The following is a 72,089-nucleotide window of genomic DNA, read 5'->3' as shown; positions in this document are numbered from 1 at the left end:
TGAACTGGGGACTGAGAGGGATACCCAGGAAGAGACGAAATCCCAACCAGGTCAGGCCTCTCACTGGCAAAGGGACCCGGGTGAAAATTGGTATGTTAGCAGCTACTGATCGCAGACCCCTGGCAAACTATGTGATAATAGGCCCCGGAAAGACTTTCATGAAGAGACACTGGGGGTAGAGATATAATTATTACTTGCAGTGTCAGTGAGAGACGTCCTGTTATTTTTGTTTAGCTCAGTTTCAGGAGCATACTTTTAATGTTAAAGTTAGAACTGTTTGATTCATTCTATGAATATGCCCAACTCTGATAAGTCTATTACAACACCTAGTACCACTAAAGCTTTTGTTCTTAATCTGCAGTGAACCCTGGGGACCCCAGGGTAGGTAACCTGAGTATCAAGCTGTGTTAATTTCCAGAAAAACTGAACGAAAACTACTCAGATAATTAACCTCATGTATATATCTTCTATGCAACATATAGGATCATGTTAACAATGTGGTAGCACATTTATTTATTTATTACCTCTCTCTTATATTTATTCCTCTTTATATTTCATGCGTGAGGAGTCTCTATATAGCAAAAATCTCCCTATCCTTAGGAATATATTCTCTCATGCAATATCAAATCCACTTACAAAATCACGTCTTTCAGATGCAGATAACAAAAAAAAAAGTACTTTGTCTGTCCAGATATGGCCTTTATAATATATTTTATTTTGATGTATATTTTATTTTTCAAAGTATGCAGTTTGCATTTAGTTAGGATGAAAATAACGCTAGTACAAAATGAGGGTAGATGTCTGTTATTATGCAAACACAAATAAGTTTCTCATGATTGTATTGTATTCTGCCTGCATTTTTCATCAGAATGTATACCATACATATATTGGAATTCTTTTGTTATGCGTGCAATCTTTTAAGTTTAAATTATAACCCCTTGGACTCTGAACTATATTGCTACACAGGTCCAAAAGTGGCTTTACATTTTGTTATCAGGGGGGAAAAAAAGAGGACTTTTAACATCCACTACAAATCAGATATGTCTTGAATACCTTATTTATGTTTTTCAATTGTGTTAATGATGCTTTTTGACCTCAATAAAAATATATAAAAAAAAAAAAAAAAAACAGGGCGGGCCGTGGACTCATCGTATCTAAAAAGAAACAAATTTATCAGGTAAGCATACATTTTCCTTTTCTTTTTAAAGATACGATGAGTCCACGGATTTCATCCTTACTTGTGGGATACAATACCAAAGCTATAGTACACGGATGAAAAGGGAGGGACAAGACAGGGAACCTAAACGGAAGGCACCACTGCTTGAAGAACCTTTCTCCCAAAGAATGCTTCAGCTGAGGCAAAAGTATCAAATTTGTAAAATTTGGAAAAAGTGTGAAGAGACAAACAAGTTGCAGCTTTGCAGATTTGTTCAATAGAAGCATTAGTGGAATTAACCGTAATTCTTTCAGGAGGCTGCTGTCCAGCAGTCTCGTATGCAAAACGGATGATACTCTTTAGCCAAAAAGAAAGAGAGGTAGCCGTAGCTTTCTGACCCCTACGTTTTCCTGAAAAGATGATAAACAAGGAAGACGATTGACGAAAATCCTTAGTCGCTTGTAAGTAAAACTTCAAGGCCCGGACTACGTCCAAATTATGTAACAGACGCTCCTTCTTAGAAGAAGGATTAGGACACAAGGAAGGAACAACAATCTCCTGATTAATATTCTTGTTTGAAACAACCTTAGGAAGAAAACCAGGTTTAGTTTGTAACACTACCTTATCCGAATGGAAAATAAGATAAGGAGACTCACATTGTAATGACGAAAGCTCAGATACTCTTCGAGCAGAAGAAATAGCAACCAGAAATAAAACTTTCCAAGATAATAACTTAATATCTATGGAATGCATAGGTTCAAACGGGACCCCTTGAGCAACTCTAAGAACTAAATTTAAACTCCAAGGAGGAGCAATTGGTCTAAATACAGGCCTGATTCTAGTCAGAGCCTGACAAAAATAATGTACATCTGGAACATCTGCCAAATGCTTGTGTAACAAAATAAAGCAGAAATCTGTCCCTTTAAAGAACTTGCCGACAATCCTTTCTCCAATCCTTCTTGGAGAAAAGACAAAATTCTCTGAATCCTAACCCTACTGCATGAGTAGCTCTTGGATTCACACCAATAAAGATATTTATGCCATATCTTATGGTACATTTTCCTAGTAACAGGCTTACCGTGCCTGAATCAAGGTATCTATGACCGAATCAGAAAAACCTTGCTTAGCTAAAATTAAGCGTTCAATCTCCAAGCAGTCAGCTGCAGAGAAACTAGATTCGGATGATGGAAGGGACCCTGAATGAGAAGGTCTCTCCTCAACGGGAGCCTCCACGGTGGCTGAGATGACATCTCCACCAGATCTGCATACCAAATCCTGCGAGGTCATGCAGGTGCGATGAGGATCACCAACGCCCTCTCCTGTTTGACTCAAGCAATCACCCGGGGAAGGAGAGCAAACGGAGGGAATACATAAGCTAGGCTGAAAGGCCAAGGCATCTATCAGCTCGGCCTGGGGATCCCTGGACCTGGACCCGTATCTCGGAAGCTTGGCATTCTGACAAGATGCCATGAGATCCAACTCCGGCCTGCCACATCTGAGAATCAGGTCGGAAAATACCTCCGGATGGAGTTCCCACACTCCTGGATGAAATGTCTGTCTGCTCAGAAAATCTGTTTCCCAGTTTTCCACCCCTGGGATGTGGATCGCTGACAGGTGGCAGGAGTGAGACTCCGCCCACTGTATTATCTTGGCTACTTCTGTCATCGCTAAGGAACTCCTTGTCCCTCCCTGATGATTAATGTAAGCTACCGTCGTTATGTTGTCCGACTGGAATCTGATGAATTGGGCTGAAATCAACTGAGGCCAAGCCAGAAGCGCATTGAATATTGCTCTCAACTCTAGGATATTGATGGGAAGGAGAGACTCTGCCTGAGTCCATAAGGAGTTCCAGACTGCTCCCCATCCTAACAGGCTGGCATCCGTTGTCACTATAACCCATGAGGGTCTGCGAAAGCATGTCCCCTGGGATAGATGATCCAGCGACAACCACCATAGAAGAGAGTGCCTTGTCTCCTGATCTAGATTTATTTGAGGAGACAAATCTGTATAATCTCCATTCCACTGCCTGAGCATGCTTAGCCGTAGAGGCCCGAGATAAAAACGTGCAAACGGTACGATGTCCATTGCCGCCACCATCAATCCGATTACCTCCATGCACTGAGCCACCGACGGCCGAGGATTGGCCTGCAGGGCTCGACATGTATCCAGAATCTTTAAGTTTCTGACATCCGTCAGAAAAATCTTCATTAGAATCGAATTGAGTTCCCAAAAAGGGTACCCTTGTACAATAGAGCTCCGTAGCAAATGTCCCCAGCGTCACGTCCCACAGCACCATGAGAAATACCATAATTCGTCACAGTAGGGGCCCCATTCTTATTATCATAGTCCCTAGTCGTGACATACACCCTCTTGTAGCCAGCTGAAAGCTACATATCCTTGAACCGAGAGTGACCTAGTGATAAGGGTAGCCCTCCATTAAAGGTCTATTTTCCCCCACTATCTGATAGGTAACAGATACAGCCTTGCCTGAGGTAATGGATGTCCCAGAACATAAAAAAGCTGCACATACCTTTATGCTGAGCGACAGCATGAACAGTCCTACATGTCAAGAGGTCCTTCACCCTCCTGCAGTTCTGTGAAGACATACCGGGCCTTAGTTAATAATTGCTAAGGCCATCATCTGAAGGGCAGCACACAATATGGGAGGCACAGTGAGAATTTAATCCCACCAGTTCCCAGTGCTTTAAAACCACCTGTAGCTTTACTCTAGAGGCTGACAAGGGATACGGCTACACCCAAAATAAAATAGCACTCACTGGTACCATTTTAAAAATAACAAACTCTTGATTGAAGAATAACTAACACCTCACTTTACCTCTTCATATCACTAACACAGGCAAAGAGAATGACTGGGGTGGGAGAGAAGGGAGGAGCTATATATATACAGCTCTGCTGTGGTGCTCTTTGCCTCCTCCTGCTGACCAGGAGGCGATATCCCACAAGTAAGGATGAAATCCGTGGACTCATCGTATCTTTAAAAAGAAAACAAATGTATGCTTACCTGATTAATTTCTTTCCGGATATGGTGAGTCCACGGCGTCCTTAATTACTGTTGGGAATTTTACTCCTGCCCAGCAGGAGGCGGCAAAGAGCACCAAAGCTTAACACAAAAAATGGTGGGGCCGTGGACTCACCATATCTGGAAATAAATAAATCAGGTAAGCAAAAATGTTGTTTTCTCCTAAGATATGATGGTTCCCAACAGTAATTGAGGACTCTGTGGACTCAATACCCAAGCTAGAGTACACAGAGGACTAGGGAGGAACAAGACAGGTAGACCTAAACAGAAGGCACCACCGCTTGAAGAACCTTTCTCCCAAAAGAAGCCTCAGCAGAGACAAAAGAATCAAATTTATAAAATTTGGAAAAAGTATGTATAGAAGACCAGGTTGTGGCCTTGCAAATCTATTCCACAGAAGCTTCATTTTTGAAAGCCCAAAAAGAGGAGACAGCCCTGGTGGAATGAGCTGTAATTCTCTCAGGAGGCTTCTGACCAGCAGTCTCATAAGCCAAACGAATTATACTTCTCAAACAGAGAGAAAAAAGTAGCAGTAGCTTTCTGACCTTTAAAAAAGGGCAGAAGACTGGCGAAAATCCTTAGTCGTCTGTAGGTAAAACTTTAGGGCACGTACCAGAAGAAGGATTAGGACATAGAGAAGGAACAACAATCTCTTGATTAATATTTCAATTTGAAACTACTTTAGGAAGAAAATCAAACTTAGTACGAAGAACCGCCTTATCGGCATGAAATATAAGGTAATGCGGATCACACTGCCAAGCCGAGAGTTTCCGAGCAAAAGAAATAGCAATAAGAAACAAAACCTTCCAAGACAACAACTTAATGTCTATGGAATGCATAGGCTCAAACGGAGCCTGCTGCAAAACTAAGAACAAAGTTAAGGCTCCAAGGAGGAACCATAGACTTATACACAGGCCTAATTCTGACGAAGGCCTGACAAAAGGATTGCACACCTGACACATCCGTTTGACACTTATGTAGCAAAATAGATGGAGCAGAAATCTGACCCTTCAGGGTACTGACCGACAAAACCTTCTCTAGACCTTCCAGGAGAAAAGACAAAATCCTAGGAATCCTAACCCTACTCCAAGAGTAGCCCTTGGAGTCACACCAATAAAGATATTTACGCCATATCTTTTGGTAAATCTTCCTAGTTACAGGCTTGCGAGTCTGGATCATTGTCTCAATGACCGACTCAGAAAACCCACGCGTTCAATCTTCAAGCAGTCAGCTTCAGAGAAACAAGATTTGGATGAAGGAAGGGACCCTGAAGAAGAAGGTCCTCCCTCAAGACGCAGTCTCCAAGGTGGAAGGGATGACATTTCCACTAGGTCTGCATACCAAATCCTGGGAGGCCACGCAGGAACTGTTAGAATCACAGACGCATTCTCCTGCTTGATACAAGCAATGACTCGTGGAAGGAGAGCGAACGGAGGAAACAGGTATACCAGCCTGAACTCCCTGAGCATCTATCAGAGTGGCCTGTGGATCCCTTGATCACGACCCGTACCTTGGGAGCTTGGCATTACGCCATCAGATCCAGCATCCCCCATCTGAAGGTCAAGCTGGAGAACACCTCTGGATGGAGATCCCATTTCCCGGGATAAATAGTCTGTCTGCTCAGAAAATCCGCTTTCCAGTTGTCCACTCCTGGAATGTGGATGGCAGATAGACAGCAACTGTGAGTTTCTGCCCACTGAATAATCCGAGCCACCTCTTTCATGGCTAAGGAACTCCTCCGTGGTGGTTGATGTAAGCCACTGAGGTTATGTTGTCCGACTGGAACCTGATAAACCGGGCTAAGGACAATTGAGGACAAGCCATCAGAGCATTGACGATCGCTCTCAACTCCAAGATGTTTATGGGGAGAGCAGACTCCTCCCGAGTCCAGAGTCTCTGCTCCTTTAACGAGTCAGACTGCTCCCCAGCCCAGCAGGCTGGCGTCCGTGGTCACAATCACCCAGGAAGGTCTCTGGAAGCATGTGCCCTGAGAAAGCCACCACGTAAGAGTCTCTTGTCGACTGATCTAAATCTATCCTGTGAGACAGATACGCATAATCCCCGTTCCATTGTCCACGCATGCACAATTGCAGAGCTCTCAAATGGAATCGAGCATTTACCTCCATACATTGAGCCACTGATGGCCGAACAGTAGCCAGTAGAGAAAGACAAGAAAGAATCTTGGCTTTTCTGGCCTCTGTCAGAAATATTTTCATCGATAGGGAATCTATTATGGTTCCTAAGAAAACTACCCTAGTGGCTGGAATAAGGGAACTCTTTTCCAGATTCACTTTCCATCCGTGGGAACGTAGAAAAGACAAGATCTGTGACATTTTGCTTGTTGAAAAGATGGCGCCTGAAACAGAATGTCATCCAGATAAGGCGCCAACGCAATTCGCACTGGTCGAATCACTGCAAAGAGCCCCCAAAACCTTTGAGAAAATTCTGGGAGCTGTGGCAAGGCCAAATGGATGAGCCACAAACTGAAAGTGTGTGTCCAGAAAGGCAACTCTCAGAAATTTGTGATGATCCCTGTGAATGGGAACATGAAGTTACACATCCTTCAGGTCTATTGTCGTCATGATCCTCTAGCACTAAAGGAAGAATGGAACGTATAGTCTCCACCTTGAAGGACGGTACTCTGAGAAACATGTTTAGACACTTTAGATCTAGAATAGGACAGAATGTTCCCTCTTTTTTGGGAACCACAAACAGATTTGAATAGAAACCTAGACCCTGTTCCTGTACTGGAACTATCACTCCCAGGGAGGAAAGATCCTGTACACATTTAAAGAACGCCTCTCTTTATCTGGTCTGCTGATAATCTTGAGGTGGAATCTGCCCCTGGGAGGGAAGGTCTTTAATTCTAACCTGTAACCTTGGGATACTATGTCCACTGCCCAAGGGTCTGGGACGTCTCATATCCAGGCCTGAGAGAACAGAGAAAGTCTGCCCCCCACTTGATCCGATCCCGGATCGGAGGCAACCCCTTCATGCTGATTTTGATTTAGTATTAGGTTTCTTTGTTTGCTTCCCCTTGTTCCAAGACTGATTGGGTTTCAAAGAAGGTTTGGACTGTTCCTGCTTGAAAGAGGAAAGGAACGAAAATTACTCTGACGTCCTTTCGGTCAATTCTTATCTTGTGGCAAAAAAGACCCTTTACCACCCATAATATCGGAAATCATTTCTGCCAGACCAGGACCAAACAAAGGCTTACCCTTGTAAGGAATCGCCAAAAGCTTAGACTTAGATGAAACATCCGCTGACCAAGATTTCAGCCATAATGCTCTGCGCGCTAAAACAGCGAAACCAGATATTTTGGCTCCCAACTTTATTACCTGCAATGAAGCATCAGTAATAAAGGAATTGGCTAACTTAAGAGCTTTAATTCTGTCTTGGATCTCTTCCAAAGGAGTCTCTACCTGAAGACGTTGAACAAATAAGCTTCCGCACTTGTCACAGTAGCAATACACACCGCAGGTTGCCATTGGAGACCTTGATGAACATAAATCCTTTTTAAATAGGCCTTCAGTTTCTTTTCCGTTGGATCTTTAAAGAAGCAGCTATCCTCAATAAGAATGTAGTTCCACGGGAAACATCTTTTAAAAAAACGTAGACTGTGAAAAATGGATCCTGGTTCTCTCCAATTCCTTTGCAATAATTTCCGTAGCACAGTCTGGAACAGGAAACACATCCACAGAGGAAGGAACATCAAAGTACTTTTTAAGTTTACTAGATTTCCTAGGGTTGACAACGACAGGAGTATCGGAGTTGTCCAAGGTAGCCAAAACCTCCTTTAACAAGACATGGGAGTTGTTCAAGCTTAAAATCTGAAGGATACAACTTCAGCATCAGATGAAGGAATTAGACTGTCTGAATCAGATCTCACCCTCAGAGGCTACATAAGTATCTTCCTCATCAAACTTATGAGAAAGAATAACCTGTGTAGCCTAAGAAACCCTTCTATCTGAATCTCTAACATTCCTCTTGCATTTCCCCTGTAGCATGGGAATAGCAGCCAATGCCGCAGATACCGACTAAGATACCTGGGCAGCAATTTCTGCTTTCAAATAAACTCCTACCGGAGATTCAGAGGAACCGCAGGGCACTGCCTGTGATGCCGTTAAGGCTTGGGGCGAAGGAGGAGACTGCTGCGGCATTGCCTGAACAGCATCATCCTGAGAGAGTGGTGGCTCAGAGGCAAAAAATACTATCTTTATGTAACAGAGTCCTCTCTATGCAGGAGGAACAGAAAGGCAGGGGAGGTTTAACCTGGCATTCTAAACAAAGTTTGCATTGAGCTATAGGGGAAAATTCCTGATCCATATTGAACCACAAAAGTTTAAATAAACAATTTTAATTAAAAAACACTGGCCCTTTAAGAAAAACACTCCCCAGACACACTCTGTACTCCCAATTCCAAACAGGAGGCGTTACACTAATATCCCATTTAGTGAAAAATAAATATAAAAGTGTCTTGTCAAATTAACATAAGGGAAACAACCGTAATTCAAGCCCTCTACACCTCAACGTATAGCCAAGGCGCCTACCTGCCTCCTTAGACCAACAGAGTTGCACTGCTAAACGCTAGTCACACAGCCGCTCCGGTCTTTGACGACAAGTTCACGTGATCTCAAAGATGCGCCACAACCCTGAAGCGCGCGAAAAAGAAAACCGCTTTACAATCAGATCCGCCTCTAAAAACATCTGTTGATTGACAGGGTGGAGCAAAGTAGCCATAAGCGAGGACGACAAGTCAGTACAGTCTGACCCTCGCAACTGCTCTAATTATGTATCTGAGGAATTGCGCTCCACAAATAATAAAATAACCCCTGAGCCACCAATGGGAATAAAACTAAATTCCCCTCTCATGTCACAGACCAAGAACCTGCACACTGCCAATAAAACCCTGAGCTCAGGATTGTTGTCCCCTTTATTCGTGCTGCTTGAAATTTACCCTTTAGTGCCAGAACTCTCTCAAAAGAAAATATGGCACTTACCTGCACCTCTAGCTGTCTGGCAGGAATACAGCTCACCCGGCATGAGGGGAAGCCACTCCTCAGAGACCTGTGGAAAAAAGAAAGAACAGAGTAAACCTACTCTGGCTTTCTACACAGGGGAAGCAACTTGTTAGGAAAACGCAGTGAGGCCCGATTTAGCAGTTAGGAACGCAGTGAGGTTCCTAACTGCTTAAAAGCCACCACCACCCTACTCAAGAGACTAATGGAGTATGGCTAAATCGATCTTGAAAAGAAAGATCAGAGCAAACCAACTCTGGCTTTCAAAATAATAAAATCTTGATTGAAGTAAAATGAAATCTTCAGACACCAAAACTTCACCTTCTCCTTGCACCGAAGGCAAAGAGAATGACTGTGGATTGTGGGAAGGGGAGTGGTATTTAACAGCTTTGCTGTGGTGCTCTTTGCCTCCTCCTGCTGGCCAGGAGTGATATTCCCAACAGTAATTGAGGACGCCGTGAACTCACCATATCTTAGGAAAGAAAGTATATTAATATAACCGTGTTGGTTATGCAAAACAGGGGAATGGGCATTAAAGGGATTATCTAGCTTTTTAAACAATACCAATTCTGGATTAGACTGTCCCTTTAAAATACTTTTTACCTGGGGACACCCGGGCGGCGGCCATCTTGCAGGTCGCACTGAACTTCAGCTCCTCAAGCTTCTTCCACTGATCTCTAATTTAAAGCTGTACTTCTATTAGTACCCTGTTCTAAATAGTGGAGAGGCTTGTCTGAAGAGGTCTGCTTTCTAGAAATAGGGTTTTGGAGAGTGACCGGGCTTCACTGCCCTCAGTACCGGACTTTTTACTTTGAGGCCTTCCCCTATAATAGAAGCCTCAGCCCGTCCCCACAACTAGCTGTGCCTTACGTGCGCAGTCACAAACTAAGCTTCTACTGTACAATACACCCGCCATCAACATTCAACTATACGGGGATAAGATGGAACACTTTCTTCTAACAGCACTCAGCGATTTGCTGGATACCTACCAAAAGGCCTTCTCTGAGACCTTGGATGCGGCTTTCCGCCTTGGACCGCTAGTGGAAGAACCCATATGTGCACGAAAGGGGTACGGGAGCGGCGGTGCCTTGGGGCCCCGGTACCAGCCGCTTGCCTCCCTAAATGTTAATGTGGCCTTAGACTCTAGCTGCACGCCCCGCGGTGTGATTGAACAGTTCCCCAAGGCAGAGGGGGGAGATGGCTGCAGAACTATCATACTTATGGAGGTTGAGCCTATAAGAATGAGCCCCGTAGCAGCAGTACGATCAGCTAGAGCAACACCTGTAATACTTACAGCCTCGGATCAACAGAAGATTGCCGCACTGATTCAGCCACTGCCGAGGTCTTCTGGTTCTCAGACATCGCAGAGCTCAAATAGAAAGCAGCGTGCGCGCATGGAGGTCACAGAGCAGTCACCGCTAAGAAAATCCCTGAATCCCACCTATGGAGCACATACTAAACATCGGTACCTACTTTCGTTGACACCGAGCTGCGATGTTTCTGGGACTTCATTCAGAGGTGTGGGGGACGTTGCTGTTACCGCATCCTTTTTGCTCAATCTCCTATGGCCCACCACACTAAACTCCTTCAATTATATGGGACATTGGCCTCTGATGGACAGATCTGGAGTGGGGTAACTTGTAGCTTTCAAAGTGTGGACTTATATGGGGCTGCCTGCTATTAGTGTTAATCCCTTAAAATTATTCTTATTGCTTTTTTCTTATCCCCTTTTCTACATACTATTTCATCCTATCGTCCAGATTCACTACGTTTAAAGCCTAAGTAACTGTGAGATTTAACTAACAGGCTGCCTAGCTCCAATCCATAAGTATCTATCCCACACGTTTCTAGATTAGAAACTCATCACCCCACAGACTACACTATATATGAACCCTTAGAGACACACAAATTCTCATGTAGTTTATATTCATATTAGTTTATAACTAGTAGCCGTTACTTACATACCTATACAGTGTGTATATTATTCTATCTCTCCATATACAGAGAGTTTGCCTTTCAGTATTATATACATATATATAGCCGACGGCTGTTTCTCGCAATACTTAAAGATAATTGGCGGGTGTTCTAATTCTAATTATATGAATCATATACAATAGTATATACTAGCACCATTTCACCTAATTGACACCAGCTATTCTAAACTCCCCTTATCTTCTTAATGATATCCTTAGCTGTGTCCATAACAGATTGCCCTAGAGTGTTTATTGAAAAATGAGGTTTATCAGTCGAGACCCAAAAGCGGTCTCCTTTCTTGGAACTAACCTCCTTCTCTTGGTCTATATAATGATGAGGCCCATGAGTGACCTCTTATATTAATAAGGAGGGTAACAGCTCATTAGGTATTTGATTTATTCGCTACATTTATTGATTTTTGTTTTTCAACAATTTACACTGTATGGTTGAAGCCTCTCGTCCTGTGATGTGTGTAGTATAGCGAATATTGTATTTCAATGTTTTAAGTTTTCTGTATGCCTTCTTTTGAACCTCAAATAAAAACAAAATACTTTTTACCTCAGATTACGTGAGCACAGATATCCAGCGCATATAGACCGGTTCGGTCGCCAATGGCGAGTAAAAATTCCTACGGGCAAGTAAAATTTTCAATTTACCAGCCCGGCTGGCGATCTCACCATTGGCAGCTTTGCACTATTTTTTGGGGGGCATAATATTGTGTCCTAGCTTTTTTTTTTTTTTACATAATACTGCAGCCGCACTATTTTGTTTACAGCAGCGCCTTAATACTAGCTTGTCCGTTGTTAGTGATGTCACGTCAGGGCACACTATAATGTTAGGGAGCATACGCACTTTTCTTTGGGAGCATTGATACAAGCTGTTGTGTTACGGATCACCTTGATGTCACAGCAAACATCCTCGTTAACGGCAGACACTTTATAGGGCACCTTGTTAGCGATGTTGCAGCTGAACCGGATGCACAATTTTGTATGGACTACAATGCCAGCGGAAATAATGAAAGAAAGTGCTGCTCAGGTTTGCATTACTCTATATTTTTCTGACATACCGACCATGCTTCTGGAAGTTACCTTAGCAATGTCACAGCATACACACTATATTTTTGGGAGCAGAATACCGGTAGCAGACACTGCTGCTCAGGTATACATTAATCTATATTTTGCAGACTTACTGATAATTCCTGTTCCATTTCAAAGTGATGGTTATATGATGTGGCGCTATCTTAATAATGTCAGTGAACCATAAAAGAAGAAGAGAGAAAGGGACAGACAATATGAAAAGGAAAAAAAGAGAGACAATTCAAAGACAACTGGATGATTAATAAAGGGGAAAAGAGAGAGTGGCTTGTGTACAACAGCTCAGGTTATGCTATGTAGAGTATGCCAGGCATTTTCAAACAAACGGAATGCATTTGTGGAAGGTACCAGCACAATGAAACTTGAAGGTATTCAATCACATGAGCTTTCATCAGGGCATCTGTGGAGTGTACAGTGTCAGTCAAACCGGAAATGAAAGCAAACTGAAACACCTGCTGGACAGGCAATCGCTACCATGACCCAGAGAAACTAACACTGTTTCACAACGCTCATCTCCTTGCCATTAAATCAAGCCCTTTCTCTGACTTTCCAGATTTGTGCAAGTAAGTAAAGTGTATGCTTTTATTGTATAAAGTATGTTTGGCTTTTCCCCGTCTGCTTAGTTAATAATTACTTTCTGTCCAAAATGCAAATTTTTATCTCTATTTTATTTCTACAGACTTGACAAAATGGAGGGTTTGGTTGTGGGAGATACCTATCTTAATGCCATATCAGCACGGTCATTTGTACACTTTATTGCACAGGAAGAAAGAAAACATACAAAAACAAAATATGCAGCTCCCAAGTTTCTTGCAGTCTTGTGTGATGGTTCAGTGGTGGAGGAAATTATTTATGCCAGATTTGCAATAGAAGGCAAGGTACACACAAGATTTGTGGCTTTGTAGTCAGTTGAAAAGGCTGATGCTGAAACACTTTCTCAGGCAGTAAATGCAGCAGTTACACAACAGTCGTGGAAGGAGAAACTAGTTGCAATAGGTACTGATGGAGCAGCAGTGATGCTGGGGGAAAAATGGAGGAGTTGTGCAGAAACTAAAAGGACAGAGAAAGCATGTTGATGCAATTCACTGCATGACTCACCGCTTGGAGCTCAGTGTCAGGGACACAGCAGCCAATAATGAGAGTCATCAGAAGTTAAAGGATCTACTTCTAGGGTTATATTTATAATATCACAAGTCGGCACTCAACCGTGCAAATCTTAAGAACAGCTATGCTTCTTTGAAAATGAGGACACTATTGACTACACGAACAGATGGGACACGATGGGTAGGCCACTTCTGGCGTGCACTTGACCATTTCCTCAAAGGTTACAAAGCAATCATACATCTTGATCAGGTGTGTAGACCTCTGCCTCTTCCCTCTGCTCTCTCTCCAGCCTTCCCTTTCTCCCCATGTCTTAAACCTCTTCGAAAGGTACTCTAGACCAACTAGGGCGTTGTTCTCTGGGCCTGTCTCTGCAATGTTCCCCTTGAGATGTCGGAAGGCCCAGAACTTTTTCTGGGGGTGGCTCAAAAACAATATTTAAGCTTTTTGGACAGAGAGTCCAGGCCATTGTAGCTTTTATATATTATTTGGGCACCGTTGTGGTTGATCATGAGACTAAATGGGAAGCCCCACCGGTATCTGATGTTGTGTTCTTGAAGTTTTTTGGTTTGAACTTCACCTCCCGTCGCCGTTGGACAGTTTGAGGGCATAAGTCCATTTCATTTAGATATTTTTTTTTAAGTCTCTTATTTCCTCTTTTATAAAATATTTAAGTGCCTCAATGTCTGTCTTGGAGGGTAAACTTGCAATCTGAGACTGTATAGAAAGTAAAAAGTCCTTTTGGAGACCAGCTGTTTCTGGAGTTGTATCAGCATAATTAACCTCTTGTGTTTGAGGAGTATCTTGTGCTAGGCCCACTTGTGTGTGAAGGAAGGTGGAAACTGATGGGGTCATGGCCAGGTTTTTGTTTTTTCCAGCTTATTTCCTTTTTTGGAAGCCATTTCACTTGTAATTAAATCTAGGGTCGTGAGGAACTGTGTACCTACCTCTGTTGAGGGAGCAAAGTACATAAATGAGCTGAATTCACTCTGTGCAGGGGTTTATGACACTTTATCTTTGCTGTCCCTAGCCCTGGATGTGCAGAGGACACCCTGTGTAGGGGGTTGCTGCTCTTTAACTTTGCTGCCCTTGTCTCTTTAATATCTTACTGTCTGAGAGTATGAAGTATCACCCACATGGATGCCTTTTGTGCTGTAACACCGATGCTGGGTTACTGTCTCTTTAAAAATGATTGTCTATACTGAGGGTACAGGGCACACAAATACACCTAGAGCGTTTTATGTAGAAGATTGAACCTCTTTCTCCCTGCAGCGCTTATCTCTGTGTACAAGCAAGTCTTTGGAATAATAAAAATAAAAAAAAAGTGTCCCCCCGTGGTTGTCGCTTATGCTGTGTTTATAGTATGGCCGTATAAGCAGAATAGCCTTTACTTATAATAAAGCCTCTCAGTGCCCCTATGTGTATTCCTATTTTATGGCAGTATGTGGCTGTGTAAAAGGGCTCACTTTATTATGTGCTCTTAATGTCTCTTTGCCAGCTGTGTAGTGTAATGGCTCCGGTTCAAGCCAGGCAACCGTTCCAGCTGCTTTCACTCTCCTCACTCACCGACCAGTTATGCTCTGTTGTTCCGGAGTTCTTTTAAGCAGACTACTGTGGCCCTTTGATATGAACGCTCCTCTGGCGTAGCTAGGCTGGAGGGAGGTAAGGCAAGATGGCGTTCGTTTCTTCTACTGCTCCGCACTCTTCCTCTCTCAAAAGCAGCCCAATCCTCTCCGGAAGATACAAAAAGTAACCGGTCCTGTCTCACAACTCCTCAGCTTTCTTTTAGGTTGCAGTTTGTCCCCCAATCTTGCTAATTAATGTGCGCTGAAGGGCTGACAGCAACGGAGCTTTCTCACTCTGCTGCCATGTCCCAGCACGGCGAAACTCCGCCCCCTGAATTACATATTTTGTTTAATATGTCCTAATAGTATAGTTTAATTTTAGCAGAACAAAAAAAATATGCAAATGTGTTTGCAAGGAATTTCTTTTTTCCAGACTTTGGCAATGAAGACATTGGAACTCTGATCAGTCAGTTTCAACCAGTACTAGAGGCACAGGGTGTTAGTTGTAGGAAAATAGTGAATGAATGGACAGTTCTTAAGACTAGTTTGTATAACAAGAATGACTGGGAGAAGAAGCTGAAACGGTCACCTGGCCCGAACTCAGAGAATTCGGAGATAAATGTGGCCATCTTCTGAGTTTGATGGACTTGATCCTATCTTTGCCAGTCAGCACATCAGAATGTGAGAGGCTTTTCCAAAATGAAGATTATCAAAAGTGACTGGTGTTCCTCCCTCATAACTACAACATTGTCAGATTTAATGATTGTAAAACCTTCATTCTGCACCAGTAGATCAATTTGATCCAAGTGATGCAGTAAGGCATTGGGCAACAGCAGGACCACAAAAGAGAAATGTCACATACAAAAGGTCTACAAATGAAACATCAAATTTAGTAATTGATGAGGTTGCAGAGGTTCCAATCCCTTTTGATCATCTTGAAAATGAGGAGCAAGCAGAAGAGTTTGAGGTGTCAAGACTTCATGAGGTTTATGAATGTGAATTGAACTTCCCAGAGCACTCTGACTCAGATTGACATCTGTTAACAGTTTCAACAATGTTTCATGTGCAGCATAGATCAGGTACTTTCTGTATTGACTTCAATACAATGACTGAGGCTCAGTTACTAATTTTATTTTCAATATTTGCTTAAAATATATCAATACTAGTTCAATGATTGTATAATTGGACCAATGTCAGGAATGTATACAAAAAGAATACAGGTATGTGAGATTATAACAAGGCGTCTTTTGTCCTTTTTAATGTATAATGTACACATATGCAGATACGCACGGGCGAGTACATTTTCTTGCAGGCTGGTAATTTTTTCCAGTTACTCGCCCGGTGGGCGAGTTCATTTTTTGGGTAATCATAGGCCCTGGTTATCTATATGAAACACATGAACTAACGCCCTCTAGCTGTGAGAAACTCAAATGCATTCAGGTTTAAGAGGCAGCCTACAAAAGCTTAGACATTAGCATAAGAGTCTACCTATGTAACAGTATACGCTTGTTATGGTTTTGCAATTTGTTTATATTGTCATGTCATTGTACCTCAAATATATATATATATATATATATAAATAAATAAATAAAACCCCAGCCGCAAACAGTTTGAGTTTGTCACCACTTAATGTACAGGACATTTTGTAAAACAGTCCCTCAAAATCAAAAACAGAAAACACACAGCAAAATTGGAAACAAGGGTTTTACTTTAGTACTTTCCATTATCAGAAGAGCACATTTGTCATAAAAATACATAGTACATGCCCTTATATTCTCACGCAGAACTGTATTTTCTGGGAGCTTTTTTTAATTTATTTATAAAATGTGAACAAAAAAGTAGGTCCTCTATTTCTGTTTAAGGCTTAAATCTAAATAAGAAATTATAAATTGTCTGAAAAGTAAGCTCTGCAGACACCCTGAGACACCAACAGAATTATAAACAGAAAACAAAGTTAAAATTACATCTGAAAGTTCTTGTTGGAAGTCTTTCAAACCATTTATACGTGGACTTTATTCTTCTTACTGAGCATGGAAGCTGAAATGTCTTGGGTGCAGTGGCAGTAATTGTACAAAGTCTTAAAAATCAAATATTCAATCCAATGTTCATTTCTTCTGTTTGGGAGGCGGCCTAATGGGAATAGAATAAAATAATAATAATTATTATTAATAATAATAATAAATACACACTTAAATTTCAGAAACATTAACAATTTTGCTTCTAGGTCATTTAACACCCCTGTGTTTTTATTCCTTTAAAGAAAATACTACTGGTTTAAAAAGCAATTGGTGTAAAGATACTCAAACAAATCAACTTGTTTTCTGCAGATCAAGCATAAAATTTACTTTGCAGATACTTAATGACAAAAAACCACCACAAAAAACAAAAATGTATGCTTACCTGATAAATTTCTTTCCAGACATGAAGAGTCCACAATGTCATTCTAATTACTAGTGGGATATTCAACCTGGCCAGCAGAAGGCAAAGAGCACCCAAGCAAGGCTGTTAAGTGTAAGTAACTTCCCTTACCCATAATCCCCAGTCATTCAGCCGAAAGAAAATGGAAAAAGAAACACAAGGGTGAAAAAGGTGCCCGAGGTTTACTCAAAACTGCCAAATAATGAAAAAAAAAAAAAAAAAAAGGCGGGTCGTGGACTCTCCATGTCAGGAAAGAAATTTATCAGGTAAGCATAAATTTTGTTTTCTTTCCTATGACAGAGTCCACAACGTCATTCCAATTACTAGTGGGAACCAATACCCAAGCTAGAGGACACAGAATGAACAGGGAGGGAGAACAAGGCACCATCGCTTGAAGATCCTTTCTCCCAAAAGAGGCCTCAGCCGAGGCAAAAGTACCAAATTTATAGAATTTGGAAAAAGTATGCAAAGAGGACCATGTTGCCGCCTTGCAAATCTGTTCCACAGAAGCTACATTTATGAAAGCCCAAGAAGAGGAGACAGCTCTAGTGGAATGAACCAAATATTCTCAGGAGGCTGCTGACCAGCTTTCTCATAAGCAAATGGAATCATACGTCTTAACCAGAGGGAAAGAGTAGAAGTGGCCTAACCCTTATGCTTTCCAAAGAAAACAACTAATAGGGCAGAAGATTGATGTTGATTAATGTTTCGACCTGATAGGGAGAAATCTGTATTTAGTATGAAGGACCACCTTATCTGCATGAAAAATAAGGTACAGGGAAATCACACTGCAGAGCTGAAAGCTCAGAAACTGCAACTGGAAGAAATATTAAGGAGAGAAAACTTTCCAAGATAACTTAAAAACAACATGCATCGGCTCAAACGGAGCCTGCCGCAAAACTATAAGAACTAGGTTAAGGCTCCAAGGAGGTGCAACAGATTTAAACACAGGCCTGAATCTGACCAGGGCCTGAACAAAAACTTGATCTGGAAAATCTGCCAGACGTTTGTGGAAAATAGATAATTCAGAGTACTGACTAACAACTCTCTCCAGACCAACCTGAAGAAATGACAAAAAGCCTATAGCTTCACACCAAAAAAGATATTTACATCATACCTTATGGTAAATCCTGCGAGTAACAAGATTACGAGTCTGAAGCATAGTATCAAAGACCGCTTCCTAAAAACCACGTCTAGACAGAACTAGGCAGTCAATCATTAAGAATTCAGCTTTAGAGAAACCAGATTTGGATGGAGGAAAGGATCCCGAGTTAGGTCTTTCCTCAGACGTAACCTCGATACGAGCAATGACTCGTGGAAGGAGAGCAAATGGAGGAAATAGTTATGCTAGATCGAAAACCCACTGAACCGCCAGGGCAACTATCAGGGTAGCCTGAGGATCTCTACCATGAACCATACTTTGGAAGCTTGGCTTCTGACGAGACGCCATCATATCCAACTCCGGAACCCCCCACATGAGGGTTATCCTGGAGAACACTTCCGAACGGAGAGCCCACTCTCCGGGATGAAAGACTGTTTAGAAAATCCGCCTCCCCATCGTTCACTCCTGGGATGTGGATAGCAGATAGGAAACAATCATGAGCCTCAGCCCACTGAGATTCCACAGATGCTTAATTCTTGATGCGAGTCACCTTCATAGCCAAGGAACTCAGTTCCTCCCTGATGGTTGATTTAGGCAACTGAAATGATGTTGTCCGATTGGAATCGGATAAACTGGACTAAAAGATATTGAGGCCAAGATTTCAAGGCATAGAAGATTGCTCTCAACTCCAAGATGTTCATGGGAGAGAAAAGATCTTTCGAGTCCACAGGCCCTGAGCTTTTAGAAAATCCCAAACTGCTCCCCAGCCTAATAGGCTGGCCTCCGTAGGCACAATCACCCAGGAAGGTCTCAGGAAGCAAGTGCCCCGAGCCAGGTTTCCCTGAGAAAACCACCACGAACAAGAATCTCTTGTCAGGTAATCCAGATTTATCCTCTGTGAGAAGTCTGAATGATCTCCATTTCATAGACTGAGCCTGCAAAGCTGTAGCGGTCGCAGATGGAACCGAGCAAAAGGAATTGTGTCCATGGAATCCACCATCAGACCAATCACCTAAAGTATTTAGCCACTGTTGGATGAAGGGCAGAATGGAGAAAGGCAAGCAGCAAGAAGTTTGTATTTTCTGACCTCTGTTAGGAAAATCTTCATGGACAGTGAATGTATGATTGTCCCTAGGAAACACACTCTTGTAGCTGGAACTAGAGAAGTTTTCCAGATTCACTTTCCACCCGTGAGAACGTAGAAAAGATATGCTAGTTGGGGTAAAAAAAAAAAGAAGGACGCCTGAATCAAGATGTCGTCTAGATAAGGCGTCACAGCAATTCCTGGGATCTGATCACTGCCAATAGAGCTCCGAGAACCTTTGTGAAAATTCTGGGAGCTGTGGCAAGACCAAACGGAATTGCAACAAAGTGAAAATGCTTGTCCAGAAACGCATACCTTAAAAACTGGTGATGATCCTTCTGAATGGGAACATGTAAATACACGTCCATCAGGTCTATGGTCGACATGAATCTACTTTCTTGAACCAAAGAAAGAATGGAACGAATAGTTTCCATCTTGAAGGACAGAACTCTGAGGAATTTGTTTAGACACTTTAGGTCTAGGATGGGTCAGAAAGCTCCCTCCTTTTTGGGAACCACAAAGAGATTTGAATAAAATCCTTGACCTTGTTCCTCTAGAGGGACTGGAACAATAACTCCCAAGGAGGATAGGTCCTCTATGCAATTTAAGAAGGCCCCCCTCTTTACCTGGTTTGAGGATAGTCCTGACAGGACTCAGCCCTCCAAGGGGCAGATTTCTCCTCTCTTGTAATTTCTCCTCTCTTGTAACCCTGGGATACTATGTCCACAACCCATGGATTTGGGACATCGCGTATCCAAGCCTGCTGGAAAAAAAAGAAATTATGCCCCCTACTTGATCCAAAGGTTGATCGGGAGCGGACCCTTCATGCTGATTTAGAATCAGTGGAAGGGTTCTTGTTTGCTTCCCCCTAATACAAGGCTGACTGGACTTCCAAGAGATCCTGGATTGGAAGAAGAGGGGGAAGACATCTGTCCTTTAAAGTTGTGAAAGGAGCAAATATTAGAATTGTGATGGTCTTTAAGTCTATTTTCTTGTCCTCATGTATGGAAGGGAAAAAAACCCACAGAAGATAACTCTCTATTCTGAAGATAACATTCATCAACAGATTAGAAGACCAATCCAGGGCACTAATCAGAAAGCATATAAGGATTTCTGAAAATCTGTCTCATACATTAACAAAATCTATAGGAGGAGAAAAAAAATAAATAAAAAAAAAATACAAATTCTGCTGATTTGTAACCAATGACCCAGTAAACAGACACGGGGGCCAAGGTAATCCTATACACTTGAAGTAGATATGAGAAAAGAATACAACCTTCCTAGAAAACTAAAAAGGAAAAAAGGTTGAATTGTAAATGTAATGATGAAATACTTATGTAAGAAAATCACCACCATGCCCTAAAAAAAAAAAAAAATGAACCCTTCTTAGAAAAGGGTCAACATAACTGGTTAACTAAACAAAATTAACTAGATAGATACAGAAAAGGACATGGTGTAATATTATAAAGCAACCACCAGATGGCAGCCAAGCTTAACAGGAAAAGGCCTATATCCCGTTTCGAAACTAATATACCTCATTGCAGAAATAATTCTCATAACATGCCAGTGGGAAAATGTGAGCTGCTATAAAGCAGTCATGTACAGTTAAAAACAGAGTGCACCCAAAGTATCCCATAACATAACTGTGGGAAACATAATAGGAACTGCCAGAAGGCAGTCATGCACAGTTAAAACAAATAGATAACAACTTATGCACATTTATCTAGAAGTGTCAAAAAAACCTATAGTTATATACATACAAGTAGACAAACCCTCTAAAAGTAAGCGCAATCCAACAATGAAATCAGAAAAACGCACCCAAGCAAACCGGTGGTGGGAAAAAGTAACCCCCCCACACACAAACTACTTACAGGTTGTAAAAAAATATAGGGGGCACACAGAATTTTAAGATAAAAAACTGTTCCCAAAGAACCTCTTCTGCCTACTAGATAGAAAATAGGCTAGTGGAGAGGGCTCTAACCAGCGGATATTTCATCTTCCTGTGAAGAGAACCGCTACCGGGTAAAATTAAAGGCGAGAAGCCGGAACTGTGGGGCACCCGTTACTTACATCCACCACAACACCTGTCAACAACCTGAACAGATTACAGGTTTTGCGTGAAATAATGGCAGATTATCTGTATCACCTACATCACTGAATGCAGTATAGTACTGCACTGAGGCGTATCCTCATACAGCGTCGTGCTGATACATTAACATGGCTAACTGAGTTTAAAAATGGCTACAAGAATAGGACCTATAGCAAGCCCTAAAACAAGTATATAATGAACAGCTCACTAAAGTATACAGCAGAGAGTGCCAAAAACACCGCCATGAGGCGGGAAGAGTAGCGGGAGACCGAGACCAGAAGTAAAAATGGAGCTGCCAATTATACAAAGGGAGCCCCTGCCATGCTAGCTACTGGGACAACTAAAGTGTAAAGAGCGCACATACCAAGCACTTCATAAAAAAACACCTATGAGCGATCCCAATATAAGAGGTCTAAGGCTGGGTCAAGATTAAACAGAAACCTTAACACACCTAGTGCCGTTAATCTTTGTCTCTCTCATGCGGCTGCCTATGACTGATCAACCACCAACACACAGACCCTGCAAGCAGTGACCTCCACAATAAGAGGTGACATTGCTAAAAAATAAAACCTACCGGCATTAAGAAGCTTTAACAACAAATGCCCTAAGGTAATCTGTTATAGTACTTGCCCAAACGGACTATTAAATATATATATAAAAAAAAAAAAAAAAAAAAAAAAAAAAAAAAAAAAAAAAAAAAAAAACACACCCTTAGCTATCAAGCCACCCCTCACTTAGATCAAGGGATCAGGGATCCAGGAAATCGCCAGTCTAGCAGCTTTATCAACAGCCGTGGTCTGGCTGAAGAAACTTCATCCTGACAGGGACCTTGGGCTTCAGCTGCAGGAACGGAACAACTTTGGTGTGTCAAACAAAATCTGGCAGGGACCTGTAGAGCAAGAAAGGACAGAGTAACCAACTCTGGCTTTCTACAAAGGAAGTGTTAAAAGTAAAGCAAAGACTACCTCGCCACCTTTTTACTGCTAAAAAGCCACCACTACTCTTACTCAAGAGATTGATGTGGACACAGCTAGACCCCAATACTTGCTTGCAGGGAAAAGTACCCATAAAAGGATTAAATATCTTTAGACACCAACTTTGCACAACCTCCATTGACAGAGGCAAAGAGAATGACTGGGGAATATGGGTAAGGGAAGTTACACATAACAGCTTTGCTGGGGTGCCCTTTGCCTCCTCCTGCTGGCCAGGAGTTGACTATCCCACTAGTAATTGGAATGACGTTGTGGACTCTCCATGTCATTGGAAAGAAAAGCAAATACCGTACTTAAAGTTATGATTAATTGATCAGTTATGAAATGGAAATTTCTAATTGAGAATTTAATTTGTTAATATCTGCAGTTTATGCAGAAAAGGAGTTAAATTTAAACATAAAGGTGAGGGGGACAGTACTCTGTACACACCTGTAAATTCCAACCACAACAGCATGGTCTCTTTCATAGGGTTCCAACGTCAACTGTTCTTGTGGTTTCATGTTCTCCTGTTGCATTTTCTTCACTTCTGAAGCAAAAACAGCCTCTGGAGCTGCTGTAGAATCTATACAGTTTGCCTAAAATGCAAAATTATTTCACTGTTTTAATATGTTCCTAGTGATTGACACATGCATGGCTTCAGATGTATTTCTGCAATGTTCTAATACAAACTGAAGTGTAACGTCTTCACACTATAAAATGGCCCTAGTTTACTTTAACAACTTGCATCAAATTTTAAAATAAAACTTTTCTAATAGATAATGATTTTAAATTCAGTTCTTAGCAACAGATTTAAAACGGTTTCATGGTCAGATAATTTACAGATTTAGATGGACTATCTAGAAGTACAGTCTCATTTACCAGCCTTATACACAGGTCCTAGACATTACTTTATTTTACTTCATTCACGTTTGCTGAAGGCTAATTTGTATATTTATTACCGCTCGAGAGATTAAACACAATTTGTATTTATGCTTTCAATTGCACCCACCTTTATGGAGATAACAAAATGTCCACCTTGCTTTAGGAAGTTATGAGCATTTAGGGCAACAATTCGAGTCTGATCTGGTTGCGCCACATCTGCAAATATCACATCTACCATACCTGCATAGGTTTACATATATAAAAAAAGGATTAGGTTACATGCACAATTGTTGACTGTATATTCTTAACACAAATATTAAAGGGATAGTAAACATTTGCCTTATTTTGGAAGCGCTAATCTGGCCTTAAGTCTGCAGACAAGGCTAGCAATGTCAATGTTGGTATAAAGTGCATTGCTTTACTGTCACTTAAAGGGACAGTCTAGTAAAAATTAAACTTTTATTATTCAGATAGGACTTAATTTTAATCAACTTTCCAATTTACTTTGATCATCAACTTTGCTTTTTTCTCTTGGTATTCTTAGTTTAAACTAAACATAGGTAGGCTCATAAGCTAATTTCTAAGCCTTTGAGGGCTGCCTCTTATCACATGCCTTTTAAATCTCTTTGCAACACAAAGACAGAAAGTACACGTGGGCCATATAGATAACACTGTTCAGACACAGGGGGTTATTTAAAGGGACAGTCTACACCCGAATTTTTATCGTTTTAAAAGATAGATAATCCCTTTATTACCCATTTCTCAGTTTTGCATAACCAACACAGTTATAATACACATTTTATCTCTGTGATTATCTTGTATCTAAGCCTCTGCAAACTGACCCTTTTTTCAGTTCTTTTGACAGACTTGCAGTCTAGCCAATCAGTGCCTGCTCCCAGATTACTTCACGTGCACGAGCACAGTGTTATCTATATGAAATATGTGAACTAACACCCTCTAGTGGTGAAAAACTGTTAAAATGCAATCTGAAAGAGGTGGGCTTCAAGGTCTAAGAAATTAGCATATGAACCTCCTAGGTTAAGCTTTCAACTAAGAATACCAAGAGAACAAAGCAAAATTGGTGATAAAAGTAAATTGGAAAATTGTTTAAAATGACATGCTCTATCTGAATCATGAAAGTTTATTTTGGTCTAGACTGTCCCTTTAAGACTTGGCACAAAATGCTAAATGCAAGACGATAAACAGTCACAGTCATGTGATCAGGGGGCTGTCAGAAGATGCTTAGATACAAGGTAATCACAGAGGTAAAAAGTATATTAATATAACTGTGTTGGTTATGCAAAACTGGGAAATGGGCAATAAAAAGGGATTATTTATCTTTTAAAACAATAACAATTCTATGGTAGACTGTCCCTTTAATGACCAAGGACGTACGCTGCATATCCTCAGAGGTTTCAATCTGTGGAAGCGATGGTGCAGATCGTTGGTGGGTGGGAGCCATAGCAGGGAGGTGGGTGAGCGGCCCATCATTGGATCACTTCCTGATCCTCTATATCTGGCGCGCGCGCGCGCAAGTGGTTGGGAGCGCGCACGCTAGTACCTTAACAAATTGAAGGTGATGGGATGGAGGGAGAGGGAAAGGAGGGGTTAATAGATGTTAAGAAAGGGATCTGGGAGGGGGGTAGGCTATTGAGAGGGGGGCAGCTACACTACAGAAAATTGACTTTTTTGTAAAAAAAAACCAAAAAACTTTTTTTTTAGCAAACTGGGTACTAACATACAGCTGACAGAAAATAGGTGGTGGTGGGGGGGAGATCAGGGAGGTTGGATCAGGGGCTAAGCGGGATCCAACACTGCAGAAAAACTTAAAATTTCTGCTAGTACTTAAGATGGCGGTGACAATTGTGAGGGGGGAGAGAAAAGAGAGCTGTTTGAGGGGGGCCAAGGAGGTATCTGGTGAGATGTCAGGTGGGAGGCTGATCTCTACACTAAAGCTAAAATTAATCCTACAAGCTACCTAATTAACCCCTTAACGGCTGGGCATAATAGAAGTGTGGTGCGCAGCGGCATAATTATCAAATAGCAATGCCAAAGCCATACGTCTGCTATTTCTAGGGACCACAGAGAAGCATTTACAACTATTTGTGCCAAAATTGCACAAGCTGTTTGTAAATTTCAGTGAGAAACCTAAATTTTTTTTGTTTTATTTGATCGCATTTTGCGGTTAAATGGTGCATGAAATATACCAAAATGGGCCTAGATCAATACTTTGGGTTGTCTACTAAAAAAAAAAAATTATATATATATATATACACACATACTATCTATCAGTGTTACAATGTTACTATTGCTAATTATGACAAAAAAAAAATAGGTTTGGAAATAGCAAAGTGCTAATTGTATTTATTGCCCTATAACTTGCAAAAAAAGCAAAGAACATGTAAACATTGGGTATTTCTAAACTCAGGACAAAATTTAGAAACTATTTAGTATGGGTGTTATTGGTGGTTGTAGATGTGCAACAGATTTTTGGGGTCAAAGTTAGAAAGTGTTTTTTCCCATTTTATAAAAATTTAAAAAAATTATAGTAAATTATATGATATGATGAAAATAATGGTTACTTTAGAAAGTCCATTTAATGGCGAGAACAATGGTATATAATGTGTGAGTACAGTAAATGAGTGAGGAAAATTACAGCTAAACACAAACACCGCAGAAATGTAAAAATAGCCCTGGTCCCAAATGGTCAGAAAACTGATCTGGTCACTAAAGGGTTAAACCCAAAAATTCTCTCATGATTTAGACAGAATACAATTTTTAAAAAGTTCCCAATTTTACTTTTATCAAATTTATTTAATTCTCATTTTATTCTTTGTGGAAGAGATACCTAGGTAGGTAGTGTGCACATGTCTGGAGAGGACTACATGACAGGAAATAGTGCTGCCAGCTAGTGCTCCTGCTAAAGTAAAACATTGTTGCAAAACTGCTGCAGACACGTGCATGCTCCTGAGCTTACAATCTGCTTTTCAAAAAAGGATAAGAAAAATAAAATTTGACAATAGAAGTAAATAAGAAAGTTTAAAATGTTATGTTCTATCTAAATCATGAAAAGATATTTATGTCCCTTTAAATCCAACTATGGAAAGAAACAAAGCAGGGTTAGCCTTGACAAGTCTGCAGGGTGCGGAGAATTAGAAATAATTTTCAGAGCTAAAACATGAAAAAGGTACAGAATAATGAAAGTTGTACTACTACACATAACTAAACCTTTTATATTATAATCAAGGTGTTTACTGGCCTATAAGTTGCACTTTTAAATTGTTTATTCCAGTCTTTAAAACTTGCACTTGGCCAATCCACAGCAGTTACAAGCAATAAAAAGTTCCAACTCCAGAAGGAAGTAAAGTGCATTGCTCATTACAGAAGGGCCGGTACTAGGTCATGCAAAGGTTTCAAGAAAGAGCGCCCCTGTTACCATTAAAGATATAGTACAGATAACAGAACAAATACAGAAAGTTTGTTTAAATGGACTTTAAAGTAATAGCCAAGTCAAAATTAAACTTTCATGGTTCAGATAGAGCAGCAATTTTAAGTGACTTTCAAATTTACTCCTATTATAAAATTTTTCTTCGTTCTCTTGCTAACTATTTGAGCGTAAGTTTAGAAGCCGGCCCATTTTTTGGTTCAGAACCTGGGTAGCGATTGCCGATTGATGGCTACATTTAGACACAAATCAAAAAGTGCTACCCAGGTGCAGAACCAAAAATGGGCCGGCACCTGTGCTTAAATTCCTGATTTTCAAATAAAAAGTAAATAAGAAAGTTGCTTAAAATTGCATGCTCTACCTGGATCATGAGTTTAATTTTGACTGCACTGTTAAAGGACCAGTAAACACAATAGATTTGCTTAATCAACAAATGCAAGATAACAAGACAATACAATAGCATTTACTCTGAATTTCAAATGAGTAGTAGATTCTTTTCTAACAAATTTCAAAGTTATGTATATTTCCACTCCCCCTGTACCATGTGACAGCCATCAGCCAATCACAAATGCATATACGTATAGTCTGAGTTCTTGCACATGCTCAGTAGGAGCTGGTGACTCAAAAAAGTGTAAATATAAAAGACTCTGCACATTTTTTTTAATGGAAGTAAATTGGAAAGTTGTTTAAAATTACATGCTGTATCTGAATCATGAAAATGTAATAAAACCTGAGTGTCCCTTTAACTTTAAAGGGCCATAAGTAAAAAAACCAAAAAAAAAAAAACACACACACAATCTTTCCCGTTAGAGCATGTCATTTTAAGACACTTGACCATGTACTACTGTATGTATAAACCACTCAAAGGGATTAAACACAATAGCGCAGGATCGAGGGACTTAAAGGGACAGTCTACACCTTAGTTTTCTTAAGGTCTTACTTTAGATTAAGCTGCAAATAGCCTCCTGCACCTTTTCTATATAATGCAGCAGGAACAGTAAAAAAAGTTATTTTAAAATTAATAGTGTTTCTGGCCAGTTTGAAATGGCTGACAAGCTCTGCCCACTGATGACATATGGCATCCAATCACAAAAGGCTCACTTGTTTGCTGAATAGCATTGACAGTCTGTTGAATCAGAGTGCCTAGATGCAGCCCAGATCGTGATGTCATCAGTGGGCTGAGCTTGGCAGCAATTTCAAATTGGCCAGAAACAATGTTCATTTAAAAAAAAAAAAAAAAAAACCTTTACTGTTCCTGCTGCATGTGATAAAAAGGGTGCAGAAGACTATTTGCAGCTCAATCCAAGGTAAGACTTTATGACTAAGATGACAGGCTAATGAATCAGAGCAGGCAATGTTTCAACCATTATAGCCCTTTATATTAGGGATAGACCCATATCGTTTTTTCAGGGCCGATACCGATTATTGACTTCCTTTCAGGCCGATATTCTGTACATTTAAAGTTTTGAAAAATCAACACAATTTCTACACAAACCTGGTATAAACTGAACATGCTTATTAAAAATGTAAACATTAAAAGTAAACTAGGAAAAATAAAGTGCTTTGAAAATGGCATGAATCCCTTTTAAATTAAATTTAAGTCACTACACTATTTCTTCAGTACTCTCAGTTAAGTAGAAAAACTGTGTGTGTGTGAATATATATATATATATATTATATATATATATATATATATATATATATATATATATATATATATATATATATATATATATATATATATATATATATATATATATATATATATATATATCTATCCACTTGACAGAATGGATTGCAAATACCTTCCCTGGTTCTGAGGAGTGGACTATAAGTTTCTTTAGTATGCACTTACGTGCAGTTTTAAACATGTGTAACAGCGCCACCTAATGGTCAGAGCATTGTTATCCACTGCTAGAAAATATTGATACTAGTCTCCTATACTGCATAGCTTTCTACTCAAGGCTTGTTGTTGTGGACATTTAATTGACGTTTGAACTATCTTTTCTATGCCCATGAAAGGGGAAAATAAAATATTTTAAAAATCGTAAAAATATAGCAGCTTTAATTAAATGTTTTGCAAATGTGTAAAATTTATCAGAATGCAACAAATAATGTTCTATTTGTGACAGTAATTAGCAAGCAGATTGATTTTATGTATTGCTGACCCCTATGAGCAAATCAAAAGTAATTTAGCTCTGTGTACTTCAGGGAAACTATGTAGCTTTAAGTGCCACTTAATCACATTTTCCATTTCACAAATCATAAGTTTCTTTATGCAAGTCCATCTACAGGTCAGCCATTGGTGGTATGGTAGTTGGTAACTGAACTCCCAGGAATACCTGGGCTTGGACTGTTATCAGTGCTATTAGATGATTTTCTGTGTCACTTAAAACTACTTCTTAGTTTCCCTGAAGTACACAAAGCTAAATTTCTTTTGATTTTCTCCATATCGCTAAGTTTCTGGCTGATGCCGATATTTCAGAAATTCCAAAATATCGGCCACTTCGATATATCGGTCTATCACTACTATGTTTGTGTTTTGTTTTTAATTTCAGGTTATTGTTAAACTTACTACTAAACTGCTTGTAACTAGAAGCAATGCAGTAGGAAAAGGACCTACACAATGTTACATTTCAGGATTAGTAAAGTCATCCAGAATAGCTACCTAGCAACATGCGGTATTTGTGTGGGTGTCTCGCATCTTCAATCACCGGTATGATATTGGTGCGCTTCTTTGCAACATTAATTAGATCACGTCCAGATCTGTGTGAAAACTCTACAGCATACACCAACCCTTCCTGAAAAAAAAGGTCAGAGGTACATGTGATTGTAAACTTTAAGCATTTTAAAAAGGAAACTACTTGTTATAACATTAACTTTTGTCTAATAAAATCTCTATATCTATCTGATAAAAAAAAAAAAAAAAAAAAGGGAGGTGTGGAAAGTAAAATATCCTATAATAAATATGCAAATCATTTAAGTGATTAACAAAAAAATTAAATGTCAAAAACAATTAACATGATGTTTAGCAAAAGTGGTTTAAAATTGAATTTGTCTAGAAACTAATGTTTGCACATCAGATCTGAAAATGGATAAACAAGGAACTTCAGGATTGCAACATAAACAAAAATGTATGCTTACCTGATAAATTTCTTTCTTGACACAGTGAGTCCACGGAATCATCAATTACTGTTGGGAATATCACTCCTGGCCAGCAGGAGGAAGAAAAGAGCACCACAGCAAAGCTGTTAAGTATCACTTCCCTTCCCACAAACCCCAGTCATTCGACCAAAGGAAAAGAGAGAAAGGAAATAAGGTGCAGAGGTGCCTGAGGGTTATATAACAAAAAAACGGTCAGGAAAAACAGGGTGGGCCGTGGACTCACCGTGTCAAGAAATAAACTTATCAGGTAAGCATACATTGCTAATGACACTGAGTCCACGGAATCATCAATTACTGTTGGGAATCAATACCCAAGCTAGAGGACACAGATAAGGGAGACAAGACAGGTAGCCTAAACAGAAGGCACCACTGCTTGCAGAACCTCTCTCCCAAAAGAAACCTCAGCCGAGGTAAAGAATCAACTATGAAAAATTGGACAGACTATGCAGAGAAAACCAAGTAGCAGCCTTGAAATCCCTTTCACAGAAGCTTCACTTTGATAGCCAAAAGAAGAGACCGTCCTAGTGGAAAGGACTGAAATTATCTCAGGAGACTGCTGCCCAGCAGTCTCATAGGCAAAACCAAATATAACTCTCTCACTAGAGAAAGAAAAATGGCAAAAGCATTTTGACCTCTACGTTTCTCAGAGAAACAAACAGGCAGAAGACTGGTGAAATTCCTTAGTCACCTGACAAAAAAAAAAAAAAAAAACGCACAACCTCCAAATTTGTGCAACAAACATTCTTCAGAAAATAAGAACTGTGTCAAGGAAAAGAAACTACAAATTCTTGATAAAAACTTCTTGTCCAGAGCCATTTTAGGAAGAATGTAAAGTAGTGCTAAAACGCTCCTCATCGGCATAAAAAAAGGCAAATCACACTGCCAAGCTGAGAGTTCCGACACTCTCCGAGCAGATGAGATGGCAATAAGAAACAAAACCCTCCAGATAACAATTTAAGATCTATGGAATGCAATGGCTCAAACAGAGCTTGCTGAAAAACTTTAACAAAGTTAAGGCTCTCAGGAAGAGCAACAGACTTAAACATAGGCCCAATTCTGACCAAGGCCTGACCCAAAGATTATACGTCTGGCACGTCCGCCACTAATGCATGATCTGATCAAAGAAACTGACTGACAAAACGGGTCTCCAGACCTTCCTGAAGAAAAACAAAATGCTAAATCCTTCTAAAACACTCCACGAAGAAATTTAAGCCATATCTTATGGAAACTCTTACTCTTAACAGGCTACCAGCCTGATCCAAGGTCTTAAAAAAAAAAAAAACGATCCCGAAAAACCATGCAGAAATGTATGCCATATCTTATGGTACCCCGCTTAGACTAACCTAAGCGTTCAATCTCCAAGCCAGGGGGGGGGGCAGGGGAGGCGGCAGGTAAACCAACCTGAAATCCCAAGGAACCATCAGAAAAGTCTGAGGATCTCTTGACTTTGGCAACTTGGCAGATTTGCCTAAACGTCGCCAATTTTAACTCTGCACCATCCATTTGAAAGAGAAGTTGGAAAAACCCCTCCGGAAAGAGTTCACTCCCCAGGAGGAAGTCTGCCTGCTCAGAAAAACCGCTTCCCAGTAGTCCATCTGGAATGCAGGTGGGCAACAATTGTGAGCTTCCGCCCATTGAATAATCCAAGTCACCTCCATCATGGCTAAGGAACTCAGAGTTCCTCCCTGGTTGTTGATGAAAACCATTGAAGAGACATTTGGAACCCTGCTAAGCACAACTGAGGCCAAGCAAACAGAGCATTAAAAATTGCTCCCAACGTCAAGATGTGAAAAAGGAGAGCAGACACTTCTGAGTCCATATCCCTGTCCTTAACAAGACCCGACTGATTCTGAGTAGAATGACGTCCATGGTCACAACACCCAAGAACGCCCTGAGACAGCTACTCCTGAGAAACCACTATGGGATAGAGAGACTCATGTCGCCTGACCTAGATCTTTCCTCTGAGACAGATCCGAATATTCTGGAAAATAGCAAAGGAATGTCGTCCAGGTCAACCCTTAGCCCCATTCCTATTATACATAGTCACTAAAAAGGGAATGCAAAAACTGCAGCTGGAATCTGGTTGCCAAAAGGCTAAACTATTTACAGGACCAAAAGAGCTTGCCGTTGGCCAGACAGTAGTCTGCAGAGAAGAGAAGAATAAACCTTGATAATCTGACCTCTTAATTTTCTATACCCAGAGGAAGAACTTTTCACTTTCTGCGATGAGATTTTTAGAGAATTTATTATGGTCCCTAATAAAATCACCCTTGTAAATGATAACCAGGCCCGACCCTGCTTAGCTACCGTGATCAGACGAGATTGATCGCATTCAGGGTGGAGTGGTCGTAGGCTTGACAAAGGAACTCTTCTCCAGATGCTCTGAAGAACACCCGTGTAATACCTCAAGACCTATATATCTTTCTAGGGTGACAAGACTCAGAACTTGAGCAGACCCCCGATAATGGGAACAATAAACACACATCCTTCAGGTATATGTTCGATCTGAACAGGTCCTCTTGAACCAAAGGATAATGTATACTACGTTGAGGACAAAACTTAAGGTAATTACCAAGATTCCGTTCCCAAACTGGGACTGGAACTATCCCTCCTAGAGAAGAAGGTCCTGAACTCAGATCAAGGAAGGCCTCTCATCATACCTGAATTGCAGAAACTATAGAATGAGAAATCTGCCCCTGGGAGGAAACCTTAAACAGGACTCCAAGAAATACAAATAATCCTGCTGAAAAGGGAAAGGAAAACCTTCCTTTATTCTTACTCTGATGAGTGGAAGAAAAACCTCTTTTCACCCGGTCAGGAGACAGATCTACCAGCCAAGTCCAACCAAGGACTCATCCTTGAAAAGGCAAAGCTGGAAGCATGGAATTGGAGGAATCAAAATATTGAACCTGCAACTGCAGAACTATAAGCCTAAGCTGAACTGCTAAGTCACAGGTAGACATCCCTTCTAAACAAGACTTCCGCCACAAAACCCCACGGACTAGTACAACAGCAAGTCTAATGAGACAAGGCATTGTTTGAAATGAATAAATAAACCTCCAGCTTCTCATCCAAGGATCCGAAAAGGAGCACCATAAGGAACAAAGTTCTATGAGCCATAGCAGAAAAACTCCCTCTACTTAAAGGCACCATGTGATTTAATGGAGACAGTTACAGGAAAATCCCTTGAGGGACGGGAGCCAGGGAGAACAGTATCCCTGGCTGCTCCAAATCCTGAGAAAAATTCCAAGGCACGACTAGAAACACTTCCTCATAGGAATGAATATTATTGAAAAAAATAATGTTCACAAAACTATGAAAGGTTGACTACTCCTGGGAGATATGAGGCTCAGATGCCAACATATCACAGAAATACCTAAACAGTAAAATCTGCAAGCAATGCACTCCTTTGAGATTAAGGAACCGCAGGGCACTGCCTGTGACTCCGTTAAAGCTTCGAACGTATAGGAGAAGCTGTTGCATATCTTAACAGCATAATCCTGGGGGGAAATGAGGATCTGAGGCAGCAAACTGTACATACAATAGTTTAACAAATTGTGCCACCCGTATAAGGAAACAAAAACAGAAAAGGGCCAAAAATAACTGCTTACATAGACATCCAACTAATCAAGCAGAATAAATTGTTTCTTTAACCCTTTGAGTGCTAAGCACTTTCCCACCTGGGTGCTAAGATTTTTTAATTTTTTTTTTTATTTTTCTATTTTTTTTTTTAAAAAAAAACTTAATTTTTTCAGACCCCCAAGACTTACACTGTTGACCAAAGGTGAGGCGATTACCTTTCCAATGGTGGGGTCTTGGGGGGTCTGTAGCTGCTTAGATGCCTGAGATACAGGCTTCTAAGCAGCATACCCCCTGCTCCTATACTTAACATTGTTAAGTATAAATAAAGTTGTGCGGTGACGTCATCACGTTATTCCGTGTGACATCACCACGCAAAACGGGAAGCCACGGCAATGCCTGTCACTTTACAGGCAGGATCGCCGGGGTAGGAGCCCCCAGATCTCCCTCAAGGTGGAAGAGTGCTAGTGACGGCTCTGAGCCGTCATTAGCCCCAGAGTGGGAAACGGATGGCTCAGAGCCGTCATTAGCACTCAAAGGGTTAAAGTTATAGACAAATGTATACTACTTATCTATCAAGTAATTTGCCCGGCATAGAGTATTTATTAAAAGCGACAATTCAAACTGCTATCAGAAAAAAAAGGAGCATGTATCTCTTATAACATATGAAAATACTATTTGGCACTTTATCAGATGTAATTTCCTAAGGTGTAATATTAGCCCTTGGTACATAATTTAGCCCGTCTATAGCGGCAGCTAAACATAAAACAATGGATCTTGTAAACTTGCAGTACAAGTGCGGCGCTCCGATCGCCACCTCGAGAACGAGTCGGGACTATGGACTGCATTCCTTAGAACCTAAAAATGGCACTGCTCTGAGGCGGCAGGATTAAACACTGCAAAAAGATGAAGCGTGCATACCTCGCGCTTCGTCCGCCATAAAGGGAACTAACGCAGTTCTTCCTATTTAAACAACAAATGGAAGAAAACACCTACAGTTGTAAATCGTAGATAAAAAAAAAAAAAAAAAAAAAAAGACAGAAAGGAAAGGCGAACTCTCCCCTAAGCAATAAAGAAAATCATATTACAGATTTGAACTGTCCCTCATTCCCCTCTAAATATTCAAAATACGTAGGAATTTGAACTGACAAGACTTGATCCCATGTCAAAACCATTCTTATACATAAGGATTAGATAATTATATAAATAATCTGAGCCTCAAATTAGGGTTAACCCCTTCTATCCTGAAGTAGATTTACACTAAAATCTCCCAAATCACATTAAAAGTGCCTGCTCACAGCCAGAAATTGTCCTTAAAGAATTTTTGTCCCAAATACTGAAGAGACTAACGTGGAGTACAGCTAAACCCAGGGTCAAGAAGTTCAGAGTAAACCTACTCTGGCATTCAAAATAATAAAATCTTGCTTGAAGTAAAAGAAATTCAATTTCTTCAGACAACAAAAACATCACCTCCTCCTTGCACCACAGGGAAAGAGAATGACTGGGGTTTGTGGGAAGGGAAGTGATACTTAAAGGACCAGTCAACACTGTAGATTTGCATAATCAACAAATGCATGATAAGAAGACAATGCAATAGCACTTAGTCTGAGCTTCAAATGAGTAGTAGATTTTTGTTAAATAAATTGCAAAGTTATGTCTATTTCCACTCCCCCTGTATCATGTGACAGCCATCAACCAATCACAAATGCATATACGTATATGCTGCGAATTCTTGCACATGCTCAGTAGGAGTTGGTGACTCAAAAAGTGCAAATATAAAAAGGACTGTGCACATTTTGTTAAAGGAAGTAAATTGGAAAGTTGTTTAAAATTGCATGCTGTATCTGAATCATGAAGTTTAATTTTGACTTGAGTGTCCCTTTAACAGCTTTGCTGTGGTGCTCTTTGCCTCCTCCTGCTGGCCAGGAGTGATATTCCCAACAGTAATTGACGATTCCGTGGACTCACTGTATCATTAGAAAGAAATTAAGTTCTGACATATCAAGAGCATTTTTGCAACATTCATGAAATCACTGCTTTTAAAACATATCCACTACAATGAATATCACTGAAAGGCTAAAGCATGACTTAAAAGGGACAGTCTACACCAGAATATTTATTGTTTTAAAAGATAGATAATCCCATTATTACTCATTCCCTAGTTTTGCATAACCAACAGTTATATTAATATAATACCACTGATTATCTTGTATCCAAGCCTCTGCAAACTGCCCCCATATTTCAGTTTTTTTGACAGACTTGCATTTTAGCCAATCAGTGCGGGCTCCTAGGAACTCCATGTGTGAGAGCACAGTGTTATCTATATGAAACACAAACTTACACCCTCCCTCTAGTGGTGGAAAACTGTCAAAATGCCCTGAGCTAAGAGGCGGCCTTCAAGGGCTTAGAAATTAGCATATGCACCTCCTAGATTTAGTTTTCAACTAAGAATACCAAGAGAAAGCAAAATTGGTGATAGAAGTAAATTGGAAAATTGTTTAAAATTACATGCCCTATCTGAATAATGAAAGCTACAGCATCATGGCACAAGCCATTTGAGAGCACAGGTTGCAGCTCCCTGCCCATCTCCCTCTAGAACAAGCTCATGTGATAAACCCTGTTAAAGGAGTCTACAGACCAGTACTCTCCTGTTAGCCAGTCACTTGTCAATCAAGGCAAGTATAAGACATGACACTTACCAGCAGGGACTATTCAAATCTGAAGAAGTGAGCACACAAGAAGCAAGGGTGATGGGAATAAACTGCTTGTGCACAAATACCATAAAAAAAATGATCATTTGAGTTTTAATTATATGGGCTGAGTATATAAGTTCTTTATTTGTAATAAATGTGTGTTTAGATTCAGGATTGTGAACTTACTGGGCCAACTAAATCAGAGACATGCGAGACTGTTGTTCCAGATGCAGCTCCAAGGTACAATACTTTGGAACCAGGCTTGATGTGAATTTGATCTACTCCACCCAAAATTGCAGCAGCAAGTTTCGATCTGAATGGATTCCATGCTCTGTATTCTGTCTTCACTTCTCCATCCTAGAAAATAGATTTAAGAGGAAAACATCTATATAAATTTAAATCCCGGCTACAGTAGTTTAATATGGTTAAATATAAAAGCTTCTAAACACAATTGGTGTCATTTAACAATTTACAGCAGGCTGAACAGCAACTTTACTAAGATAAGTGAAATTAAGCTCTGTGGTAGAAAACAAGGGGCTCAGCAACTAAATTACAGTCCCTTCAGTGTGCAGTGCTAGGGTGTGCAAGGATTACTAATAGTATCTGGGGTTAACCCTTAGCTTGCCAATTTGAAAGACATTGTAATGTGATTCATAGACAGTTCAACACTAGAAAATACCACTTAACAGTCATGAAGGTTATATCAAATAATTGACTTCCTGGTGACATTTCCTTTTATAATTGTTCAAAAATAGACAAATTTCAGGAAACTAGCCCAGGTGTTACTCATTGCTACTACCGAATATTCATTCAGGGATATAAATCTGAATCTTGCTGACCGATTGACATACACATACTAGTGTTTGTGTGTTAAACAAAGATATGGCTAGCCACAAGGGCAGAACTGTAATAATAGAGTGTGTGAGTGAGAGACACACACACAAAGATATGGCTAACCTCCACTGAAATCCTCTTTTCACCATAGACGGATTCTCCAGGAACCAAATTTCTTGTCACCAGTGCATCTTCTTTTCCTCTGCAAATAAATACACCTTCATGTCTGTGAGGTTCTACTATAACCTTCTTTCCTCCGCCAAAGCCTCCTCTTCCTCCCCGTCCACCACGGGGCCCTCCTCTTCCAAAACCACCTACATAAAAAATTCATATGTATTATCAAATGATTGCTAAAAAAATATATCACAACATTACAGTACATTTAGCCACCAATCAGCAAGCGCTACCCAAGGTTCTGAACAAAAATATAGGCCAGTTACTAAGCTTACATTCCTGCATTTCAAATAAAGATACCAAGAGAAGGAAGAAAAACGAAATAGGAGTAAATTAGAAAGCTGCTAAAAATTGCATCCTCTATTTGAATCATGAAAGAAAAGAAAATTTGGGTTTCATATCCCTTTAATCCCTCGAGTGCTAACGACGGCTCTGAGCTGTCGCAGAGTTTCCCACTCTGGTGCTAACAAAGGCTCAGAGCAGTCGCTAGCACTCTCCCACGCGCTCCTACCCTCGGCAATCGAGCCTGCATAGCGACAGGCATCACCGGGGCTTCATGTGTGACATCACGCGCAATGACGTAATAATGTCACTGCGCAACTTTATTAAGAATTTACAATGCAAAGTACAGTATAGGGAAAGGAGGCATGCTGCTCAGACACATGTATCTAAGCAGCTACAGACCCCCAAGACCCACCGTTGGAAATGTAATTGCCTAACCTTTCCAACGGTCTTGGGGATCTGGAATATTTTTTTACAAACGTTAAAAAAAAAAAAAAAAAAAATTACATTTAATTACCTTAGCACCCAGGTGGGAAAGTGCTTAGCACTCAAAGGGTTAAAGGGACAGCCAACCACAACATTGTTTTTGTTTAAAAAGACAGACAATGCCTTTACTACCCATTCCCCAGCTTTACACAACCAACATTGTTATATTAATATATTATATAACCTTTAAACCTATACATTTCTACCTGTTTCTAAGCCACTACAGATAGCCTCTTATCACATGCTTTATTAGCTTTTCAAAACAGGGGATTGCTAGTTCATGTGAGCCATATAGAAAACATTGTTCTCATTCCTGTGGCATCTTTTTATTCTAGAATTTCCCCACATACCTCTGAATCCTCCTCTGCCACCACGATCACCGAATCCTCCTCTGCCACCACGATCACCAAATCCTCCTCTGCCACCCCGGTCTCCACCTCGTCCACGACCTCCAAACCCACCTCGACCACCTCTGAAACCACCCCGGTCTCCAAATCCACCCCGGTCTCCAAATCCACCCCGACCACCTCTGGGACTGAAACCTAAAATGAAATATAACAAATTCAGTCTTCACAACAAGCAGAATTTTAGTGGTAGTTTACAAAAAAAAAAAGAAAAAAAAGAAAAAAAAAAAAAGACTATGGAATCTAAGTTACTGAGGCAGAATGCTGCACATGTAATACAGGTTTACAATATTTTCCCAACTATAGTCTTAATTTAAAAAATAAATAAACCTCTGCATAAACAAAAAAAAAAAACATTAATGGGACATGAAAACCATAAAACATACAATTTAAAGGGACATTCTGGTCAAAATCAAAATGCACATAGATGAATTACATATTTGAATAGAAATATAATTGCAATATACATGTATTAGCAAAAATGCTTCTAGTAAAAGTTATATCACTGTTTTAGTTTTCACATTTTTCTCTGTGCACATAAGGCATAGCCAGATATTCTCAGTGCACCACAATTTTAAATACTGCAGCTGTTCAAAGAGCGCAAGTGGGGCTTGTACAAGCACCTTAGGCTCTCTGAGCAAGTGCTGTTGTGTTTAAAATTCTGGTGCACGATGCATACTTAAATACACTTTTAAATAAGCATTTTATTAAAAACATTACAAAAATTATATTCAAAACTGAAATGCATCCATGTATATTTAAATTTTTGCTGTAATGTCCCTTTAAAATAACGTTCCATTTAACTTTTGTTATACAATATGCATCATCTTGGTGTATAGAAGAAGCCACCAATCAGCTAGCTCCCAGTAATGCATTATTACTTATGAGCCTACCTAGGCATGTTTTTCAACAAAGGATACCAAAAGAACAAAGCTAATTAGATAAGACACGTAAATTTGAAAGTTGTTTAAAATGATTTGCTCTATCTTCAATCTACGGTTCATGACCTATTACCGAGTCGCAACACCATGTTTGACTACAATCAGGAATAAAGTATGCACACAAGCCGAATTTCCCGCACGGCTATTGGCTAAGAGGTGGAAATGCCACCTCTCAGCCAAATAACGTTCTGCAGTGGGCTGTCTTAGCAACTTATGCAAAAAAATAAAGGAGCTTTCAGAATAAAATAGTTTATACTTCATGAATGTCCACTTTATTTGTTCCGATTGTAAATCCTAACGTTTTACAAACGCTAGGATTTACAATCACTTTGACCTATTTTTCTTTTATGATTCAGATAGAGCATACAAACTTCAATAATCAAATTGGCTTAATTCTCGTCATCCTTTGTTGAAAGGGCAGCAATGCAATACCCCAAGCTAGCTGATCAAACCAGTAACAAAAGGCCAAACAGCAGCTAGCTCAAAATAGGGCATTGCTGCACCTGAGCCCATCTAGATTCAGGAATAATAATATCTAGATTCACTTTTCAATAAAAGATACCAAGAGAATGAAGCAAATGATATACTAGAAGTGCAATGGAAAGTTGTTAAAAACTGCATGCTCTATCCAAATCATTTTGACTTTACTGTTCCCTGCAATTCTATGTACACAGAATTAACCCCTTACTACATTTCAAGAATCTTAATGAATAGAAATTTGTTTGCGGTGAAAGATCTGCACGTGGACAGAGGCAAGCAGTACAAATAAGTGCAACATATAAAAAGGTATTGTTTTAGTTAAAATAATTTATTAATTTAAAGTAATTAAAAATCAATAAATTTACTGATATCAATTAAAATAATTATTTTTCTCCTTCCAATAAAGTACAGCGAAAAAGTTGATCACATGAATGATCAACCTATTAAATTGGAAATATTTTATAAGTATCAATGTTTTTATAATAGTATTCAACAATCAGTGATTTTCTGATATAATTGAAAATAGCAGAAAAGTTATTCTAAAAAAGAAATATTTATCAAGAAAACCACTAATTAAAACTCAAGGCTTACTGGCTAGCGATTTAAACTGATTAAAATGTATTTGATTTTAATCATATCCACCCTAACATGATTCATGAGAACATTACTACAGGTAATCCCTTTAACCCAACTGCTTGGGACCAGAAAAGGTTTGGATTTCAGAATAGTTGTATATTTGCAGATGTAAAATGGAACAGCTTGGAGAAGGGATGGGACTGTGTGTAAACAACATAATCTTATATCATTTAGACAATATTTACTGGTCATAACACAGCTTATAACATGCACCCTAAAGCAGGGCTCGACAAACCCAGGGAGCCACTGGCTTCTAGAATTTTAGGGCTATTCTCCATAAATCTATATTCAAATACCACTGCCTGGCTCTTAAAAGGTAGGTCTGGCTACTGGCTCCATTCTTTTTAACAGCTGTGTCCTACATTCTGAGTGTATTATAACCGAGTCGGTGGCCCTTCGTTAGATTGTATGCCAAACATCTAAGTGAGGTTTCACTGACAAAACGAGATTATATATATATATATATATATATATATATATATATATATATATATATAATAATAAAGGCGATCCTAGTTATTTTTGTGTTATGTGTAGACAGAAAATATTAGATATCAGAAACACAATTAGTTCAAGCTCAATGGCTTGATCACAATCGGTGATAAAAAAAAAAAAATCACTTCATGAGTACAACCATAAATCAGGCTTGGTATTGGGGTTTACGATTTAAAAAAAAAAAAAAATCAATTTAACGGGACACCAAGAACTATGAAGGACGCGCACTTTTAATACAGAAGCATGATCTACCTGCCCTTGGCTTTACCCCAGTTACTAAACCCCAGTTAGGGGTCCGCAGTGAGCAAACCGCGGAGCACGTGCGTGAGGTGATCGTGTTTTTTGCATTGGGACACAGGCCTGTAAACCACTAGTCCCACTTGCTATGTTTCGCCCTCGCGTGTGCGCCACCTTACCTGGCCTCATGACTTTAAGTATCCGCTATCCACTCCGGTGCGCCGCCAACAGCACGAGCTTCTACCACGTGTGCCCTAATAATCAGAACACGCAGAAAGGAAATAGTAAGATAGAGAGGTGAAGACATTCCGGAAGTACTTTGCAGCCATCTTTACTGCTGGCAAAGGAATCTAGTTACTTTATTACCTAAATATGCGGCAAACCTTAAACATACACTTTAGCACTTGTTTTTTCTCTCTTACTGTACTAAACTTATTACTTCATTTATACATTACCTGTTTATGGCATAACGGTCATAAAAAATATAATGTCAGCCATATTACCCGCCTTTAAAAGGGCACGTTTTATACGTACTAAGGGACCAACGCATGTCAGCAACCCGGAAGTATGTGTTTTCATAAACGTGCATTTTTTAATAACACCCACATGTGGAATTGGCTTAGGCTAATCTGAACACTGGTTATGAAAACAGTGCTGATGTGGGCTGGTGCAGGGGCTCACCTGTCTGACACGGTAGGACTGTACTATTCTGGAACATCTTGCAGTATACAACATGGCGGGGACCTACTGCTTTATTAGTTAGCAATTATTTCAGGAAAGGCTAGTGAGTCACAAGTGCTGTTTGCTGCTGGCTAGTGAGTTACAAGTGCTGTTTGTTGCTGGCTAGTGAGTTGCAAGCGCTGTTTGCTGCTGGCTAGTGAGTTACAAGTGCTGTTTGCTGCTGGCTAGTGAGGTACAAGCGCTTTTTGCGGCTGGCTAGTGAGTTACAAGTGCTGTTTGCGGCTGGCTAGTGAGTTACAAGTGCTGTTTGTTGCTGCCTAGTGAGTTACAAGTGCTGTTTGTTGCTGCCTAGTGAGTTACAAGTGCTGTTTGTTGCTACCTAGTGAGTTACAAGTGCTGTTTGTTGCTACCTAGTGAGTTACAAGTGCTGTTTGTTGCTACCTAGTGAGTTACAAGTGCTTTTTGCTGCTGGCTAGTGAGTTACAAATGCTGTTTGCTGCTGGATAACGAGTTACAAGTGATGTTTTTTGCTGCCTAGTGAGCTACAAGTGCTGTTTGCTGCTGCTGCGCAGCGAGCTACAAGTGCTGTTTGCTGCTGCTGCGCAGCGAGCTACAAGTGCTGTTTGCATATCCAGTATATTTGGTAACCTAAGTTGATTAGGGAAACAATCATGCACACGGCTATGAGGCGACTGATTTGTTGAGGACTGTTCTCTATCTGGCCATGCCAGAGTAATATGTTACCATGTGTGCCAGCCTTATCGTTTCTTTAAAGTTTGAAAATAAAGTATAAATACTTCTATAACAATAAATATTAAACATTAGTTTGTACTCCTGACTTTGCAGCCATTCTGTTAACCACATATTCACTTTAGACCCTTGGTCCTATAGTGATATCCTTACTCGTCTGGTCCTAAAGTTCCTCTGTCAGCCCCTAACCCTAAAAGGAATATGAAACTCAATTTTTTTTATTTCATGATTCAGATAGAGCATGCAATTTTAAGCAACTTTCTAATTTACCCCTACAGTATTTATAATTTTTTATTTGTTGTCTTATCTTTATTTAAAAAAAGCAGAAATGTAAAGCTTAGGAGCCATCCCATTTTTGGCTCAGCATCTGGACAGCACTTTCTTATTGGTGGCTAAATGTAGCCACCAATCAGCAAGTGCAACCTAGGTGCTGGATGAAAAATGGGCTGGATTCTTAGATTACATTACTGCTTTTTCAAATAAAGATACCAAGAGAACAAAGAAAAATTGATAATAGGGGTAAAATGAGAAAGTTGCTTAAAATTGCATGCTCTATCGGAATCATGAAAGAAAAAAATTGAGTTTCATATTCCTTTAACTCTTTGAGTGCTAATGACGGCTCTGAGCCGTCATTAGCACCAGAGTAGGAAACTCTGTGACGGCTCAGAGCCGTCATTAGCACTCAAAGGGTTAAAGGAGGCCGTCACTAGCACTCTCCCACCTTGAGGGAAATCTGGGGGCTCCTACCCCGGCGATCGTGCCTGTAGAGTGACAGGCATCGCCGGGGCTTCCCGTTTTGTGTGGTGACGTCACGTGCAATAACGTGATGACGTCACTGCGCAACTTTATTTATACTTAACAATGTTAAGTATAGGAGCAGGGGGCATGCTGCTTAGAAGCCTGTATCTCGGGCATCTACGCAGCTACAGACCCCCAAGACCCACCATTGGAAAGGTAATCGCCTAACCTTTCCAACAGTGTAAGTCTTGGGGGTCTGAAAAAAAAAAAAAAGTTAAAAAAAATTGTTAAAAAAATTAAAAAAAAATTAAAAAATCTTAGCACCCAGGTGGGAAAGTGCTTAGCACTCAAAGGGCTAAATTGCCATTAAACTGAACATATTCATTAGGGCATATTATTTTATCACCAGTGATGTGGCAAGCAAAGCTATTCAGATTGGATCCCTTTGCCCAGGATAAATAGCATTGCAGGATTACTAGTGATAAAACTAAATGCACTAACGAATAAGAGCATCATGATAGCTAAACCAGCGCACAGGTGAAATTATCATCTGATCAGGAACACCATGGACCCTGCTAGGTATGGTATAAAATCATTTAAAAGCACTAGAATTCTTCAACTTAAAGGGGCACAAAACACAATAATTTTTTTTCATGATTCAGACAAAGCATATACACATTTTAAAAAAAAATCTCCCATTTACTTCTACTATCAAATTTAGGGGTCGATCACAGACCTTTAGAAAAGCGTATCTGATGATACAATAATACAATGATACAGAAAATCACCATTAACCTCTATGGGGATTTCAGTCGCTAAATCATTTGATACTTTTTGCTAAGGGATTGTGATCAACCCCTTACTTTGTTCTTATGGTATCCTATTTTGAAAAGTATACTAGGTAGTTGGTATTCACATGTGAAGAAAAGTGCTTTGAACTACTAGATTGCAGCAGTATTTACACATTGTATAACACTGTTAAAAGCATTCTTGCAAATCTGCTCCAGACATATGAGCCTATCTACTACTCTTCAACAGAGGATTCCAAGAGAATGAAGTCAATTTGATAATAGTTGTAAATTGGAGTTTGTTTACAGTATGCTCTGTCTTAATCATGAATTGGTTTCATGCCCCTTTATTATTTTTAAACTTTATTTATAAAGTGCTATGTCTGTAAGCCAGACATCCTCAAACTTGTCCCTCCAGAGGTTATTGAACTACATTTCCCATGATGCTCAGTCAGCATATCAGCTGGCTGAGCATCATGGTAAATGTAGTTCCAAAAAGCTCTGGAGGGCCAAGTTTGATGATGTCTGCTCTAAACTAAAGCCCAATACTTAAAGAGAACAATAGAACATTAACATGTTATTACTTATCTCTCATACCCCCACTAAGAGTGTAATTTCTTCTGCTAGCTGTGCTTTCATAACCTTTTTATAGCCAATACTATATAAACTTTCAGTATAAGTAGGGTCAGCACACACACAGGCAAAATCCGCAATTTCAAATGCCAAAATAAAGTTTACTGTTTGTAAACAATTTAATACACTAATGCAGGTAAAATAGATCAAGGGGAAAAACTTAGGGTACACTCTCTCTTTAAGCTTCTATAAATTACTTTTTCCTAAAATCATATAATTTGAAAATGCAAAATAAATTGTCTATCAAAAAAACATATATCAGCATAACCTTTTTTAATACCTACTGATATCTAATTTACAATATCATTTGATTTTCACAATTACATTTTTCAATTCATAAGGTAGGAAGTCTCAGCATTAATAAATACAGTTTTAAAATATATTGTCAATACGTTTATTTACTAATACAAAATATTAATTGGAATGCTCCTGGATCATCTCATTGTCTCAAATATTGAGTGGGAGGTTAGAATAGGATCTTTCATTAAAGCTAATGTTGCCATATTGCTGCTTTAAAGGAGGACACATATGAAAAATACATCTTCCAGGGTTCTTATAATGTAACATATGTGTCCTTCCTTAAAGCGGCAATATGGCAACCCTAATTAAAGCCTATTTTTTCCCCTCAGCACTTTCTGTGACATCACTTAGATACATAAATTAATGTACATTATAAAAATGTTATAACAAGACCTTCATGTAACTCATTAGCTGGGATTGGAGTTATTTTTCAATAGCCAAACTTTCACCAACCATTTGCCTTTGTTAGAGAAGCCAATCCAAGCTTAAGTCTACAGACCACAATGCTTGCCACAGCCATTATGTTAGCATAAAGTGAATTGTTTTGCAGTTGTTATCAGTTAAAACCACTTAGGACAGATATGTAGCAGAGTTAGTCTTAAGAAGTCAGCAAGGAGCATTTTAAATTTTGAGAATTAGAAAACCCACAATTTTCAGCGCTAAATTACTTGAAAGGGGAAAAAATAAATAATAATAAAAACACAAGTTTCATTACACATAATTAAACATGTTAAATAAAAATGTAATGGTCTTTACTGTCCATTTAAAAGCACAATGGTAAAGGAAATGTCTAGCACTATTCTCTAACAATAAGAAAATCTTGTAATAAAGGCATTAAAGGGACATGAAACCCAACATTTTTCGTTCATGATTTAGATAGAGAATACAATTTTAAACACCTTTTAAATGTACTTCTATTATTTAATATGCTTCCTTCTCTTGTTATCCTTTGCTATACTATATAAACTTTCAGTATAAGTAGGGTCAGCACACACACAGGCAAAATCCGCAATTTCAAATGCCAAAATAAAGTTTACTGTTTGTAAACAATTTAATACACTAATGCAGGTAAAATAGATCAAGGGGAAAAACTTAGGGTACACTCTCTCTTTAAGCTTCTATAAATTACTTTTTCCTAAAATCATATAATTTGAAAATGCAAAATAAATTGTCTATCAAAAAAACATATATCAGCATAACCTTTTTTGATACCTACTGATATCTAATTTACAATATCATTTGATTTTCACAATTACATTTTTCAATTCATAAGGTAGGAAGTCTCAGCATTAATAAATACAGTTTTAAAATATATTGTCAATACGTTTATTTACTAATACAAAATATTAATTGGAATGCTCCTGGATCATCTCATTGTCTCAAATATTGAGTGGGAGGTTAGAATAGGATCTTTCATTAAAGCTAATGTTGCCATATTGCTGCTTTAAAGGAGGACACATATGAAAAATACATCTTCCAGGGTTCTTATAATGTAACATATGTGTCCTTCCTTAAAGCGGCAATATGGCAACCCTAATTAAAGCCTATTTTTTCCCCTCAGCACTTTCTGTGACATCACTTAGATACATAAATTAATGTACATTATAAAAATGTTATAACAAGACCTTCATGTAACTCATTAGCTGGGATTGGAGTTATTTTTCAATAGCCAAACTTTCACCAACCATTTGCCTTTGTTAGAGAAGCCAATCCAAGCTTAAGTCTACAGACCACAATGCTTGCCACAGCCATTATGTTAGCATAAAGTGAATTGTTTTGCAGTTGTTATCAGTTAAAACCACTTAGGACAGATATGTAGCAGAGTTAGTCTTAAGAAGTCAGCAAGGTGCATTTAAAATTTTGAGAATTAGAAAACCCACAATTTTCAGCGCTAAATTACTTGAAAGGGGAAAAAATAAATAATAATAAAAACACAAGTTTCTTTTTTTTTTTTAAATATTTTTATTGAGAGCACAGATGGGGTACAGAAAAAAGAAAAAGGTGAAGACAATAACAACGGGGAACAGTCTCAATATAATAACAATAAAAGAAATATCTGTCATGGCGTTCCCTTCAAAAGAAAAGGGAATACCATGAAACAAAAGGAGAAATCCAGCAACCATACATTGAACAAATCATAACAATCGACTCTATAGCTAGGATAAACTGGACTCTTCACTCTCTGTCCCAACTATGTCTTCCAATATGTCTCATCTGTGAACTTATTTTCTAGTAAAGATTGCTACACAACACATAACACTAAAAAAAAAAGAGAAGAAAAAGAAGAGAAGGAAAAAAAAAAAAAAAAAAAAGGATAAAAAAAATTAGATACGCAAAAGTTTGTGTATTCTTATCAGCCTTCGAGTTTACAGTCGCGTTCAATTCTCTAAAGTAATGACTTGTTATACCTGTGGCAATTCCCCTCTTAGTATTGCGTTCATAACATATTCTGTTGATCTTAACGGGTAAATAATTTTCTTCTGTATATCTATTGCCTGGGAGTATATAAAAGTTTCCCACTTTTTAAAGAAAGTCTCGACTTCCTTACTTTTATCTTGTTCTATCAGACATTGTTCTAGTGTCATTTGTTTAAAGATAAAATTACTCACTTCTGCTATAGATGGTAGTTTTTTTGAGATCCAGGTTCTCAGCAACAGAAACCTTGCCACCCCTATCACTAGTTCGATAAATAATTTATTTTTTAATCTGGAATCTGCCTGAAATAGGAAAAAGACTGTATCTCGGGAGATTGATATCCCTGTTTTTATATATACGATCTTCATTGCAATCTCTAAACCCCTTCAGTTGCCATTTTTTGACGATAAGATTTAAGTTTAAACTACCCTCCTGTCTCAGAGCTTCATTGTACCATTTTCTAATCGAGAAATCTCCTGCTTTACTTAAATTAAAATTCAACATAAGTGAGGGCCAGTCCCAGTCCTTATTTTGGAGGTGTAATAACTTATTGGCTAGACTCCTTATTTGTAGGTACGCAAAAAAAAATTTATTGGGTAAATCGAAATCAGCTCTTAATTCCTCAAACGTCTTAATGTGCGGATTTTCTGTGTTGAAATTAATCATTTGACCAATGTATATCAATCCCTTGCTTTTCCACCTATGGAAGACTGCAGATTTTAACGCTTCCGGGAAAAGGGGGTAGCCAGTAATTGTTAAATAATTAGATATTGTATAATTAACTTTTAATTTCTTGCAATACTGCTGCCACGCTTTTATAATACTCATAACTGAGCTGATCTTTTTAATCTTTTTGGGAATATCTGCAACTTTAGTATGTAAAAGAGCCTTTAGAGAGTAGGGTTTCACTATTCCCTCTTCCAATGACCTTGCTGTATAATATTCCTTATCTAGTAGCCATTCCGCTGCAATTTTAACATGGCATGCTAAGTTATATTTCCCTATACCTGGGAGAGCAAATCCTCCAGATTCCTTTGAGAGAGACAATATTTTGAGAGAGATTTTTTTTCTTTTCTTACCCCACAGAAAATCAGTAATATTTTTATTGAACATTTTAATATCTGTGGATTTAATGAGTAAAGGTAAATTCTGCATTTTATACAATATCTTCGGAAAAATAATCATTTTGATTAAACTGATTTTACCTGACAGGGCTAAGGGAATATGTTTCCACACGTTTAACTGGTCAGTAATTTTCTGTAGAATTGGTTTAACATTCAAGTCATACCACAACTTAGGGTTCTTACTGAGATTAATTCCAAGATATGTAATCTGGTCTACTACTTTATAGGGGAACAAAGTATTAGATTTTTTTTGTTTATTAAGCCATAAGAGTTCGGTTTTACTAAAATTAACTCTATAACCCGAAAAGGAGCTATATAGCTCTATTATATCCATAAGTTGTGGTATGCTCCGATTGCTATTTCTCAGGAATATCAGAACGTCATCAGCATATAGCAAGATCTTTTCCTCTATATTATTACACACAATCCCTTGCATCTCTTGACGAATTTTAATGGCTAATGATTCAATGGACAGATTAAACAAGAAGGGTGACAAGGGACAACCTTGTCTTGTACCTCTTTTTAGAGCAATATCTGCAGATTCCACTCCATTCACTGAAATAACAGATATCTGATTTTTGTATATTGCTTTGATATAGTTTAGAAAGGGGCCCGAGAAACCAAACTTAGACAGTGATGTAAAAAGATGATCCCACTGTACCGCATCAAAAGCTTTTTCTGCATCTATGGCTATTAAGGCTGCATCTTCTCCTATCTCTTGGTGTTTATCTGCCAGATCGTTGAAATATTCAATAATAATGCAAGCTTTACGTATATTGACCACAGAACTTCGATTATTCATAAACCCTACTTGATTTGTATGTATGATATTACCAAAAAAAATTTTTAATCTTTCCGCGACAATTATTGCTAAGATCTTATAGTCCACATTTAGTAGGGAAATAGGTCTGTATGCGTCTGGCTTCTCAGGGTCCCTTCCTTTTTTATATATCAGAATTGTATTTGCTTTAGTGAAGTTCTTTGACATACTAGGATTCTCGGAGTAATACCAATTATATAATTTGGTCAAATATGGTGCAATTTCTTTTTTTAAAATTTTATAGAACTCGGCTGGCAGATGATCCGGCCCGGGTGCTTTATTTAATTTAATCTTATTAATTGTTGTTTCTACTTCTTCTATCGTAATAGGCTGGTTAATTGTATTAGCTTCTTCCAGTGTTATTTTAGGAGTAGTTATTGAATCCCAGAACCGCCTTTTATTTGAGCTATCTAGCTCAGCTGCCCCATAAAATTTGCTGTATATTTGGTAAAAGATCTCGTTTATTTCTAACGGGTCATGTATATATGTATCTTCCACTTTTATTGCCGGTATTATATTAGTTTTTTTTTCAGATTTAACTACTTTCGCTAGAAGACTACCTGTTTTATTACCAAATTTCATAAACTTAGCTTTATTTTTAAGATCTTCTCTAGTAGTTTCTTGTATATAGAATGTGTCCCTTTCTTGTTTTGCCTGGGTATACCTGGACTAGTTCTTTTTTGTAGTGCTTGATAGGTATCTATTATAAGAATTTATAGCTTGATTCGTTAATTGTTCTTCCCTTCTCTTTCTTTTCTTTTTAAATATGGCCATATAGCTTATTATTTCTCCCCTTAACACTGATTTAGCTGTTTCCCACAGTATTTCTATCCTATCTAGATATTCTCTGTTCAAATTTATAAAAATATTGAATTTTTCTCTTAGCATAGCTACAAAAGATGCATTTTTCAGCATGTATTTCGGGAAATTAAAGAAGTTTCTTTTAGGAGCTCTAGTTAATATTTCCTCTAGGGTAAGTTCTAGTGTAATAGGCGCGTGATCAGATATGATCACATCTTTTATATCTGCCTTTGGGTTAGCCAACAATAAAGACTCGGATATCAGGAAAAAATCAATCCTCGATAGTGATTCTAGTGATTTTGATAAGCATGTAAATCTTTTTAAATCTGGATATTGTAGTCTCCAAATATCATGGACTTTGAGTGATTTTTTAAATGTATGCAGGATTCTCATTTCCTTCGATATTCTAGAATCCTTTTTCCTACCTTTTGTGCTTTTCCTATCTAGTGGGAATCTAGGTGTTAAATTAAAATCACCCGCAATTATTAAATTTTTTTCATTATGCTTTAGCATTAATACCTGCAATTTATTCCAAAATTCCGGGTCCAGATTATTTGGACCATAGACATTACACAAAGTATAAATCTTTTTTTTTATTTCTATTTCAATAATAATATAGCGTGCATTGTCATCTTTTTTAACTTCAAGAATTTTATATTCTAGATTCTTGCCAAGTAGTATAGCTACACCCTTTTTCCTTTCTAAACATGGAGTGGCGACTACTTCTTTTACCCAATTAACTTTTAATTTAGCTAATTCTGTTGCCGACAACCTGACTTCCTGGAGAAAGGCAATATCAGTATTTAATTTTTTAAGATGCTTTAAGATTGTCTTTCTTTTAATAGGGGAAACAATACCACCAACATTCCAAGATGTAAGACCTAGTAAGTTCCTAATTTTATTCTATGCAAGCAACCAACCACAAAATTTCCAACACGACTAGACATATCTTTAACTTTATGAAAGGCTGATAAGAAGACAAAGGGAAAAAAAAAAAAAAAAAAAGTATAAATCAAAACCAGTTAAAATTTTAACGCTGTTCTCCTTTATGTCATAAATCCTGACAAACTGTGACATAATACTGTTTAGCTTCTTCGTTATTCTGAAAAGATTTAAAGCCATCCTTACCTCCTACTTTTAAGATAGCAGGATAAACTACAAATGCCTGTAACCCCTTTTGAATGAATTGCGAGCACATTTGTGACATTATTTTCCTTTTGTTCGAGGTTTCCATTGAGAAGTCTTGAAAGATAAGGACTTTCCTGTCATCCAGCAGGAGAGGTTCTGTAAGTTTTTTAAAGTATTTTAAGATTTCAGTTTTGTCCTTATAGTTCAAGAATTTTGCAATCACTGGCCTATTGCGGGATCTACCCATAGGGTCTTCACCCGAGTATTGCTTACTTGAACCCAGTCTATGTATCCGCTCAGCTATGATTTCTAATCCTTCCCTTTGCATGCCCAGTTTCCTTGGTATTTCTTTGGTAATGAGTGCTTCTAACTCTCTATTTATTTACATATTTTTCAGATATACCTATGAACCTTAGATTATTTCTTCTTGATCTATCTTCAGCAACATCTGCTCTGACTTGTAATTTTACAATCTGTCCGGTTAACTCTTCTATCCTATTACTTTTAATAGTCAGTTGATCCTCTAGGTTCGATATTCTATTTTCTATTTCTCCTATTCTTGCGTTAAAATGTTTTAGCTCATTCGATACCGATGATATTTCTAGTCTGAGATTATCAAACTGTGGCATCAATAAAGCAGAAATTTGAGTTATTAACATTTGTGTATCTATGTTAACATTAGGTGTGTTCACACTATCTAAATTCTCTTGTATGGGATCGATTGTATTCTTGTTCTTATTTCTTTCCCTGGTTTTAGCTGACATTACAGCTGGGGACTTATCTTTTGAATTCTGGATAAACTTATCCATTAATAAACACTTGTTGTATTTCTTTTTTTTTTTTTTTTTTTTTCTTTCCTCTTTAATAAAAAAAAAAAAAAAAAAAAAAAAAAAAGAGGAGGGGGAAAGTGTGTGAGTAAAACTAATGTGGAGAAGTGTTAATAGTGAGTATGAGCCACTTGGGCCGGTGTAAATCTAAGTGATCAGGGACTAAACCAAAGTCTACAGAGAGAATAAAAAATAAAAATAAAAAGTGTGAGATGGTGTCCTAAGTCAAAAGTGAGTAATTAGTGTAGGAGTGTATGAGTGTATAAGTGAAGAGAAAAAAAACAAAAAAAAAAAAAACAAAGAAGAAAATCTATATATCAAGTACCCAACAAGGGATAGATTATAATGTTAAGCGCTATACAATTTTCTAAGCTAAATTATTTCTTTGAGTTTAACTTCTTAACTACTTTTAAACGTTATAAAGCCTTCAATCTTAAACAATTAAAAAACAAAGACTAAGAGAACAAAAACAGAGTTCAATTTACTTCACACTCTTCTATTTTATCAATCTAGCCTATCAAGCCTTCCAAGAAAAAAGCAAAAAAAAAAAGAAAAAAACCAACTTGAACCAACTACCAGATTTTTCACTGCAATCCCTAGATTCTGTTCACAACACAAGCCCACTGGATCAGGGTCCCAGACTTATACCCTAGCCACACTGTACATTCTTCACAAAGGTGAAACCATGGGTATTTTTGCCACATATAACAAAACTCTAAAGCTTAATCAAATACAGCACAGTTGGTCCTGGGTTAATATATCTTTGTCAGAAGAACATAACAGTCTTTCCAAGTGTCACCAACTACCTAGTTCTTCACTGGGTTCAGCATTTTTATCACCATACAGTCCACTTGCTTGCTAATCCCAGACTTGCACACCAGGCTTTCAGATTTTTCTTCCTGTTAGTATAGTGAAACTTTTAATCAGACTGTTATCACAACCAAGATCCGTGGCTACTATCAGTCCAAATACCAGCTAGTACCAGTTTCTTCACTGGGAGCTTCAGGCCTCAAGCATGGCACAAGATTCTTACATACCTATCCCAGACTTACACACTAGGCACACAGTATATTCTTCAGAATAGTGTATTATGGTGTATTGCAGTTAAGTCCCCTCAATTCACTGGGTTCAGCATTTTTAACACAATACAGTCCACTTGCATGCTAGTCCCAAACTTCCACACCAGGCTTTCAGATTTTTCTTCCTGTTAGTATAGTAAAACTATTAACCAGATTATTATCACAACCAAGATCCGTGACTACTATCAGTCCAAATACCAGCTAGTACCAGTTTCTTCACTGGGAGCTTCAGGCCTCAAGCAAGGCACAAGATTCTTACATACTTATCCCAGACTTACACACTAGGCACACAGTATATTCTTCAGAATAGTGTATTATGGTGAATTACAGTTAAGTCCCCTCAAACTCAGGCTTTGCTTAATGCCTATGAAGTTACACTTTTGTGTGTATTATATTTCTGAGCTGAACAATTAGCCCCCGGAATTCCTTTTCCTAGTATATCTGTACTCCTCTTTATTTTTTTTTTCTCCCTTCCCTCCTTTTTCCTTTTCCTTTTTTTCTTTCAACAGCGCAGCGAGTTCAAAATGTGTAAGTGTAGAGTTTGTTGAAACAGGTTTGTGTGTAACAGTTTTCTTCACTGGGGCAATATATAACACCTTCCTATAGGGGCAAGAAAACAGCCTGTTGGATTCCAGAAGCCTGAGTCCGTGACTCACTTTATGTAATCACACAGATATGGGCCATCACTATAACTTCCCCCTATAGAGTACCAAGACCAGGGATCACGATTCCAACTGAGTTCTTTGTCTTAGATATTTTTTCCCAGCCAGCAATAACAAAATTTAGACCGATAAAACAGATGAATACCTCCGGCCTTTAATGTTCTCTCAATTGCTACCAGATATCAAACACAGATTTCCCTGCTCCCAGACTAATAAAACTGTACACATCCTATTCATATCCTCATAGTCAGAGAAGAAAATTAACCTTTTCAGCGGCTTTTACAGCACATAGTCTGATGTGTGAGTACTTATCTGAGAGGATGGCTTTATCTTCTGTTATCATCAGTCTTGTAGCACCATGTCCATGGTCATGGGCATTTTTCTGAGCAGCGTTGCTCCTGCCAAGGAGCTTTACTGGCTGAGGGATATGTTCGGTGGAGTGCCTTTGTTGTCTCTGTGTCACGTACCCGCTGAGCGTAGCCTGCCACGGCTTCACGATGGTCGGTGAAAAGCGCTTCCACTCTGGTACTCTTTGCTCGGCTCTATTGGGCCTGGAGCCTGTGACTGGCGGTTAGCGTATACACGAAGCATACACGGAGCAAACGCTAGCTGCGCGCCACTCCGATGTTACCGCCCACCGGAAATCCCACTCCCAAAACACAAGTTTCATTACACATAATTAAACATGTTAAATAAAAATGTAATGGTCTTTACTGTCCATTTAAAAGCACAATGGTAAAGGAAATGTCTAGCACTATTCTCTAACAATAAGAAAATCTTGTAATAAAGGCATTAAAGGGACATGAAACCCAAAATTTTTCGTTCATGATTTAGATAGAGAATACAATTTTAAACACCTTTTAAATGTACTTCTATTATTTAATATGCTTCCTTCTCTTGTTATCCTTTGCTGAAATGTTTATCTAGGCAAGCTCAGGAGCAGCAAATAACCTAGGTTCTAGCTGCTGATTGTTGGCTGCATATATATACCGATTGTCATTGGCAGGGCCGGCGCCAGTATAAGGCAGACTAGGCAGTTGCCTTAGGGCGGCCTCAGCAGGGTGCGGCAGATCTGCCTGGCTGCCGACTTTGGTAAAGCTTCTTAATGTTCAGCGGCACTGAAGGCAGACTGCCGCTCGCTCGCTGAGTCCTAAATCCTAATCTACCTGGCTGTCCTTAGTTATCTCAGTCATCGGTCTCACTCTGACTCAGACAACTAAGGACAGATAGGTAGTAGGTAGCTAGGTGGGGACTGTCATTGGGGTCATTGTTCACACCGGGTAAGTATAGTAGTCAATCACTGGGTGGGATATGGCTGGGATTGACAGGCACGCGTCAGCTGTCAGGTGAGGGCAGAGCATCTCAGCGTCATTGAAAGCAGACCGCTGCACGTCATGCGCCCGGTCACTCTATACCTAATCACTGTTCTGTGACTGTCTGTGTGTCTCACAGTCTCTGTGGCCTGGATGATGTCACTTGCATTTACGGTACCAATACCAATTACCTGCTGTGAGCGCCTGCACACCATTTTGTGTAAAAATAAAATTGTGTCAGAGTGGAGAGGACTAGGTGGCGCTCTCCTTACTGTGACAGTATGACGACTGCTGAAGTGCAGTAATCCTGATTCATGGTTGGCAGCATGATTTTTAGGGCTGCTCCCCCATGAGTCCCTTCCTAGCAAGATTCAGAAGGAGAAGGTAACTAAACTCACATAATAGCTCTCCCAGTCCCAAGTCCCAACCTACTAAACTTTTATGCTCACAGCACAGTCAGTTTCACCAAATACCCACATATATACTATATATATTTACCAATATGTATATATATATATATACCAATATATATATTGCAAAATGTATCCTCGCCTGTGTGGCCAAAAATCCTAGCACCAGCCCTGGTCATTGGCTCAACCATGTGTTCAGTTAGAAACAGTAGTGCATTGCTGCTCATTTAACAAATGATACCAAGAGAATGAAACAAATTAGATAATAGAAGTAAATTAGAAAGTTGTTTAAAATTGTATTCTGTATCTGAATCATGAAAGAACATTTTTGGGTGTAATGTCACTTTAAATGTATATTTTAATGTATTGAGAGTGCTGCATTTACCACAAGCTTTGATCAAAGGCACAGTAAACATAAAATAATGTCGTGTATGATTGAGATCTGTTTAGATATGATTTTTAGTTATTTTTTTAACATAAAAAAGGTTATGCAAAAGTTGTTCAACTTGATACACAGACCCCACAAAAGTGTATTGGTAGATATGGTTTATTCTATTTTACCTGCTGGAGAGTACATTGTCCCATTAAGTAGTTGCTTTCCGTGCACCCATAAAGGAACACTTTAATGTAAAAATGTCTCCTCTTTAGTATGTTCCAATGTCCATTTTACCTGCTAGTGTATAGTACATTGTGTTTAAAAAGCTCCTTTACTTTGTCACTCAAAATAGTTGCTTTTGCCTGTTGAATCTTTCACCTATACTGAAAATATGAATACTGCTGCATTCCCTAAATAAATGCTTTGGAATACCCGCTGCAGAGCCACGTGGAATCGACACAATCACATTTATGGAACAACGGCTCCTTCTCTGACCAACTATTGAGCAACTGGAATAACCACCGCTTACAGGACTGTCCATTTCAGAGCTCCCGATTGAGGCCCAGAGAAGGGAGTAGAGAAAAAGTTACAGTGCTCCTGACCGTGAGTAACACAGAACCACATTTGTTTAGCGGGCACTAGTAGGGAAGTCTGGGCCTACAGTTAGATAACTTTGTTTCCCTCTTTGCATACATGTACCCATAAAATACTGAGACCAGTAAATAGCCTGCTCATATAGAGGGAGAGGAGCACAAAGGCTTAGCATATGAAGGAAAGGAGCCTCTCCAAGCAAACATAGAAAATATAAAGTTTTCCACGCTTCTGACAGCCCTTCATATTAGGGCCCTGAACTACGCTATTTCTGCTTCCCCTGTTACCAGCCACAGCTTTAACCCAAATAGAGCAGATCTCAACAACAATTATCTCCCTGAGCATAATCCTAATTTTTGGAACTGCAGTAATTTACTATCAGATTCGCCTACAACCTTGCACACTACTTATCCAACAGGTAGAGGAGGTTCTGTGTGGGCCCCCAGTACATCTATCTCAGCCAGTGTATGGAAGAAAGGGGAATAGAGTTAACAACATTTGTCAACTATAAACACTCAAATTCAACCGCTTTAGAGGTGCATTACCCACTCTGACACCCAGGCTAGTTATATATACAAGCTTTTGCCTCAGACTGCCACATTGGCACAATTTTTAACTTCTTTTTATGGATTAGTATTTACTGTATTGCCTACGCATCCTGTGTGACCGGCTGCTTTTGCATCACCACAGCAGGCGCAATCTATCACTCTAACTGAGATTGGATTGGTATTTACCGTATGCTATTTTAATAGGCTGTGGACTTTTGCTTATATACCACCGCCAGTAAAAAAGCTTACATCTAACTTCAGCCTCAATACTGCTATGAATTTTTTCAGTTTGGAATCAGACTAGATTCATTATTTGGCAGCAGAGACGGGTCCACCTTGCTGTGGGTGCTTCCTAAATCTTCCTCCTGAGGGGCCTCACCAACAACAACTCCCCTAGTTTGCACTCACAGACTTTCTCTATACAGGATCCTAAGAACATGCAGGGCTAAATCCTGCAGGGACGGTGTGGGTAGAACCCCCTCCAGACCCCATTATTGAAGTGGAAACCATACGACGTACTTTTCAAATCCCCTGCGTACGGTACAATATAGTGTGAGTGTATAGCCAGGTGTCTCTATTTAATTTCACGAACATGTCGCAAGCTATGGGGAAGAAACAGAAACGTCAAGAAAACCCCAAGAGAACTCTCACAGATCACTTCCATAGCAGAAACACCTCAGACCAAGATCTATCTGAAGAAGAATCTAGAGAAGTCTCTGCAATAAGTGGTAAAAGTCACAAAACAGACGTAACTAGAAGAGACCAACCAGCATTAACGCAAGCCACATTCCTGGATACAATCAAGTCCCTATCAGACAAGATGGATACCAACTATACGTCTCTACGTCAGGAACTAAGGCAGTCAGTAGGCGAATTGAGGCGAGACCTCTCATCTCTAGGAGAGCGTACTGAAACGCTCGAGAAGAAGCACGAGGACTTAGCAGTTGATCACGCAAACCTCCTTGCCTATTCCCAGACCCTGGCGGAGCCAATTACAGACCTGGAGGGCAAACTGGCAGACCAAGAAGATAGATCCCGTCGGAATAATTTAAGATTCCGTGGTATCCCAGAGGCCATAACCACAGCCAATTTGCAGGACTATCTGAACGGACTGTTTAAAGAGCTACTGGGTTCACCTCAGGCACAAGATCTCCTGCTCGACAGAGCTCACAGAGCTTTGCGACCACGCAATTCAAATGCTGATACTCCTAGAGACGTTATTGTAAGACTCCATTACTACTCCACCAGAGAGAAAATACTTAGAGCATCTTTCTCCAATAAATCCCTACAAGAACCATACCACAAAGTACAGATCTTCCCGGACCTGTCACAGCACACTTTGGCAAGAAGAAGAACATTTCAACAATTCACCCAAATTCTTCGACACAATAACATTAAGTACAGGTGGGGGTTCCCGGTAAAATTGTTTCTTCAACACCAAGAACGCTCATATGTGATCACTTCTCCAGAACAAGGTATGACACTCCTTCGCTCCCTGGGTCTATCTTCTACCCAGGAGCAACAGAGAAAAGCCACAGCAGCAGCTGATACTCTGAATCCATCTGTGTCCGAATGGAGACCTCATCAACTGAGAACATCACCCCCACCAGACAGACAAGCCCGAGATTCTTAGGTAATACTTAAATTTTCTGTATATATATATGTACCACCAATCCCCTCGAAATATGCCCATCCATCAGAGGCAGTCTTCCAACACCGAAAGACTGAACTGACTCCAGAATCACCTAACACTTGGCCCCCCTTTCTAGGAGGCTCCCCATTTTCTTCTTTTGTCTATACCTCCCCCATAGGAGGTACAACAAGACTCAGGCTTAACTGGGCCCACACACGGGTACATATCTTACTCACATGAGAGCCCAGTGCCTGACTTTACGAGTTTATAATTACTCTGTGATCCCTCCTGCTTTGGTGGTACAGAGGACTGTCTCTCACTCATGTTTGTTTAAGACACAAGTTAACTATGTTTTACCCTTTAGGTTGTTCTCTTGGTTGCACCCATTACTTGTAAGACTTCTGAGAAACAGCAGGTTATGTAAATGACACGTCGGGAGCAACTAAGTAATTGATGTTAAGTTAATCTAAGTTTATGTTTAAGTTAAAAATACCTACTACAATGTTTTTAGTCCTACTGATTTGCTCACCTTTCTATATGTCTATTCCTTGCCCTATTACATATGACTTATCTCTCACGCACTCTTCACTTCCACTACTCACAAACTATGATTCTATCTGGAGGGGGGTTCTAACTCCACTAACTCCGTCCATCCTTACTTATCTCGGACAGTATTAGATTGGATACTCTTATCTGTATCTCCTCCTGAACCCCTCACTTGGCTAAACTATTGACATTAAAATTTAATTTCTATCCCCTTTTTTGGCTCCGCCCCTCTCTTTCTCTTTTTCTTCTTTTTTCTCCTCCCCCCTCATCTCTCCCTTCTCTTTTTTTACCTTTCAATTAGGGCCCTCTGCCTTAATTCTTTTATTTCTTCTCTCGCCTCTTCTTTCTTTTTTCAAACCTAAGCGGCTCTTGTCTGCTGTAGTGCTTTACTTACTTACCTTGCACGAATTATAATTACACCATTAGACTAATATTTCTACTTCGACCATCTTTCAGACTCTACCCGTGCAGCCTTTCACCACCAAGCCCAGGGGTGGGAACCACTAACTCACTGTCCTGCCCTCTTCCCGATCTTTATGTTTGCTCAACCTACCCCTCTTGTGCCTACCTCCTCCTGTAACCCAAATTTAAGAATGGAAAATCTTCGGTTTCTATCTCTTAACACACAGGGACTTAACTCCCCAACTAAACGTAGCCTACTTTTGAATCACCTACAAAAAAATAAAATAGACATCGCCTGTATACAGGAGACTCATTGGACACGAACTGCTTCTCTATCTCGTATATCTAAAAGATTCCCCATAGTAATGGAGGCTCAAAATCCAGAGGGGTAGCAATCTTTATCAGTAAAAATGTAGAATACGAATCCATATATCTAGATGTAGACCCCCAAGCACGTTATCTCATACTAATATGTAAAATCAATACTCATATAGTCACCCTTGTAAATCTCTATGCTCCTAACACCAGACAAGTCCACTTTCTCAGAAAAGTCCTCCGACGTGTGTCTGAGGTGATACAAGGAGAGCTCATAATTGCAGGAGATTTCAACTTGGTTTGGAATCATGTCCTAGACAGAAATGGTCCCAAAGTTTCCACACGAAATAGATCCATAAATTCACTCTCAAAAACTTTTCAGACACTCATGAGCCAACACAACTTGTATGACGCATGGAGATCATATCACCCGCAAGAGAGGGATTACACCTTCTACTCCCCTGTACACAAATCACATACCAGAATAGACTACTTCTTTGTCCCACCGAGGTCTTTAGATAAAATCTTACATACCAAGATCATTCCAATAACTTGGTCAGACCATGACGCCTTATATCTATCATTTAACACCCATACTGCACCCATATCACATCCCTCTTGGAGACTCAAAGACTGGTTATTAACAGACACTTCAATAAAGCTAAAATTACACAAGCTAATCTGTAACTTTCTAGATCTCAATGACGACAAGCTCACTTCCACTGAAAACTTATGGGCTACACTCAAGGCTTTCCTTAGAGGCCATCTCATACATTTGGACAACACAAAGCGTAGGGAGAGAGACGCCAATTTATCCGAGCTAATAGTCCAATCCAAAATCATAAGGGAACAACTACATAGCTCATACTCTGCTGTTCTCAATGATCAGCTTTCCGCGCTAAATAAAAAGATACAAGATTTAGAACTTATTAGAACACAGGCCATGCTGGAAAAATTTAAGAAACTCTATTACCATTTTAGTAACAAACCCTCTTCCCTATTAGCTCAGAAGCTTAGGCAACGCACGGCACAGTCAAGAGTCCTTCTGGTCGGGAATGAGGTAGGCGAATTAGTTCATTCACCTAGAGACATAGGACACGCGTTTCGAGACTACTATCTTAAACTTTACAATCTAGAGACGGCTCGAGACAGCACACCTCCCACCAACCCAGTGATAGACACCTTCTTATCTTCGCTACAACTTCCTACCTTAAGACCAGAAACTAAGATAGCACTAACGACCCAAATAACTATAACAGAGGTCACGCAAGTTATTAAATCCCTAAAATTAGGAAAATCACCAGGCCCAGATGGTTATACCGCTAGGTTCTACAAAAATTATCAAGATATACTAGCCCCTATTCTTTGCAGAATGTTCCAAGAGATCATGCAAAAGGGATCTTTTAATCCCGAATTTCTAGAAGCTACAGTAGTTACCATACTGAAATCGGGAAAATCGCCAGAGCAGTGCAGTAGTTATAGGCCTATATCCCTTCTCAACATTGATGCTAAATTATATGCTAAACTCCTTGCCATTAGAATCTCAAAAGGGATCACACAAATAATACATTCTGACCAGGTAGGTTTCATTCCCGGCCGCGAAGGCCCTGATGCTACTAGGCGCATTCTTGATGTCTTTGGGCTAGCATCCAGGAGAGAAGAGCCCTTTTTGGCTCTCTCCCTGGATGCAGAAAAAGCCTTCGATAGGGTTAGATGGGACTATCTGTGGGAGACGATGAAACACTTTGGCTTCCCGGCCCCCTTTATCAAAGCTATACAGGCCCTCTACTCTTCCCCCACGGCTAGAATTAAGGGAGTGGGTTTTCATTCGGAACCTTTTTCCATAACCAACGGTACCCGTCAGGGTTGCCCTTTATCACCCTTGCTTTTTGCCCTAGCAATTGAACCCCTGGCTCAGGCCATTAGATCTAACCCACTGGTCAAGGGCATCTCCTTAGCAGGCTCCGACCATAAAATATCTCTATACGCAGATGACATCACCCTCTTCCTTACCTCCCCAACAACCTCACTTAAAGAACTCTTTAACATCATTAAGACATTTGGTGAAATCAGCTTTTACAAACTTAATGTAACAAAGACAGAGGCACTTCCCCTTAACCTCTCTACTAGGGAGCTTGGAACTCTGCAGAGCGCTTATTGCTTCCAATGGAACACTTCCTCCATAAAAGTCCTGGGAGTACACCTGGCCCCAGACATAACAACCACCATAGCCAAAAATTATACAGAAAAGCTCCCGGCCCTTCGAAGACTCCTGGATTCCTGGGAATTCAGAGAGATCTCCTGGTCGGGTAGGATCGCGGCCATTAAGATGTCTTTTTTACCAAAAATCACCTATCTCTTCAGATGCATCCCCTATAATATCCCGAGACCAGTCCTAAACAAATTACAAAGCCTTATTACAACATATACTTGGAAAGACAGGAGACCGAGAACAGCTAGACATACCCTAGAAAGGCCTACTGACCAGGGAGGACTTGCACTTCCCAACATTATTACATACTATAATGCAGCCAGACTTACACACTTACTCGCGTGGAACGACAAATCTCAAGCACCAGGCTGGTATCATATAGAGGCCTCTCTACTCCCACGCCATCTTATGCTCTCTGATCTGCTCTGGATCCCCTCCCACCATGGACAAACCCTGAGAGACATTCATTCCATCTTCCATGATGCCCTCCTCTTTTGGGAACAGATTCGACACACTCCCTTCATAGCACCCCACCCCTCACCCAACCTCACCCTCTCTGCAGCCATATTTGCCCTACCAGATGCACACCCAGAACTCTGGCAGCACTTGCATATTACATCTGTGACAGATTTTTATGACTCTAGCACGTGGACTTCACACCATCAGCTTTGCACTAAATTCCTAATACCTCCGAGACTACAATTTGAGGCCTTCCGGCTTAGCTCCCTACTACGCTCATGGGGCTACCCTAAGCAGCATCTTAGACCCCTCTCACTCTGGGAGCAAGCTTGGACGAAGGCCCACCTCATTAAACACCCATTATCCTTCCATTACAACCTACTGTCTAGCACTAAAGCGCAACAAAAGATCCCTCAGATTCTGGCATGGGAGAGAGAGATTGGTTTCATAGTGGACACTGCCATTTGGCACAAAAGAATCCAGATAACTAGAAAACTCTTACACTGTGCCACGTTATGGGAGTTATACTATAAGCTACTAGTGAGATGGCACCTGGTCCCATCCATATTACATAAAATTTATAGTTCACATTCCCCCATGTGTTGGAGGATGTGTGGACAGACGGGCACGCCCTTACACATATGGTGGTCTTGTCCAAAAATACAGCCGCTATGGAGAGAACTCTTTTGCACTCTTCACACCATAAACATTAATCCTCCTTATCTACCAGAAATCACCCTATTACATATACAAACACCTAATCTGAATAAGACTTCTGAGGCTTTAACAATTTATGTTTTCATGGCATTGAAATTAGCGATTGCTAGAGAATGGAAAAAAAAGAGACCTCCATCCTTCGCACAAGTACTGACAATCATCAGATACATTAGGATAATGGAACAATACTCTCACAGAGTGCTAGATAAAACAGATTCCTACAGTGACACCTGGTCTCCTTGGCTAACAATCCACCCAGATTGTGACAACTCTCGTATTCCCCCTCACACCTAAATTATCCCCTCCACCTTAACCCCAATCCTGTCCCCCCCTCTACCTACCTCCACCCCTGGGCTGACACTGTTGACATGGTTGAGAATTACCTTCATAACTCCAACGCCTTCCAAATGTTCTCTTCTAAATATTACCCTTAGACCCTTCTGACCTGATGGTGTAAATATCATTAATAATACATCCTATCTATCTCTTATCATAGAAAAATAAGACATCCTCTGGTATTAACACCAACACATATATAATGGACTGACACGCACAAGAATATAAATACAGATATTCTGGCAGTAATGTTTTAAGTAACCTGAACTGTATTAGCTGTACTCCAAACTTTTCAAATGATTGTAAGTGCAGTCCATGGTATATTGGACAATGTTGTGTATGTTAACATTTTTGTTTTACTTTATAAATGTCTTAATAAAAAACCAAAAATTAAAAAAAAAAAAAAAGAAATGCTTTGCAAAAAAAGAGGCATCAGCAAAAACCAACCTCCGTATCATTTCAAAAAATGGGTAGACAATCTACCTAACAATCAATTCACTAGAATTAGGAAAAATTGTACTAGGATAGAAGACTTTGATGAACAAGCCACCCACCTAGAGAGAAAATGTAAACAAAAAGGCTATGATAAAACTCTTATTGATAAAGCAAAGCAAACAGCTAGAATAAAAAAAAAGAACAGAACTGTTAAATAGGAAAACAAAAATACCTGATATTACACAATCTATGTGGACACCGTTCATTACAGATTACAACACTAATCACATAGGATTTATTGTTATTATACCACCGGTGGTTTTATTGATTGTTTATTATATTTTTTTATTAGAGTTTTTGCACCTCTTTTCAGTAGCTTGTTATAGCGTGCCCTTAATTTCTGTTTTTCCATTGTTCTAAAGGGTATTTTGGGATAATAGTGAATACAGGGTTGTTTTTTTTGTCAAAATATCTACGTACCTGGTCATTTTTTAAGTGCTGAAAAATAATAAAGCAGCCAACTACCTAACATGTAGTAATTCAGTAGCACACCTTGTCATGCTGATCGGAACAGCCAATAGAATGCGAGCTCAATCTGATTGGCTGATTAGATCAGCCAATCGGATTGAACTTGATTCTGATTGGCTGATTCCATCAGCCAATCAGAATTTTCCTACCTTAATTCCGATTGGCTGATAGAATCCTATCAGCCAATCGGAATTCGAGGGACGCCATCTTGGATGACGTCCCTTAAAGGAACCGTTATTCGTCGGGAAGTCGTCGGTGAAGATGGATGCTCCGCGTCGGCGGGATGAACATGGATCCGGAAGAAAGAAGATTGAAGATGCCGCTTGATAGAAGACTTCAGCCGGATCATGGACCTCTGCAGCTCCCGCTTGGATGAAGACTTCAGCCCGATCATGGACCTCCTCAGCTCCCGCTTGGATGAAGACTTCAGTCGGATCATGGACATCTTCAGCCCCCGCTTGGGCTTGGATCAAGACATCGGAGTAGCTCTTCTGGATCGATCGGTGAACCCGGCGTGGTGAAGATAAGGTAGGAAGATCTTCAGGGGCTTAGTGTTAGGTTTATTTAAGGGGGGTTTGGGTTAGATTAGGGGTATGTGGGTGGTGGGTTGTAATGTTGGGGGGGGTATTGTATGTTTTTTTTACAGGCAAAAGAGCTGAATTCTTTGGGGCATGCTTCGCAAAGGGCCCTTTTCAGGGCTGGTAAGGTAAAAGAGCTTTTCTATTTTAATTTTAGAATAGGATAGGGCATTTTTTTTTATTTTGGGGGTCTTTATTATTTTATTAGGGGGCTTAGAGTAGGTGTAATTAGTTTAACATTGTTGTAATATTTTTCTAATGTTTGTAAATATTTTTTTATTTTTTGTAACTTAGTTCTTTTTATTTTTTGTACTTTAGTTAGTTTATTTCATTGTATTTATTTGTAGGTATTGTATTTAATTAATTTATTGATAGTGTAGTGTTAGGTTTAATTGTAGGTAATTGTAGGTATTTTATTTAATTAATTTATTAATAGTGTAGTGTTAGGTTTAATTGTAACTTAGGTTAGGATTTATTTTACAGGTAATTTTGTAATTATTTTAACTAGGTAGTTATTAAATAGTTATTAACTATTTAATAGCTATTGTACCTGGTTAAAATAATTACAAAGTTGCCTGTAAAATAAATATTAATCCTAAAATAGCTACAATATAATTATAATTTATATTGTAGCTATATTAGGGTTTATTTTACAGGTAAGTATTTAGCTTTAAATAGGAATCATTTATTTAATAAGAGTTAATTTATTTCGTTAGATGTAAATTATATTTAATTTAGGGGGGTGTTAGTGTTAGGGTTAGACTTAGCTTTAGGGGTTAATACATTTATTAGAGTAGCGGTGAGATCCGGTCGGCAGATTAGGGGTTAATTATTGTAGGTAGGTGGAGGCGACGTTGGGGGCGGCAGATTAGGAAGTTAATAAATATAATATAGGGGTCGGCGGTGTTAGGGGCAGCAGATTAGGGGTACATAGGGATAACGTAGGTTGCGGCGGTGTACGGAGCGGCAGATTAGGGGTTAATAATAATATGCAGGGGTCAGCAATAGCGGGGGCGGCAGATTAGGGGTTAATAAATATAACATAGGGGTCGGTGGTGTTAGGGGCAGCAGATTAGGGGTACATAGGTATAATGTAGGTTGTGGCGGTGTACGGAGCGGCAGATTAGGGGTTAATAATAATATGCAGGGGTCAGCGATAGCGGGGGCGGCAGATTAGGGGTTAATAAGTGTAAGGTTAGGGGTGTTTAGACTCGGGGTACATGTTAGGGTGTTAGGTGCAGACATAGGAAGTGTTTCCCCATAGGAAACAATGGGGCTGCGTTAGGAGCTGAACGCTGCTTTTTTGCAGGTGTTAGGTTTTTTTTCAGCTCAAACAGCCCCATTGTTTTCTATGGGGGAATCGTGCACGAGCACGTTTTTGAAGCTGGCCGCGTCCGTAAGCAACGCTGGTATTTAGATTTGTAGTGGCGGTAAATATGCTCTACGCTCCCTTTTTTGGAGCCTAACGCAGCCCTTCTGTGAACTCTAAATACCAGCGGTATTTAAAAGGTGCGGGGGGAAAAAAGCACGTGTAGCTAACGCACCCCTTTGGCCGCAGAACTCTAAATCTAGCCGTTAGTCTTCTTTGTGTTAAGCTAAACCTAAGTAGGCGCATATGCTAATTTCTTAGCCATTGAACTGCCTCTTATCTCAGTGCATTTTTACAGTTTTTCAGTTAGACACTGCTCGTTCATGTGTGTCATATAGATAACATTGTGTGGAGTTATTTATGAGTCAGCACTGATTGGCTAAAATGCAAGTCTGTCAAAAGAACTGAGAAAAGGGGGCAGTTTGCAGAGCCGTAGATACAAGGTAATCACAGAGGTAAAACTGTTTAAGGTTTTAAACATATTTATAATTTACTTATATTATTAATTTATTTAATTCTCTTGTTTTCCTTTGTTAAACCTAGGTGAGCTCAGGAGCATGCATGTGTCTATAGACTTTGGGCAGCAGTGTTTGTAACAATGTTTATAGCAATGTTATACATAGTTGCAAACTGTTGCCATAGACTGCTAAAAACATGTACATGCTCCTAAGCTCCTATACTCTTCAATAAAGGATAACAAGAAAACAAAGCAAATCTGATAATATTATTATTATTATCAGGTATTTGTAGAGCGCCAACAGGTTCCACAGCGCTATGAACATGGGTGGTATATAAAAAACGATTACAGGGATCAAATGGGTGAAGGGTCCTGCCGAGAGTTGCACTGTTGTAGTCGGCTCTTATGAAGGTGGACTACAAACAGCTGGGCTCACAGGCTTACATGCTATGGGGTTTAAGGGGATAGCAGTGGAGATAGGAAGGTTAGTGTAGGTTGTAAGCGTCCATGAATAGTAGAGTCTTCAGGGAGCACTTGAAGCTTTTAAAACTAGGGGAGAGTCTTGTGGAGCGAGGCAGTGAGTTCCATAAAATGGGAGCCAGTCTTGAGAAATCTTGTAGATGGGAATGTGAGGAGGTAACAAGAGAGGAGGAGAGTAGGAGATCATGAGCGGAGCGAAGGGGACGGGAGGGAGAGTATCTGGAGACAAGGTCTGATATGTAGGGGGGAGCAATGCAATTGAGGGCTTTGTGCGTCAGAATGAGAATTTTGCGTTTATTACTGGAGGCAAGATGAAGCCAGTAAAGGGATTGGCAGAGAGGTGCGGCAGATGAAGAGCGACGTGCAAGGAAGATGAGCCTTTACATTATGGATTGTAAAGGAGCTAGGCAGCAGCTAGGGAGTCCAGAGAGAATAGAGTTGCAGTAGTCGAGGCGGGAAAGGATGAGAGAGTGGATTAAAATCTTTGTTGTGTCTTGTGTAAGGAAATGTCTAATTTTAGCGATGTGTTTAAGGTGGAAGCGGCAGGCTTTAGCCAAGGACTGAATGTGAGGAGTGAAAGAAAGATCTGAGTCAAGTGTGACCCCAAGACATCGGACATGTGAGGTTGGGGTAATGATGGAGCTGTCAACAGTTATAGAGACATGGGGGGTGGAGATTTTTGAAGAAGGGGGGAAAATAAGGAGCTCAGTTTTGGAGAGATTTAGCTTGAGGTAGTGAGAGGACATCCAAGATGAGATATGAGAGAGACAGTTAGTGACATTGGTTAGCAAGGAAGGAGATAATTCTGGTGCAGAGAGGTAGATTTGTGTATCGTCGGCATACAAATAATGAAACCTGTGAGACTTTATTAAGGAACCTAGTGAGGACGTGTAGATTGAGAAGAGAAATATCAGCACAGCAACACAAGGAGTGGAGTGCACGTGAAGACAGGGATTCTGCCAAGCTCCCCCTGGAGGGGACGGCAGTTCCACAACAAACAGCGGCAATAGCCGCAAATGATGTGAGGAAAATTTCCCCGGACAAAACAGTGACTGAACACGAAGAAGGGGTAAGATCTGAACCTTCAACTATTTTAAATATATCAGGAAAAGAACTGTCCGGAGATTAATTAAGTTTATTATAGAAAGGATTGTCTTTTGCCCCTATACACATACTAACTTTTTTGAGCTCAATAAGGATTTACAAAAATTCTTTAATAATGTAAAATTGAAAGTATGGTTTCATGAAAATAAACAAATTGAATATGAAACTAAGAACGCTGATGCAGATTGGAAGCTAAAAGAGCTAGCATTGAGAAACAAAAGTATGTTTAACCCAGTATTAATAAACCATAGCGTTAATACGTTTATGGAATTAGTAGGTAATGATGTTGAAAAATTGGAAATGTAAAACTGAAAAGAGAAATTTAAAAGGTAACTCTAAGAATAAGAAACTAAAGGAGTTTAATTTAACAAGAGGAGAGTGTAAAGCCATTAAAACATTAAAAGATAAGTCTAGGGAAGTGACCATCAAAAAAGCTGACAAGGGCGGAGCTACAATAATCCTAGATAGAGCATATTACATCAGTGAGATTGAAAGTCAGTTGAAGGAAGAGGAGACTTATTTGAGGTTAAACTCTAATCCAGTTAGTAACATACAGAAAGAAATTGAAAGGTTACTAAATAGAGCATATGAGAATAGAGTGATTGATAAGAAACTGAGGGAATACCTTTTCAATAAAGAACCAAGGAATCCAATTTTTTACACTGTACCTAAGGTACACAAGAATCTAGCTAGACCACCCGGGAGACCTATAGTCTGTAGTGTTAACTCTGCTTTTACAAATATTTCAGTATTCCTGGATAAATTGTTGCAACCAGAGGTTTCCCAAATGTCGTCTTACTTGAGGGATACAGGAGATTTCTTAAATAAAGCTAAAGAGTTATGTTTGGAGTCTAATAAATTTCTGTTATATACCATGGATGTAAAGAGCCTGTACACGGCTATTAAACATGAAACAGGAATTGGCATAATAAGAAAGATCTGTAAACTGAATAAGAAATGTTCAGAGGTGCAAATTGAGTTTATTGAAGATCTGTTGAGGCTTATCCTCTATTGGAATCACTTCATTTTTCAGGATGATTGGTATATTCAAGTGAAAGGGACAGCTATGGGGACCAACGTTGCCCCATCATATGCCAATTTATTCATGAATGAGATAGAGGAAAGGGTCATCTATGAAAATGAGAAATTTAGACTATATGGAGCCACATGGTGGCGATTCATATACGTGTTTGGCATATGGTGGGGCAGCGTTGAGTCCCTGGAAGAGTTTGTCAGGGAGATTAATGGAGCCATTAAAGGCTTGGAATTTTCAATGGAATACAGCGAAGAGTCAGTGACTTTTCTGGATACCAGAGTAGCAAAAGAGGGGAATAAATTGGTGTTTGATCTATACAGTAAGGATACAGATATGAATACATTACTTAACTATGAGAGCTTCCACCCTAGAGGGCTTGTTAACTCTTTACCAAAAAGCCAACTGTTAAGGGTTGATAGAATAGTTACTGGCATTGATACCAAAGAGATAAGAATGAAAGAAATGCAACAGAAATTCCTCAATAGAGGTTATCCAAGGGAGGTGATTAAAAAACATGTTTCTAATATAAAGGAGAGTAAGCAAAAGAAAGATAAGGGAACATCAGAAGACAGATTGGTTTTGGTCACTCAGTTTAACCCCAATAGTGAGGAAATTACACGTATAGTAAAAAAGCATTGGCATATACTGAAAGAGTGTAATAAGGATATGGAGGTATTTAAGAACCCACCTTTAATGGCCTACAAGAGATTCAATCAACTCACCAGCACAGATGTAGGGTCAAAGAAAAAAGAAAGACAGGTATTTTTGGATAAAAAGAACATGGGGTGTTTCCCCTGTCTAGGCTGTATGAGTTGCCATTCCATAATAAAAGGAAACTATTTTTACCATCCTAGAAATGGGAAGAAATATGAGATAAAAGAGTACTACACATGCGAGTCAAGATATGTGATATATCTCATAAAATGTTCCCTGATCTACATAGGGGAAACTACCCGTATGATCAGGGACAGGATTTGCCAGCACCACTCAAATATAAGGTGTAAAAATGTAGAAGCCCCGGTGTCCTATCACTTCCTAAAGTGTAGACATCAAATAAGCCAATTGAGATGGCAAATAATTGATAATGTAGGTCCTCAAAGAAATGGAGGGAATAGGGAGAAACTCTTAAAACAAAAGGAAATCTTTTGGATTTTTGAATTAGGGAGTATGGCACCCAAATGGGCTGAGCAGAGAGTATGACTGGTCACTCTTTTTGTAGATATTAAACTGTTTGTAGAAATTATTCATTCTTTGGTAAAAAAAATTCTTCAGAATTGTTATTGTGTAATTCTTTAGAGTGGTATAATTTACCAACATGATGTGATATCTAACATGAAAGTGGCAACAAATATTGTAAAGATAAATGTAACTGTGTAAGCAAATTAATAATATGGGTTACATTTTCCTATGTAATTATTGAGAATGTTTTTTTAGTATGTAATTATTGTTTTTGGTCAGTAGATGGCAGCATAGCCACAATGTTTAGTGGTTGGCACGAAACTGAATGGTTTTATATGTGTGGAATATGATACAATGTAACTAGCATGATTAAGAGTGATTACACTTGAAACGTCGCTGTTTTAATGTCTGTGCCTTAACAGAAAATAAAGTGATTAAAGAAAGATAGTGCTGTGGACATCTTCTATGTATTAGATTGAGAAGAGAAGGGGACAGAGGACAGAGCCTTGCGGTACCCCAACATAAAGAGGTAACGGGACAGAGGATACCCCAGAGAAGGCTACACTAAAGGTACGGTTAGACAGATAGGAAGAGAACCAAGAGAGAGATGTGTCACATATGCCGAAGGATTGGAGGGTATAGAGCAAAAGAGGGTGGTCGACAGTATCAAAGGTTGCAGACAGATCAAGAAGGATAAGTTGAGAGAAGTGTCCTTTTGATTTTGCTGTAAGTAGGTCGTTGGTAACCTTAACAATTGCTGTCTCTGTTGAGTGAAGGGGCGAAATCCAGATTGCAGTGGGTCAAGGAGGGAGTTTAATGTAAGGAAATGGGATAGACGTGCATATACTAGCTTTTCAAGAAGCTTTGAGGCAAGAGGTAGTAGGGAAATAGGGCGGTAGTTGGATGGGGAGGTTGGATCGAGAGTAGATTTTTTGAGGATATGTGTGACTAATGCATGTTTAAGAGATGTGGGA

General features: G+C 39.4%; 1 protein-coding gene across 1 annotated transcript; it reads right to left on the bottom strand.

Annotated features, from left to right (window-relative positions):
• Nucleotides 1–16,638: 16,638 nt before the first annotated feature.
• Nucleotides 16,639–41,648, bottom strand: FBL (fibrillarin). The gene is made up of 8 exons (XM_053691260.1): nucleotides 41,525–41,648; nucleotides 38,503–38,694; nucleotides 37,334–37,524; nucleotides 36,563–36,733; nucleotides 29,608–29,740; nucleotides 23,622–23,734; nucleotides 23,063–23,208; nucleotides 16,639–17,078 (listed from the first exon to the last, which is right to left on the bottom strand). The coding sequence occupies exons 1-8, from the start codon at nucleotides 41,532–41,534 to the stop codon at nucleotides 17,054–17,056; spliced, it is 981 nt and encodes a 326-aa protein (XP_053547235.1). The 5' UTR covers nucleotides 41,535–41,648; the 3' UTR covers nucleotides 16,639–17,053.
• Nucleotides 41,649–72,089: the final 30,441 nt, after the last annotated feature.

Source organism: Bombina bombina, chromosome 8 (genome assembly GCF_027579735.1).
Source record: "Bombina bombina isolate aBomBom1 chromosome 8, aBomBom1.pri, whole genome shotgun sequence".
In the NCBI taxonomy this organism is placed as follows: Eukaryota; Metazoa; Chordata; class Amphibia; order Anura; family Bombinatoridae; genus Bombina; species Bombina bombina.
This window is presented reverse-complemented; position numbering and strand designations above follow the sequence as displayed.

Excerpts from the sequence above, each read along its gene's own strand:
- FBL (XM_053691260.1), bottom strand. Across the intron at positions 23,735-29,607 it reads CAAATACCGCATGTTGCTAG|GTATGGTAGATGTGATATTT; the intron begins GTAGCTATTCTG and ends AAACCTATGCAG. Across the intron at positions 23,209-23,621 it reads ATTTTGTTATCTCCATAAAG|GCAAACTGTATAGATTCTAC; the intron begins GTGGGTGCAATT and ends TTTGCATTTTAG.